This window comes from Lygodium microphyllum, chromosome 11, assembly GCF_053477565.2.
Source record: "Lygodium microphyllum isolate KBCC chromosome 11, Lygodium_microphyllum_v1.1.10, whole genome shotgun sequence".
Lineage (NCBI taxonomy): Eukaryota > Viridiplantae > Streptophyta > Polypodiopsida > Schizaeales > Lygodiaceae > Lygodium > Lygodium microphyllum.
In genome coordinates, this window is record NC_141145.1 from 115725537 (window position 1) to 115797625 (window position 72089).

The window sequence follows — 72089 nt, forward strand, 5'->3', positions numbered from 1 at the left end:
GGAAAAAATGGCTCTATGGCCCTTCTAGTAGATTTGCGGGTGGTAGAGTTTAAGACTAAAGTTAACTTTAATAAGTTGAAACCTTACTATGTGAAAGGGATGATGTTGGGCTTGGCACCTATGTAGGTCTTTCAAGATTCATCTTTACCATGCAGTAGGTACCAAGACGAGTGGATGGGATTTATCATTCCCTATTTGGAGCATCCATATCTTGAGCAACATTACCACCAAGGTCGAGTGATCTGGTGGAGAAAAGGGTATCGCGTTACTGAGTGGCAAGATGGATCCTTTATGTGGGAGATTAAGTTCTACTACCACCATTGTCAACGACTTCTGATTAGCATTCTTATCGAATTCAGCAAGGAAGGAAGGATTGTGCATGTTATACATCCCCTCTCTCGGCTTGATTTTGATTATCATAACTACTAGTGATTTTACTATTATGGTGTATCCTATCAATGAAGACTGGGTTTATACTCTGTATTTTGATGGAGCTTCCAGAGGGCCTGCTAAACATGTGAGCATTGGTGTGGTTATTAAAGATCCCCGACATAGGGTTGTCATGAAGATGGGAGTCAATTTAGGACCCTCTTTTACTAATAATATGGCAAAATACAAGGCCTTAATCATGGGGATGAATATAGCCCAATGTGGTGGTATCTGTCCATTATTGGTTAAAGGTGACTTGCAATTAGTAATCACTCAACTAAATGGGACCTATACTGTGTGGGATCCCATCTTATGGATGTACTATCATGCAGTCTTGGATATGTTGCATATCTTTGAGACAGTGACTTGTCAGTTAGTTCCTCGACAATGGAATTGCTTTGCAGATTCCCTAGCTAACTATGCTTTAGTGGAAGATGCCTTTTTCAATTGTAGTCCAAGGGGGCCCTTACATTTACCTCCTAACATTAGCCCTCGTTTACTTTGGGGTCTTCTTACTGACACATCATATTTCATATGCCACACTGATGGTGGTTAGTTTGGGTTATGAGTCAAGTAGCAATTGAGCACCTTCTTAATCTGTTATGGACTCATAGGATTGTGTATTATCATATTCATCGAACACCCTTTGCTATTTATGTAGGGGGTTAGCTAGTAACTTGAGGCACTTAGTATAGGGCCTAAGAGGCCTTATCCTTGGTTGGTTTTGTGCTTTCGTAGAGTAACATTAGGACCAAGGGATTGTTTCATGAGTACAATGTACTGAATGGTAGTAAAACATATTATTTCGTAAGGCTAAGAGGGCCCTTTTGTCGAGTTTTAGTGTTTTCTTTCATAAGGCCAAGAGAATTATTATGTTGGTTGTGAAATGTTATCTCTTTAGGCCAAGAGGGCCATATGTCTATTTGGTGCATGTACCTTTAATGGTTTTATGTTTTAGTGATTGCATCACACAGGTTGGACAAAGTACCTCAAGGGAGCCTTTGTTGTGCGGGAGCTTCTTATGGCCATTCTAGGTGGTATCGTCACCTTTTCAAGTTTTTCCATTAAGATAATAGTATTATATGTGTTGTGGGGATTATTTTCTTTTCAGTTGTGGGGATTGACAATCAAGGCATGAAGTCCTAGGGTTGGGTTATGTATATCTTGGTGAGATTTAATAGTCGTTTACCTCTTGTTAGGACATTGTCAGGCATTAAATACCTATGATAGAGGGTAGTCCTTGTGACCCTTTCTTCATGCTTGCTAGGCAGCTATCCTAGAAGTCCCTACTAGTGTGAGAGGTAGCTAGAGAAGCTTGCCAAAATAGCAAAGAAGAGTAAGCTTTGAATATATCTAAAGATAAAAAATTACAAAGGTGTGTAAAAAGGGGTTCTAACCTCTCAATAAGAAAATGAAAAAGAAAAAAAAGGGAAGAAAATTCCTACAAGTAGTTGATTATCGCCTTGCACCAGAGGCCTGGTAGGTTCTTAGGGACGAGTCTGATGTCTTGTCTTCCTAGGGGTAGCAGCTAGCAAAAAAAAAAGGAAAAATAAAGGTTGAAGAAAAAATAAAAGTGAGTGAAACAAAAAAGGATTAAGTATCACCTCGCGAGAGCTTGGTAGGTTCTTGGGTACTGAGTCAGGACCTGAGGTCGATGCCCTATTCTCCTTGGCTAACTCTATGCTCAACTCCCTCCTTTTTACTCACCCAAGTGTGGAAACTTTGGGAGGCAAATGTATTATAAGAAAGAAAAATATGATGACCAAGCTATAGGATTCCTCTCCTAGTAGGAGGTCCTGGTCCCGTTTTCCTAAGTTAGGTAGGTAGTTTAGACCACCACTAGGATGACATCTTTGATAGGCTTGTTAGCCAGTCCATGTTAGAGCAGTTGGTTAGCAACTTGCTCTTGATTTCTATCAGATTATTCTAGGCCCATCCCTTGTGGATTCTCATGCCTTGATTCTGTCAGGGGTAGGGTGAGAGTTGTTCTTGTGCTTTGTTGAGTATATTTTTTGTGGCAACTTGATGCTTTCTTTGGTTATTTTTTGTGTAGATCCGTTTGTGGGATTCAATGGGCTGGTTTGCCCTATCCCGTGATCACCAATGAGAGAAGCTTTTAAAAACCCATAAAGTGTGGATTAGGAGTGGATTAATGTGAATTTTAGGCGGGGATTTAAAGCCGACAGAAGCGAAACATGAAGATTCGACAATTTTTAGAGATTGAGGAAGACGAAAATGCAAAACTTCAGTCATTGCAATGCTTGCGTATTTTTAGTAATTTTTTTTATAGTTTGATTGAAGAGAGATAGCTTCTCGGCCATTTGAGATGTCAAGTTGGATAGGCAGGATTTTTTGGATTTGGAATTGGACACCGAACAGAACAGATGCAAGATGTCGAACATTACAAAGGTTAAAATGGCCAAGATAGTGGAAGTAAACTGGGCATGGCCCTTTCCCAAAAAAAATTTGTGACGAAGGGGGGGGACGTGCATTTTCTGAAACAATGGTAGTGTGCAACAATCATGCCCCTCCATGTTTGTTTTAGGAAGGGTGTAGGGTTGCAAAGAACCCATATAATAGACAATGGCAATGATCTTCTCCAATTTTTTTGCTCCTATTCGCCACTTGCTGATCCGAAAATGGTTGCCTAGTGAAGAAGCTGAAAACTAGTCTTTCTCTCTCCTCCCTTCTCTCTCCTCTTGATGGCTATTCACACATGTGATTCTATGGAAGAAGAGGAAGGAGTTAGATGCAAGATGTTGATGGAATAATGGAGCCAAAGTGAAGGAGATCGTAGATCATAGTTGGAGAGAGTGTTAGCAGGTCCATAAATGAGTGTCAGCAACCTCTCAACCATTAAATACATGCCTCCAAACTCAAGTTCCTATGCATAAGCGATCATTTCATTTGTTTCATGGCAAATGTTTGATGGAGTTGTTTATAATGTTGAAATTTATCAAAAATCTTAAAGAAAACTAGAAAAATTAGTCATTTCATAATTTATATCAAAACACACAAAAATCGCAATTATGTGGTTTCCATGAAAATGATAAAGTTTGGGGGGTTTTGTTGTGATTTAGGGGTTCATATGGAGTAGAAATGAATGTAAATCAATGGTTAGTGATTGTGATCAATCCCAACCCATAAATAAAAAATATTAGAATTTTTATTTAAATAAATAAATAATAGTGAAAAAAACTTTTCGTTTTTTGTGCTAGAAATTTAAGAAAAAATATGCTTTATGTCCATGAATGTATGACATGGCTGGAACATGAGGGATAAGCCTCACTTCAGCCTTGTCTTCATGTTAAAGTCCATTTTTACTGATTTTTACAAGAAAAACACATGGAAAAAGTGCTCTTTACACCTATCAACGAAGCATACCCTAAACAATAGGGGGGAAGAGGGGTTTTGATGATGATTAGTTGCTGATAACATTTGAAATTATGATATATTTGTTTGTGCATACCATATAGGACGTTTATAAATTAAGTTAAAAGGGGTCAAGTAGCACGAGGATGCTCGGGGCAACTGGCAATGCACCATTACATGTAGGTTGAAATCATTAAAAGAAATGTTTGTTTCACTTCACAACACTGACTTATGAATCATAAAATGGTTGAGCACTATGGCATTTACAATTTCATTGCGCATATCACATGGTGTAATTCCTAGATGCATTGCAATTGGTTTCTTATACATATGACCACACTGAGTTGTGACTCATACCTAAGCTATAGATTTAGGCATTCGAGTTCCTTGGGAAATTGTTAAGTGAGGAAATAGCTTATCTTCTAGAACGTTTTAAAATAAGAGTGGAGTTCATGACGTCTATGTTATTTCTGTTAGTGGCACATCGAGGGGTCAAATCCCTAAGGTATAGGAGAGCTGCAATGGGGCCATGACATTCAACCAAGGGGTGCCTCCTTTTGTCTATGGTTATGGGGTGTTTTACACCACTGTATGTGTAGGGATTCCCTTTGAGGAGTGTGGGAAAGGTTTAACCGTTGGACCACAATCCAAAATAAATACAAAATTTACGATAGAAGTTAGGGCATTGTGTCCCTTGAATGCTCTTGGCCACGAGGTCGAGGGGGTGTGTTCTTTGAGTATAGAGAGGCCCGACTAGTGCTTAGAGATAGGGTCGGGCCCGTTTTAGGTCCTGACAGCCAACATCACTCTTTCATGCTACCCCCTCTAGTCAAAATTTTATGGAGAGAATCTTATTGCCCATCTACCCTACATTGTGAAATGGAGCAACAAATAGAAGGGAATGAACTTTATTAGATTCCTAGTCAGTCACCACATATAATGAAGCTCGCTAGGTTATACACACACACCATCCCCTTAGATTGCTTCTTATTGCTAACATGCCATCCCACGAAGGTTTAACCGTTGGACCACAATCCAAAATAAATACAAAATTTACGATAGAAGTTAGGGCATTGTGTCCCTTGAATGCTCTTGGCCACGAGGTTGAGGGGGTGTGTTCTTTGAGTATAGAGAGGCCCGACTAGTGCTTAGAGCTAGTGTCGGGCCCGTTTTAGGTCCTGACAGCCAACATCACTCTTTCACGCTACCCCTAGTCAAAATTTTATGGAGAGAATCTTATTGCCCATCTACCCTACATTGTGAAACAGAGCAACAAATAGAAGGGAATGAACTCTATTAGATTCCTAGTCAGTCACCACATATAATGAAGCTCGCTAGGTCATACACACATACCATCCCCTTAGATTGCTTCATATATATATACTTTGTCTTTTATGTGTTCTGGTATTTTAGCATGAATGTTAAATTATTCAAATCAATTGATATTTTTTAATTTTTTCTTTCATTTTAAAAGAACCTAGATATTTTTAGGTTAAGTATGGAACGACCTGTATATATAAGTGGACATTGCAACTCCAAAAATTATCGAGATAAGAACATAGTCATTTCCAAATCATAACAATCATCAAATCTGCACAAAACTCAACCACTAACAACTAAATCATCAATAAGTTAGAGTGATTAAGAGTGAAACTCCCATATAGAACTAGTCACCTAGCCAAACTTCAGTATTACCAACTCATAGCATTGAAGGAGTATCCCAACCGTGCATGCAACTAACTATCTAACTACATGGAAATTAACTAAACTTTAGTGCATGAGAACCTAAAAATAAAAGGACATAAATAAATCTTGTTGTATATTTTTTTACTTCCATTTTTTATTTATATATATATATATATAAATAAATTTGGTTGTTTGTTGATTTTCTTAAGTATATTAGAATAAATGCAAAAGAAGCTAGAGAAACAAAAGATCTAAACTAAAATCCTCACACTCTCTAAGATCTTCTAACACAAATAATAAGTTTAGTCCAAAATCATCTACACTATCGAAATTGAACCTATCAACTAAACTACCAAATATAGGATGCTCTTGCACATCCTCTATACATTAGATGACATAGAATAACTATCAAGTACATCACTATAATTCTCCATTAGCTCATGGATTAGAGCATCAGCAACATCATCAACATAAGGCATATGTACCAATGGTAAACATTCCAAAGAGCAACCCATTACCACATCCATGTATTGATAAATATAGTCCCAAAATAAGAACAACTATCATCTAATTGAAGGTCTATATATTATGGAGTAATAAAATAGACATTAGCTTGATACCTTGCAAACTCTTGCTGCTCTCTATCCATTTGGGTACTGATGAATGCCATGCTCAAGTGAGAAAACGACATCATAATCGTGGTACTAGTAAGTAACCAATAGCTTCTTGCATGGCAGCTACCATAATGTCAATAGTAAGTGTGACACTGCCAATATATAAGAGTTTCACATGCACATATAGGTTCCATTGACAAGGCCTATAGCTAAATGGTAGATTATACTACAAACAAAAGATAGGTACAAAAGAAGTACTACAACATGTCTCACCTCTCAAAGCATATAAAATCCTATCTAGAAACAATGAATAATGTAAGGTCCCACATGTATAGGATTAGAACTATTAGCATCAAGATGAGGTCTACTGAGCGCATCCATCCATAAGACATCCATACTTGCATCCCATTAATCCCCCCTCCTAAAAGAAAATAAGATCCAAGTTTCACATTAGACCATGATTATCCTAACCGCAAACCTAGTTGTATCTAGCTAGCCCTGAGTCACAAATGAAGGGAGTGATCCCTAAAGTGGAAGCACAGAGAAAAAGCAAGAGCTATGGTGGATGGAGCAAGAGCAAGAGAGAGAGAGACACACAAGATGTGGAAACTCCAACAGACACAATGTGTGACCAGCCTTTCCTTTATTCAAATGTCACTAAAATAATAAAGAATGAAGCGACAGTAATGGGCGCTCACTACCTTCAATATACAGGTGTATGGGTATTGTCAGTGTAACTAATACATGCATGCATACTGCGATACCCCATGAAACAACATCTTTTCTTTATACAACTAGATGAAGGCCAAAACATTTTGACCCTTAAACTGCTTCACTTCTTGTCCCACTACCTACAATGCATTCACAGCTAAAGAAACAATTCTTTCTGCTTCCTGTCAAGTTTTCATCTGTTGTTGTAACAACAACTGCTACTGTTGTTGTTGCTGCTACAACAAAGCAATCATCTATTGTAAAGTATCACCACTACTTGAATCTAGAGAATCCCCCATCTTTACACACCTACTGCTACCAACTTTCACATTGGGTTCACCACTGTTGGAGTGTTTGGGGTCGAAAGTTTACCATGGGGGTAAGAGACAGTAGGGTGAAGGGAGATTCAAGGAGAGGGGTAGACGGAAGAGAAGGGGTTCGAAGATATAGAACATATAGAAGAACACTCATAGAGGTGAAGCCTGAAAATTTATTTTTGCATAGACGGAAGAGAAGGGGTTCAAAGATATAGAACATATAGAAGAACACTCATAGAGGTGAAGCCTGAAAATTTTTTTTTGCATCCTAAGAAGATAAATCTCTTGTAGACCGAAAACATGCATTAAAAAATAGCTTTTGCTCTAATGCTTGCTTAGGCTGCCAATCTAATGCTTCTGTTGGGGGGGTAAAATTCCAAGACACTTGGTTAGAATTTTCCCAGATCACTCATTCTTCTTCTTCCAATTCGGAGTGTTGTTTGCTGCCTATAAACTATGATCGCACGTCATGCAATTTTGCCAATCCTTCTTTTTGCATAAAATCCCCCCAAAATGGCTGAAAGCCACTTGCTTTTTTTACATGTCATCCTAGTTTAGAAGTTGTCTACAACTTTTAGATATTTACAAGAAATAATATCTAAAACATCAAAATAAGCTAAACTTGTCCCAAAATCTAGTATTTTTGAACCATCCATACTACGAACAGTGACACTAATGACTAGTATGGCATTAGCTCTCTAGATCAATAAGAAAGCTAAAGGACGATGCACTCTAGGTTTTTTCACACTGTGTCTGCGTAATGGCATGACACTGGCCTCCTACCCATACTAAACAACCCTCATGTCCTTGTAATCAAGAGTTTTAGATGATATGATATGGTTTATCTGACTAATATGTGTATAGATATAAGTTTCAAACGGTTTCAAATACGATTTTGTGAACATAAGCTCCAAATGGTTTGCACATCCCAACTCTAAGCACAAGGAGCTTTCCATACATAGGTGACTACTTTACCTCGATTTACACACATGGAGGGCATCCCTCGATTAAGTGTTGTGGCCCCTACAACTCTCCTATACCCTAGGGATTTGCCCTAATATGCACCATTTTAACATATAAAGAACAACAAAACATAATCCTCTCATAATTCATATATCATTCCAAGAGACTTTGTATATTCTCACACAATCTTTTCCTAGAGATAGCCACTCTAACCTACATCAAAGGAACCTCTTTTTCTCAATCATAGATCAATACTCTAGTAGATAGGTGCTATGTATTAAGAAGTTTCTCGTTGATACCATGCTTCATGCACATGCAATGTGTCATGATCTAGAGTGCTCAAATAGTTTAAACAAAAAACTAGTCATGTGATGTGCAAGATCATTCTTTCCTTGCTTTGTTCTAACATAGTGCAACATTGGAGAAATGAAACAGGGCTAAGTTTGGCTTCCACTCTCTTAAATATTCTATAAAATCATAAATACTTCACTACAATGCACAACCATTTATTTCTCATGAAGAAAACTTGGCATTTTAGACTCATTGCACATTGATTCATTATGTAGCATTTTTTATGTTACATGACATTTTTCCATAGAATCACCCTCTAAATGGGCATTTTAACATGAAAATGGGTATAGGTTGAGGCTAACCCTCATGCCCTATAGCCTACCATATATTTAGGCATGTTCTACTATTTTCTCTCATTTTTTTGGATTTAAAAAACCATTTTTCTTAACAGTTTGCTATTTTTTTATTAATTTTTCTCGATTATATCTAGTATAAATACTCATTATTTTGCAATTTTTGATCATATAGTAGTAAAGATCACCAATCAGGGCAATCAACATGCACTATTTTATCTACATATAATATTTCCATCTACCATTATTATCATTTATTATCAAAATCACCTCATTTTGCATGTTTTTTCATGTTTTAGATAATTAAGATCTCATTAATGTGATGATTGATTGTACATTTTCTTTATGATAGCTCTAATACACATCGCTTACTATGATGATTTCAAATTTCATTCCATATGCATATCATTTCCATGAGCAAACAACAAAAACAACCAAATTTTCATGAAAAAAAACTTATCGAGATTTCCCATCTTTTGTATTTTTATAGTTGCATACAAAGCTAGCTAATCAGTTCAAATTTGGGCTCTACTCATTGCTAGTCATCACATCTGAGCATCAGTCTCATCTCATCTTCATCTAGATTAAGCCGGAAAACCATCTCTCATCTCGATCTTCTCTTGATTCACCACACATGAACAACCCACATAAGAGGAGAGAGAGGAGGAGATAGAAATACTAGAAATGGGTGTTTCTATTCAAGCCACCATTTTTGGAGCCAAAGGTAGTGATAGAGAGTGAAAAATGAAGGAGAAGCATGATGCACTCGATTCTACCAACAAGTATTCATTGCCCCTCATGAGCATTGAAGCCACCTCTCCACCAAAATCATTGTGTTGCTATCCCCTCTCCATGTTTTTTTTTCCACAAAAAAATGACCCCCCCCTTCTCTCATGAAAAATTGGGCCCTCTTGGCTCTGAAGGGTCACATCCTTTGCTATTTGGTCACTTCACACTTAAGCTCCTTTCTTTCAACTTGGGTGGGCCATATTTCCTGCATCTGGCATGCAAATCGTGATTTGAAAAATTTTATCTGCTCGTTTGAGACTCCAGCATTGCCTAGCACTTGTCTTTGTTGGTCCCATATCTTGGAAAGACTTGTAAAAATCTATAAATACTACATGTTTCCCTTCAGATGTGTCTTTAAAACCCATCTTTCACAGCAGATGCTTTAAATCATCAGATCTTCCTTTGCTACTTTCACTAGGCATGTATTTCGACTTTAAAATAATGCATTTTAGCATGCTTTCATTCATTTTTCTAGCTTTAAATCCCACCTTCATTGGCAACCACAAGATATGATGACTCAGCTAGCTCGTCAAACCCGTGAAGTGATATGCACATAATAAACCATGAAGAGTATCAAGCTACTTCAAATAAAATACACATCATAACACAAAACATAGCTCTCACCCGCACTGACAAAGATCAAGACATGAATTCCATGAGGGATAGGCCAAGCATAATTTGACAAAGAGATCAAGAGCTACTTGCTAGCCAAATGGTCTACCACAAAATAGCAGAAAGAGCTATCAAAGAAGTCATCCTAAGTGGTGGTCTCACCTATCTGTCTGACCTAGGATGACCAAATCAAGAACTCCTACTAGGTGAGGAATCCTATAGCCTAGTCTAGTTAGAGGCATGCATTTTTTGTCTCCACGTTCTTTATTTTTTAGTACTTGCTACTGGATGTGTAAAAAGGAGGGAGCTAAGTGTTTTGTGGCTAAAGGGGAATGGGGCATCAGCCTCAAGCCCAAACTTGATACCCAGTAACCTACCAAGCTCTCCCAAGGTGATACTTAATTGTTTTTTTTCAATCACTTTTATTTTTTCTCCAACCGTTCTTATTTTCTTTTGGTTAGATGCCACCCTTAGGAAGGGCAAGGCATCAGCCTCTCACTCGTCCCTAGGAACCTATTATCCCTTCACAAGACGATGCCTATCTGCTCTTTTTATTTTTTTCTCTTTATTTTCTTATTTTAGGGGTTGAAACCCCTTTTCACACATCCTCATATTATATGTATTTCAAACACAATTATCATTTTCTTCTCTTATTCATCAGCCTCCCCACCTACCTCACAACTAACAAGAATTCCCAGAACTAGCTTCTTGGCAAGCTAAGAGAAGAGCTTCACTAGGGCTACCTCTTAAGATAGATCTTTGTCTGCTCAAAAATTTATCTCCAAGAGGTGAACAACTGCTCAAAAATCCCCAAACACACCTAACCTAATCCTGGGACTTCATGCCTGATTATCAGTCCCCAACAAATAAAAAACGCCCCCAAGTACACATATACATTTTGAGTAAGGAGAAGGAACTTGGAAAGTAAATATATTGCCTAGAATGGAGTGTTGTAAGTGTAAAATATTGAGAATGCATGCTAAGGAGGATCATTAATGAGAAAATAGACAATCATAATGAGGCATAAGTAATGACAAAGAAGAACAACTAATATTATCCAAGCACAATGCAAGTACAATTGAATGCTAATGATAGATGAAATGAGTGTGGGGATGATGCCTTTTATAGGCTTACAGTAGGTGGTATTGGTAGGTGGAAAAAGGTGGAATGACCATGGTATTCACCTACTCTGGTTTTAATAAGCCATGCATACATGACCTAGTCTAAGGCTTTATTTGCAATGTGTTTCTTTGCCTTGTTGTTCCTTACAAAGAGTCTATAGTGGATGTGATTGCACATTTCTCAATAGTAAGCACTACAAGGACTTGTTTGACTTGGAACCTTTCCACCAAGAGACATACTATCGCTGCACATAGAATTCACATTGCTTGCTTGGAGCTTTTGACTATCAAGGTCCCCCAAATAAGTTGTAGAATTGGCATTACCAAGTGAATCTTCTCCTTACAGAAAAGTTTGGATACTTGGACGCACTTACAATGAGCGAGTAAAACTCCAAAAGCTTTCCCAGCATCTCTGAATATATTGCTCATAGTCAACTACATGCATCTTAGCCTCATTTAATGATTTAGGATCTTGTATCCTCACTTGGATTTGTGTATTAGTCATTAAGCCACTCATAAAGAGCTCACACAACACATCATTTGGCAACACAATTGCTCTTCTTGTCTAAAGACTAAGAATATTATCAAAGTATTGGTGCTCTCACGGGCACACCACCAAGATCCATGGACCACTTATTACTTCAAGCATTTCAAGCCAAGAGCTATGGCTATCTCTTACATAGTCATATGTACTCTCTCACACACAAGTGTAGTGAACTTACCTTTGAATGTGATCGAGTTGCCTCCTCCCATGAATCCACTAGTAGCCCCATGATCCAAGATGTGCATTCAAGAAAGCTCTATCTCTAAGCTCCAAGCTTTAAGCTCCATAGCCATGTGCACTAGAAAGGAGAAGAGAAGAAGGAGAAGATGAAGAGATGAGAAGAAGAGCTTCTCCATAGTCCCTCACTCACACACACTCACACACACACACACACACACACACACACACACACACACACTCTCTCTCTCTCTCTCTCTCTCTCTCTCTCTCTCTCTCTCTCTCTCTCTCTCTCTCTCTCTCTCTCTCTCTCTCTCTCATACAGAAGAATGAAGCAAGAGCAAGAAACAAGAAGAGAGTCAGTTTGGTCACACACCAAGAATGAGCTTCTTCATGCACTTTTTGACTTTTATACATGTCCTATCTCTTCCTTGGTGGCCATCCCCTTTTTAGTCCGGTCTTTGTCCATTTCTCCACTCTTTTCCCCTCTCCTTCCTATTAGTATGGTCTTAACCCATGCCTCTCATTCTTTACAACTTGCATGTGAGAGAGTCGGGTGCTCTTTTACAAAATAAATTACAATGTTTCTGACACTTTTTTGCAAAAATTTTAAAATGTGCTTATGTCTATGCACCTTCGTCATCTTACATGTAGAATTTTTCCTAAACTTTGTGTCTTCAAGTTTTCCTTAGTACAGCTTTTTCCTCCATCTTCCTCTTCCCTTGGGACTATCTTCCACTTCTAATTTTTTGGATTTTCTATGTTGATCTTCAGAGGGTTAACATTACCTCCTCCTAACTGAGTGCCAAACTCATGGCACTTGATGGTATAGGCTGAAAACGTTGAGGGTTGGTGTGGAATGGTTCTTGGAGCCTTTGGTGTTGATATAAGCATGGATCTAGAGAATGGCTATGGAGGTTGAAACATAAATATAAGACTCATGAAGACACAGAATTAGAGAGATTGATTTTTACACAAGTGAATTAGGTTCCAAGATTGAAGCTTTGACTCATAAACACAATCTTTTGTATGTGGACAATGATACTTGATTGAAAGGATAAAATTACTATGATATTTGTTTGAATTGATAGGAAAGTACAATGCATTATAGTTGTAGGATAGTTGCACTCTCCCTCACTGTGCCTATGGGATTCAGACACCTCTTCCTAGACTGCTTGCATTTCCCTTACCCACTGCTCCATAAAAAGAGGCATACTAATGGGTGTGATTGCCAAAATCTCAATACCCCTCCTCAATCACAACCAAGAGGGCACAAGGTGTGTAGAGGATTTAGTGAATAACCACCTATGAAGTGTGGGCACACCACAAAGATGGTGAAAAATTAGAGGTTATTGTAAACTATGCCAAGTGTGGGCACCAAAAACATGGTGGACATCCAAAGGCTATAATCGGGGCTTCACAAATTGTACAAAGATTGTGGTGCCAAAAGTTACATGAGGAGTTTTATAAAGCTTATGAAAGGAACATTAGGAAAAGGTTATACAAGGCTTTAAAAAAGTCTATGAGGGTAGTGTGAATAGAAGGACTGGTGAGGCTTGTCTTTTTACTCCTAATGGTTTTCTTCTTCTTCTGTTGCTTCATCTTCATGATCTTCTTTTTCCCTCAAAGCTTCAAGGTAGGTCTTCTGAGATCTCTTCTTCGCATGATAGAACTTTTCAATATGTTCGCTCCTTTTGCAGAAGTCACAAACTAGTTGGTCCTTTTTTTCTTTGTACTTATTATTGGCATACAACACTTGTTCATCCCCCTTAGAAGTACTTGGCTCTTCTTTATTTTTAATCCTTCTTTTCTTCTTCTAACAGAGAGGCATGAATGTCAAAAAGTTTAGGATTTGTCATGTTAATTAAATTAGTGGAGAGGTTATCATAGTCTATAGGCAAGATTTTTAATAAAACACCAATGCATATATCTTCATCCATTTTAATGTTGATTCCTGCAAGGTGGATTAAGAGAATTTCCATGTAATTTAGATGTATTATAAGAGATGTGTTAGGTTTCATGTCTAGTCTGAAAAATTCAATTAATAAACCATACTTTTTGAAGACTTTGACTGTGCACCAAACAGAGTATCCAATCTTTTCTAAGTATCATGGGGTGTATCAAAGGTATCCACATGGTGGATATAGTTGTCATCTAGCTCAAGCTTTATGATGGCCTGAGCTTTTTCATCATTGTTCTATAAAGTTGCTGCAAGAGTAGCATCTTGAGGCTTTTTCTCTTGATTGTTAGTGATCGCCCATAAGCCCTTCTTCATCAAGATAAGCTTTACCCATGTTTGCGAGGTGTGAAACCTAACTCCTTTGAAGGGACATTTTAGAGAGTCTTTTCCCATGCTAGAGTGATAGAAACTAATCAATACCGAAATTCCCAGAAATGAGCTAACTTTGGATGTGTCAAGAAACAAGCAATGGCAGTGTAGTATTAAGAGATACTAGTTTGTTGTTGTTACTTGAGCCTTTCAATCTTCACAAATCTTCCCCTCCTTGCTTGTTTGATGCCCAAATGTTTGCTGGGAACTAAGTAGCAACTTGGATCAGAGTGGCATGAACACAGTAGGCTTGGAGGAGTGAGAAAATGATGGGATTTTTTAGCTTGAAGTTGAAGGAGCTATGGTGAATTAGGGTTAGCAGGACACGCAACTTACTTTTTTGATGCACGAGCTTGTAGAGGAGATCATTTGGTGAAATAATTTAGGTGAAGGAATCTTATAAGGCAAGCTCAAATTTCCCTAAGTCCACAAGATCAATGACATCACATATAGAGAGATCAGGCTATATGATTACAAATGATGTAGATATGGAAAAACGACATTAAATTTTGACAATGCTAAGCTACAAAGTGCTCAATGTTGAGGTGTAAAGTAATAGGAATGTACCCCCTGAGTAAACTAAGAGGTCCACAAAAAGAAACCTAGTCAATACAAGACATGGTTAAAGAGATCCAGGAGCTCAAAGGGAGCAAGATGCAGGCTGGCTATGGCTGCCATGAAGGGAAGAGTGGATTTGGAGTGAGAAATGAGATCATGAGCAATGAGCTGACTAGAGGTGAAGAGAAGTTGAGAGAGTTATTTGTAGAGCTAAGACATTTTCACCTTGGCTCTGATGCCATGTTGATAAGCATGGATCTAAAGCATGTTTATGGAGAATGAAGCACAAAGATAAGACACATGAAGACATAGACTTAGAGAGATTGATTGTTAGACAAGTGAGCTAGGTTCCAAGTTTGTAGTTTAGACTCATAATAAACACAATCTTGTGCATGTGGACAATGACACTTTACAAAAAGGACAAAAGTACTATGATATTTTTTTTGAATTGATAAGCAAGTACAATGCTTTATAGTTGTAGGATAGTTGCACTCTCTCTCACTGTGCTTATGGGATTCAAGTGCCTCTTCCTAGACTATTTGCATTTCCCTTGCCCACTGCTCCATACAAAGAGGCATACAAATGGATGTGATTGCCAAACTCTCAAAATTTGGGGGGGTTGTTCATGTTGGAGATGTTCTGTGAAGTAGGTTTTAAGGTGATGTTGAATTCATATTGTAGTTGAAGAAGGCCTTCGTAGTTGTTGGCTTGCCATGTTGCTACACAATGTACCTAAAAAGAAGAATGAGCACTTCCTAGGGGGATGTGTCTACCTTACCATGCAATGCACTATGCAAGTGATGGTGAAACTAGGAGATGGGTCTCTTTTTTTTCCTTTTTCACTTCACTTCTACTCTCTCTCTCTCTCTCTCTCTCTCTCTCTCTCTCTCTCTCTCTCTCTCTCTCTCTCTCATTAGAAGGGAGCACATTAAGTGGCATCCCATTCATGGGAAAGGGCCAACAAACTATGGGAAGGCTTGAGAGATTTACTTAGGAAAGGTTGGCTTTGCATATAGCCTTTCAAGTCGATTCTTACATTGAGGTGTGCAGTGGACAGGAACGAGTGGTTGCACACAATAAACCTACTACCCCTCATATCTTCTAATAAGCTTAGAAAAAATACTGATAAGAGGGTGGCTCTCATCATGAGGCAATCCATTACGCAGCTATCTATACTTGCATTAATGTCAAAAAAGAGGAGTGATAAATACTCTTCATTTGCAACAGTAGGTATTTGTTTTAGTAATGTTCTCAAGAGATGGAGATAATTACAAGTGGTAATGAAGGTAGGGTCTAGGCAAAAAGAGAAGCCCTTGAGAAAGTGTGTTATGGATGGGTGGAAGTCCCTCTCTATAAACGTTAAGCACTCCTTCAGAGATGCGGCGTTGACATTGTAGATCTTAGAAAAATCATACTTACCATGCACTTCCTAGTTGAAATCAACTCTAATTCTTTGTGAATAGAGCATGTAGATAGGATTATTCCTCTTGTATGTTAGTGTGTTATATAAGGCCATCCAGGTATCTAAGTTAGAATCCTATATGTTTCTTTACCACTTTGGTTGTGCTTTGTATCCATCCACTTTCGTGGGCACCTCCATCCTCTTGTCCTCCCAATAGTTTATAGTCTCTTGTTGTCACATTATGGAGTGCCTAATTCTCTCTACTAACCATCACTTCATTGGTCTTGTCAAGAGCTTTACCACTTCCTCTACTTCCCTTGGAGATAACACTCTGTCTAGTGTTCAAGAGAAGGTGAAGGTGAATTCAAAGGGTCGGCTACAATTCTCCCACTACACCCATATTGCAATTTCTTAGTGCTAGTTCACAAGATCACACTTCTCTCCTTAAGGAATGAACTTATTACAGCTTGGCTTGGAGTTTTCTTTGTGATAGCTCTACCTGTTCTCTCTGCTTGTGTCTCATTTCCACCATTATCTTGGGGGTTATGGTTTCCTCACCTTGCTCTTCTATTTGTACTTGTATTTGCAATGGGGGACTTGGTTCATGTAGCTGCTCTTCTTCATCGTGCTCTTGCTCAAAGTCCGGCCCCTCTTCATATATACACTACCTTGGCTCCTCAGGGGAAGGTTGTGCTTGCTACTCTTGCTCCCCAAACCCTAGCATTTCGAGTTCTTACATGGTTAATGCAACCATGATCTAATGAGCTCTTTGTTACTCCACACCTAAGCTAGTGCTAGGTTTGGGCACCTTAGCATGGAGTCCATGTTTAAGTGCTCTCCTCACTGGCTCTAATTTCCTTTTGAGTTCCTCAATCGCATCTTCCTCTCTTGCCTAGGTGACATTTAGTACCGTGTTCAAAAAGGCTTTTTGCTACTCAAGCATCCTTGTCTCCATAGCTTCAACTTTTCTCTCCACCAAAATGCATTCACTCTCTGAATGTGCCAGGTGATAAGCTAATTCCTTAATCTTGTTATCATTTTTTGTTGCCCATTCTTCCACCTTCCCATTCATTTTCTCTAGTCCTTGGTTATAATATTATACAAGGGTAGCGATTACTTATTCTTGCTCCCGCCATAATGTATTTATTTATTTCTTTTCTCGGTTTTGGCACTCTACTTGTTTCCTTAGGATGGCTTGCTCATGCAAAGCTACGTACTAGTTATGCAGCTCCACCATCTTTCTCCTTGCTTCTTGCTCCCCTTGTGCCTTTTCCTCTTGTAGTTCTTTTGATAGTTGTTCTCTTTTTTGCTTCAAGCTATTGACCTCTTTCTCAAGGTGTTGTGCCTGTCCTGAGATGCAAGAGCACATTATGCCTCTAGAGCAATGTGGCTCTCCCTTTCTTCATCATATAGGTCTTTTAGACTTTCTTTTCCCTGCCTTGCCTTTAAGACCTCTTTTAATAGCATCATTTTCTTGGTGATTATAGTTAGCTTGGCAAGTGCGGCCTTTCTTTATTCATTCATCTTGTCATGTTGGCTCTAAAGTTCTTTTAGTAGCTCATTGTACCCTTTTGTATTGCGCATTATGAAGGGAATCAAAGTAGTAGATACTTCAAGGTCTGGTACCTTCATCTCTTGGCATGATTCCATATCAGCTGTTGTTGCTGGCCTTTTGGTTCCTACAAGTGGAGCTCCTTTGCTTGGCATAGATGCAACCTCTTGCATTTTTCTTATAAGATATTGTGCTCAAGTCATGACATTACTTTCATTGACTATCCCTTCGATGGTTCTCTATGTGCAATATCTTGTAAGAAAAGTGCAAGCTCTTGCACTTTGCTACTGAGATACTACATCCAAGATATGATGTTACTTTTATTAACTACCCCTTCAATGGTTCCCTACATTGAAGTTGTCATGGGGACCATGATTGGTGGGGATGGATGTAGGGGAGTCGTTTCCTTGCCTTCCACCACTGGTCTTTGTCCGCGGCCTCTTCTATAGCACCACTTGTGATGGGCACGTCTTCATGTTCCAAGCTTCAAATGGCTAACTCCTAAGATGGAGAGGGTTGCTCTACTGATCTTCTAATGGCAAGAGCTATTTTCTCCTTCTCCTCTCATCTTAGCCTTTCTTCTTCTTCCTCTTGTCTCTTTTTGCACTCCTCTTTGAGTTTCCTAGATTTTTCTTCAACCCTCCTTTGCAATTCTCTACTTTCTTTGGTGGTAGACCTCATTCTCCTGATAGGAATCTTCAGCATGATTCTTCTTCTTTTTCCTTGGCTTGATGGCACTGATCCCCTTAACTAATCCTCGGGAAATCAATCATAAATATATGTATGTATCACGTGGGTTCAACATAAGGGATTTCTAAAATACTATTTTTGCATATTTTTTACATACAAAAGGGTCCCATATAAAGGGGTTACTTATAGATTGAATAGATAAGGGTTATGTTTTATCAAGGAAAAATTCATAGATAAGGATATTATAAATAGACCTTGAACACATGTGATATAGAGGGTATACATATAGTGAACTACCCAGGTACTAATCACCCTTTTACTTGAGGTTTCTTGCGACTGAGTAGGGCAATCATCTTCTCTCTTCTTACCAGCTTGTTCCACTTCTTCCTATTGAACTCTATTAAATTCTTCCTCCCCCAAATTCCCTAGTGAAAATGAAGTGGAAGGGCTCATTGGAGTGGGAGAGCAATACTCTTCTTGGGTCGGTGATCATTCCTCACGGGTCTCGTCCACTACTTTTTCCATCTTCTCTATGACTTCCTTTATTATAGTTGTCAACACCCCTCCAAACCCTATGGTTGCCACCTTGGATGCTAGTTTTTTCCTCTCTGACTTAGTTGTTGTAGCTAGAGACTCCTCTCATGTTGCCCTTAGAGCTATTGCTAGTACTTTTTTCATTAGCTGGATTGTTTTTCAAACATAAGCATTCTTGTTCATCTCATCCAATGCATTTATTGCAAGGCTTTCAAGCAAGGCACTCATATTCTATTCATAAGGGTGTTATATCTTTGACTCAAGAAGAGAGTGTGGACCATCTTCACTTGCAATCTGATGGTGGGCTCATGAATATCAGCGAAGCTAATTCCCTCATTCATGTAAATTCTTATCCATTCCTAATATCCCATAGACGTCTCTCTTTGGCCTCTTTTCAGTTTGTTCACTAACCCCAAGGCCTTCTTTAGGATCTCCATGCTATGTTTGACTTCTACTCTCCTAGTGGCATCTCCTTGTTTGATTTTCACCGTACGACTGTTTTTCTAGACATCAAAAGTTTTCAAAAACTCAATGCATTTGCTATGATCTATATCCTGGTTCACCTTCTCTAGCATGTACTTAGCAAGATTTCATTGTTCTTTTATTTGCCCGATTGCCTCTTCAGATGTCACCAGCTCCTCTAGATCATGGATGATATGATATTTCAAATGGTTGAATAATACGCATGTCTCCATGGCTAAGCCGTATCTTTTGTGTTCTTCCTCCAAGAATGGAAACTTGTTGATTTTATCTCATTGCCCTTCCATTTAGGTTTGTGTCACTACAAAATAGCTCACAATGAGCTCTCTTTGAAGGACATTTCTTGCATGAAAAGTAAAGTGATTAGAAAGAAACGCTATTAGATGGTGAAATTTATAAACCATGAAATGAGAATTTCCGCTTTAATCAATCCACATGTTCCACACAAGAACTTCATGGATAATTTTTACTAAAACAAGAAGAAAATTAAATTCATTATTTTCTTTTGAAGTTCAACTCCTATTTCATTTTTTCATTCACCTATTTTGATTTTTCATTCACCTTTCATTTTGATCTTTTTATTCACCTTTCACTTTACCCCCTCTCTCTTGGAAATGATGAAAATCCTTCATAGGATTATGGAAGTAAATGTGTAAGGGCCTTCATTGCATCACTGTTGTTCCTCATTTGTTTCAAGAGCCAATCATAAAAGGTTGGGTTATACTCTAATGTCGCATGACACTCTATATCCTGTGGACGAACACTACAAGATATAGACCTTATAGCAACATTTAAAGCGACGAAAATACAAACAACAAAATTTTCCCCCGTCGTCGCAAAAAGCGTCATTATTGACGACGCCATAGAATCGTCGCTATATGCGTCACTATATGCGTCGCTATATGCGTCGCAAATGCGACGCATATAGCGACGGTTACAGAGAATTTGCGACGCTCATAGCGATGCCAATAGCAACGCGAGCAGTAAATTTGCGACGCAAATAGCGACGGTAACAGAGAAAAAAAAAATTGTGGCAGGGCAGCAAGCGGCCCTGCCACATATAGCACTGTGTGCTGTATGAGAGCCATACAAAATAGTTTCTGCACTACTGCATACAAAGCGTTTGCAAACAAAAAGAATGTATACTGAAATCATAAAACTGATACATGAAATAAATACATGATCGCATAAAATGCGATTGGTACAATCATGAAACGATATCACTAATACATAGAAAATGTCTACATAGATCAGGCGACTAAAAACTAAAGGTGTGTGAGCTCTAAGGATCCAAGGGCGAGCTACAAATCCTCGTCCCCCGAAAGCTCGTCCCGCTGCAAAGGAGCATCAAATGGATTCTGCAGAAAAAGAAATAACATATCAATCCACCATACAATAATGCATTCAAATATCTCATGGTAACTAGGGACAAGAAAGATGAGTGACTTACAGGGCCGCCACGTCTATACAATCGGTCGATCAATGCCCTGAGACCGTGCCTCTCTGCATATCGAGTCTCAAGGCCTTGCGGATCGCGATTTGTAACGGAGTGCTGCAAAGAAAACAAAATGCTAACTGTTAGAAACATGATTGTCAATACAAAGAATATCTCAAAAAAACAAATAAGCAAAACAAAAGAGAAACTTACAAAGTCCTCCAAATATGTCCTGTGGTCGCCACTCCCAAGATGATGCACCGATCCGCGTGCCCTCGCCGCCTCCTGCTGCTGACTCCAACGTCCTGGCGAATTTGTAGCCTCCTCCCTCAGTCGGCGCCAGTCGTCTGCATCTAACCACTCGGGCTTTGCAGCCCCACTCTTGATTGCCTTGCGTGCGTCGGATCGTCTATGTGACATGTATGCACGCATGCAATCCATCATCCAGCCCGTAGAGAATCTATCTACTACGGCTGGCACCGGGAACTCCTCGTGCAAGGGTGCTACTATGTAGTCCTTGCTCCCCTCTGGTATGTTCCTCCAATGATCCAGGACATTGTGCCGAAACACTTGTTGGCACAACTCCCTCATGCGAGCCATCACCCTCCTCCCCTCATCATTCATGATGATGGCTCCTGACCTACTATCCACTAGGTATCCATAACCCCTAGGAGTCTGCCTAAGATGGGCCCTCTCCCATCTCCGTCCACGCTCCTGGGCATATCCAGGAGACCCCTGTACATCCGGTGTACCAACGGGGATACCCTCTCCCGGAGTGCCACTCAAAGGGGTGCCACCAAAGGGGGTGCCACCAAAAGGAGTGCCACCAAAAGGCGTGCCATCTGCCGACAGCTGCGCAAAAGCTGGAGTAACTGGAGTGGACGTCCCCACAGGTGTGACAAATCCTGGAGGTGACGCAGCTCCAGCTGAACGACGAGACGGAGACACCACATCCGTGTCTCCACAGCAGCACCTCCCTGATCCTCCTGCAGTCGCAGTCCCTCCCTCTGGCCCAAGTCGCGAGCGTCGAGATCGTCTGCTCGAAGCTGAAGCATCTGATCGCCCTGAAGCTGATCTAGCAGAGCGCCCTGACGAAGAACGAGACAACTCCTGGTCTGCCATCTCTCTGAATCTCGCGAGCTGATCTGGAGACATGCATGCCATCATGTCCTGAAACTCCTCATCCCTCATCCCTCGACTCATCCTGAAAATATTGATACCTGCACAGATAAAAAATGATGTTAGAATAATCAATTTAAACTATACAAAGCACATTAATATAAATCATTTTTGAAAAATCTCTCTTAAAATGCATATCTTGTCTACCTTTATGGAAGATCTAAACAACAAATTGAGTAATACAATTCTCCAAGAATGAAGTATTCTATGGTCCCATGTTAATCTCCTGACACAACTCTGCATACACTCGAAGGTCGATAGACATGTCACCACAAAAGAAGGAGTCTGCCTTGTTCTCAAAAAATTCTACGACTTTTGTATTTCCATCATTGTTAGCCGATGCGGGCTCCAAGCTTGCGATGGCCTCCACCCCTTGTAATATCGACCCCTCTATTTGCATATTTTCTTCATCTATGCCTGGAACATCGCTTTGATCATATACTCTCGCACCTCGAGGAGTTGAAGGTATAACATACCACCATCGAGGTTGTCGGGGGTTTGGATGGAAGATTACCTGTTCACAAACACTTACAAAGCGAGTTCAAACCATTGTGACATAAACCATGTCGTATTACAATTAGCAAGCAAATGACTATTTGCACATGTTCACAATGGGCCGACAACACAAAGGTATCACGAAAATCCGTCCATTTTTTTTCAGAATCTATTTCAAGAAATCCAGATGGACCTCGTCGAACTGTTGCTCCAGCTCCTCCAAGTACCACTTTGAACCACTGCACATCGAATAGTATCATGGAGAAGCTACAGTAATCCACCATAATAATACTTTGCAAGTTCCCAAAATACTCCATCTCATCCACAACCGTGTTCAGATCCGTTGCTCGTCACTGGCTCTCTTGCTGAAACCTTGCCATGACACCACAGTCCATTGTGGAGCGCATTTTGTCAATACGCTCCACCCGAAAATGCCGTCCGCGCGACCACGCTACACTATATATTTTGTACTGCACATTGAAACACTTAAATTAGATGTAGCAAGCAAATTTAGATACGACACATTCTAAACCCCTCATTATCTTTGGACTACATCCCCTTGAGAACTCCCACTCCTCCATTGAGACCTCTGTCCCTTCGCTAGATGCTGCGGTCAAGGCTCCATGAAACCATCGTGTTGACATAAACCGTGGCATCTCCTCCATGCCTTCGGGATATCGAATCGGTCGGTGACGCGTACTGCGTCGGAATTCAGCTCGCGCTTCCTCTCAATCTTGCCTTGCAATCTGGTACTTGGCGAGCCACGTCTCCATGGAGGCATGGTGCAACATACAAAAGCAATTCACCTTCTCTTCCATTGAGGCATCCATTCTTTTTTCTACCCCATTTCCAACCACCACATCTCCAATCAGCCTATCATCGTCCTTCAGCATCCATAGCATTTCATTGTCTGGTTCCACCATTGGTAGCCATTGTGAGATATGCACTAATGCCTCTGACACCAACCAACCTTCCGCCATGCTACCTTCTGGACGAGCTCATTGTCGCACAAAGCCTTTCAGGGTTTTCATGAAGCGCTCTAGGAAGAACATCCATCGCGTATGGACAGGTCCAGCAATCTCCACTTCGTCCACAAGATGCACAAGAAGGTGAACTTGTATCGTGAGCATGCTAGTGGGCAGGTATTTCTCAAAGAGACAGACCGTCTCAACTGCTCCCCGCCTTGTGGATTCAATAGAGGACGTCTTAATCTCTTTCTGTGAGATCCATTGCACCAAAGTCGACAACTTGTAAATGGCCCCGTGAATTTCTGGAGTAAGGCATCCCGCGATCGCGATCGGTAGGACAAACTGCCACAAATGAGAAAGCATTAAGAATAATGGTCACTTTTCAAATTTCAAAATTTCCACGCTAATTAAAATCCATTCTGTTCACAAACCTGACATATCTTATGCCAATCATGGGATTTTAGCCCAGACATTTGGTCATCTTTAGAAAATGCGGACCTGAGAGAACGCATCATACCCGTCGGAGTGCGGATAGACTTGATTACTTGCTTCACAATGCGCTCTTCTTTGGTAGACAAAACCCAGGGAGCGCAAGGAAGCTGCACTCCCCCTTCAGCACTCGACTGCGGCCAAAGCGCCTCCATCTTACCTACCTCCTTTAAATCCATTCGTGACCCTATAGTGTCTCTCTTTCCTGTGATGTGGTCCCATAGCAAGCTGCCCACATTTTTGAAAATATGCATGGGATCCAACAAGTGGTTGACATGTAAGTGGGTCCAATATGGCAACTCGTAGAAAACTGAGAACCGTCGCATTCCATTTGGATGTAATTCCGGGTTTACCATTTTCAGCTCGTACCAGCTTGCAGCGTTCATACGTGCTGGAGGTCGTCCAAGAAAACCTTCCCTGAGTTCATGATCCTCCGGCAAGAAAGCGGCGTGTCCTTGATATACCATCTTCTTCATGGTTCGTGACCTTCGAGAGTCTAACTGTGGCCCACACAATGGACATGCATGATAACCTGAGGTAACCAGACCTGCAAGGCGATCCACGACCTAGTGAATACTTGATTGAATGAAATAAAATATAGATATTACCAGCGAGAACAAAGGTCTACTCACCTGAGTACTCTCCCAATCCCGGAAAGTCATGCATCGTCCATATGAGAATGGCTCGAATGTTGGCTGACCCCGCCGACCATCGCGCCTGCTCATATCTTGCACGGTGACCCCCTTCTCCCACAAAATCTTAAGCTCATCGACTAATGGACGAAGATACATGTCCATATTTTTTACTTTGTAGCGGCCCGGGATGAGAAAGCTAAGGATGAGATGTCATTTCTTCGTAGAAAGCCATGGAGGGATGTTGTAGTTGACAAGCACTATAGGCCACACACTGTAAGAAGTCGAGCGCAGACCGAATGGGTTCACACCATCCATGGCGAGACCGAGCCGAAGATTCCTTGGCTCTCGCGCAAAGCCTGGGAAGGTAGAGTCAATGTGGCTCCATGCGTGCGAATCTGCTGATATTCGTTGAACTCCATCCGTGGACCTGTTCTGCACATGCCACGTTGTCAAGCTTGCCATGGCAGACGTGCAAAACATGTGGTTTATGCGGGGGATGAGCGGAAAGTGTCTGAGAACTTTTTGAGGGATGGTTTGCCCTTGCAAGTCCTGTCGATACCTGTGAGCACCACACTTTGGACATGTCTCCATAGTCTCGTATTCATCTCGAAACAATATGCAGTCGTTGATACATGCATGGATGTTATTGTAGTCCATGCCAAGCTTCCGTAAAACATATCGTGCATCATCACGAGACTCAGGCATGGTATTTGCAGGTGGCAATATATGATATTTCAATAACCTGAAAAAAATCATAAAACACCTTGAAAAAACACAAATGTTTGCAATAATACTGTTTTAAAAAAAATCAATGAAGCATGTGTGCAAGGTACCTCAATAACTCAGTCACACTCATATCGCTCCAACCGTATTTTGCTTGCACACTTAAGAGTGCAAGAAATGTCTTCAACCGAGATACTCGGCACCCATCATATAATGGTATGGATGCTTCCTCTCTAAGCGGGTCAGATGTCTCAACATCCATGGGAATCAATGCATCGATCATTGCCTCCATCTCAGGCTCCAAGATTGTAGGCAGGTTGGGAAGGTTGTCTGTCTCCTCTGGCATTGACGGTATAGATGGGCCTTGCGAGTGGTCGATTGGCTCCTGCAATCCATCCATCACACGTCCACGAACTCTTCTAATTGGCCGCAAAGGGTGCACTCCCCCTTGGGTCGAGACATCACCCCCCTAGATAGAAAATTTGCCAACAAGACCCAATCTTATTGTGCATGGTTTTCAATTAGCTTGAGAGTACAATGCATGAAAAATGCTAACTTCAAATTACCATTTGCTGAAAATCCGCAATCGCCTGATCAATGATCTCAGATTGAAACTCGCCAAATCGTCATACGTGTTCTATAGACAATCGGCGTTTTCGTCTAATTGCCAACTTGCATTGAGAGCAAGGACATGGGACACGCTGATTAAGATACGTCTCGCGGTCTTGAACAATAAGACCTTCTTCGTTTTCCATCTTATCTACATTACAACAAACGAGGCTTAAATGGATAGCTTTATGGAGATGTATGTCAAGTTGCAAGTTGACCATAAATCTTGCATTGTATATAGTAGTTGAGAGATTTTCTGATGTTATATCTCAGCCTTGTATCATGCTCAAGGATTTGTTTGTCCCGGTAGATAATTATTTGTTATATCTCGGCTTTGAGTATAAGTAATCCATTTTAAAATTAATGCGCGCCATCTATGAAATTTTATAACTATAGTAATAAAATTTATTTCAATCAATTCTACTCATAGTCATAAGACCTGAGAGAAATTATCCTATACTCAATTTAAGGGTTTCTTCTTCTATAACAATACTTTTGGGTTCATTTTGACGAAGTACCTTAATGACCATTAGCTAGGGTATCATTTTCTTTGAGTCCTTCCGTTGACTAGTTGGCATGATTTCTAATTTGGCATGCCTATAAAGTTAATACAAAAACAATGAATTATGCATATCACAATTAGATCCCCTACTTGGACTTCATGAAGGAATTGACCATTTTTAAGCCATCTTAAAGAGTTACCAATGTACGTGGCCCATGGCAAAGCACATTGCATACCATTATCAATAAGTCTATTATCTTAAATTTCCTTCCCCTCCCTCTCCCTCTCTTTCTCTCCCTCTCTCTCCCTCTCCCTCTCTTTCTCTCACCCTCTCCCTCTCCCTCTCGTTCTCTTTCTCTCCCTCTCTCATTTCCTTCCCCTCCCTCTCCCTCTCCCTTGTTGAGAATCAGCAATCACACTCAAACAGCCTCTTTGTATGAAGTCTCAGGGTCAAGGACATGCAGGCTAACTTATCCCATATGCACAATGGTGCCTACTGCAGTTTTCTACTTTCCTATAAAGCATTGTACTTGCTTCCTTTTCTTAATGCAATGATAGTACTCTTTTCATTTCAGTAAAGTGTCAATGTCATTGTCCACATACACAAGATTGTGTTTATGAGTCCAAGTCTCAATCTTGGAACCTAATTCACTTGTGTAACAAACAGTGTCCTTTCCATCATGAGTCTACACTTATTTCTTCATCCTCCATAGCTTCCGTTTTTGCCATGCTCTAGATCCCGCATTTCTCACATGGTATCAGAGCACAGATGGGCATGGCACTGCTCCTCCAACTCCAGTTCACTCTCATCTAGCTCAGCTTGAGCTCAGTCCAGCTCAGGCCAAGTCTAGGACCTCATCTCCTACTCTTTCTTCTCACTGCCATGCTTGGCAGCCATAGCTACACAGCACATACCCTGCTTTGAACACTTATATCTCCTCATAGAGAACATATCTCTTCACGATTCCTTCTGGGGGAATCTTCCCCAACATAAAGACCTCCTCCTTGGCACCTCACACCTAAGCATTATACACCTTGGAGTTCAGCATTGTCAATCTTCTCTGCTTCTGCTGTGGGTGTCCTCCATAGCCAACAGGACCCAGCTCACTTGGAGCTTCTTGATCTCCCTCCACAGGCAGAATTTCAACACGATTTCTTCTGGAGAAATGTTCCTTGGCTCAGGGGCAGCTTCCTCTCACTTTAAACACCAACATTGGTGATCTACAGCTCCAGCATTGCAGAAATTCGTTGTCGCTGTCCAGATCTGCGCCGTGTCTGTTCGAGCTCCCTGCGTGCGCCGTGCTGTCCGCGATCTACACGATTTCCATGGGGCTTTGATAGCCCATGAAGTCAGCTTCCTAGGCATGTAAAAAATTTTTAAAATGATCAAGTATAGCTCCTGCAATGTTGAAAAAACCAGGCCCCTGTCTCAGAAACCCTAATTCCACCATAGCCAAAAGCTTCAAAATCTTGACATTTTTCATTGTTTCTCTCACTGAAGTTATCAACAGTGATTTTAATCACTGAGAAATACTCTCTGAAGTTCATTAAAGTACTGTCACTCAGATCTGAAGGCATCAGCATCAAATCAAGAAGGGGAAGATCACTTGGAGTAAAAGACTTTTGCAGATTTGGTATTCATTGACACTCAGTTAGTGCTTTTTAGCACTTGTGTCTCTCAATCAATTCTTCTGTTGCTCAAATCTAATAAAGTCTGAAGTCGATTTGCTACTGTTCCCGTAAATCTAACATGGGCAAAGACTCTCCAAATGCTCGATTCAAAGGAGTCGGATTCCACACTTGGCAAACCCGCATCAAGCTCATCCTGATGAAGAAGGGTCTCTGGGCCATCACAAATGGCAAAGAGAAGAAACCTCTGGACGCGGACCTTGCAATTACTTGGCAAAAGAATGATGACAGAGCTCAGGCCATTATTAAACTAGAGCTAGACGACAGTTATATTCATCATGTGGATAACTGTGAGACCTCACAGGATACATGGAAAAGACTTGACACCCTGTTCGGTGCACAATCTAAATCATCAAAGTATGGTCTCCTGATTGAGTTCTTCAGGCTTGAAATGAAGTCCAGCACATCACTTGCCACACATCTTAATTACATGGAAGGACTCCTAACCCAACTTGCAGGAATCAACATTAAAATGGATGAAGATGTTTGCATCGGTGTTCTACTTAAGAGCTTGCCTCCTGAATATAATAATGTATCAACAACTTTAATCAACATGCCAAATCCTGAACTTGTTGATATCCAGGCATCACTGTTAGAAGAAGAAAAGAAGCTAAAAACTAAAGAAGAACCAAGTACCTCTAGAGATGAGCATGCATTATATGTTGGCAACAGGTACAAAGGCAAGAAGGATCAGCTCTTCTGTGACTTCTGCAAAAGAACCGGACACACCGAGAAGTTCTGCCACGCAAGAAAGAGATCCCAAAAGTCCTATCTAGTCGCAGTCAAAGAAGAAGAAGAAAATGGAGCAAAGGAAGAAGAAGATGAAGATGAAGACCACCAGGATCGGAAGGACAAGACTCATCAGTCCTTGTACTCTCATAATTCTGATAGACTGTTTTAATAGCCTTGTATTTTCCTTGCCCTAATGCTTCCTGCCATAAGCTTTGTAAACTCCTTATGTAACTTGGCATTACAGTCCCTGTACACTTTATGAGGCCCCTGTTACAGCCTCTGGATGTCCACCATGTTTATGGTACCCACACTTAGCTTTTTCTGCAACAGCCTCTGGTGTTTTGCCATGTCTGTGGTATGCCCACACTTTGCAGGTGGTTCTCATTACAGCCTCTACACACTTTGTGCCTTTCCTAGTTGTGATTGAGGAGGGGTGTTGAGAATCAGCAATCACACTCAAAGAGCCTCTTTGTATGAAGTCTCAGGGTCAAGGACATGCAGGCTAACTTATCCCATATGCACAATGGTGCCTACTGCAGTTTCCTACTTTCCTATAAAGCATTGTACTTGCTTCCTTTTCTTAATGCAATGATAGTACTCTTTTCATTTCAGTAAAGTGTCAATGTCATTGTCCACATACACAAGATTGTGTTTATGAGTCCAAGTCTCAATCTTGGAACCTAATTCACTTGTGTAACAAATAGTGTCCTTTCCATCATGAGTCTACACTTATTTCTTCATCCTCCATAGCTTCCGTTTTTGCCATGCTCTAGATCCCGCATTTCTCACATCCCTCTCTTTCTCTTTTTCTCCCTCTCCCTCTCTATCTCTCTTTCTCTCTCATTTCCTAAACAAGCAAAAAATAAAGTGATTTAAACATCCTCCAAGCAAAAGGGAGAGGGAGAGATACAATGCACTCTCCCTCTCTTTCTCTTTCTATCCCTCTCTCATTTCCTTCCCCTCCCTCTCCCTCTCGCTCTCTTTCTCTTTCATTTCCTCTCCTAAACAAGCAAAAAATAAAGTGATTTAAACATTAAACAAGCAAAAGGGAGAGGGAGAGAGAGAATGCACTCTTCCTCCTTCTCCCTCTCTTTCTCTTTCTCTCCCTCTCTCATTTCCTCCCCCTCCCTCTCCCTCTCCCTCTATTTCTCTTTCTCTCCCTCTCCCTCTCCCTCTCCCTCTCCCTCTCTCTCTCTTTCTCTCTTACTCTCTCGTTTCCTCTCCTAAACAAGCAAAAAAGAAAGTAATTTAAACATTAAACAAGCAAAAGGGAGAGAGAGAGAGAATGCACTCTCCCTCTCTTTCTCTTTCTCTCCCTCTCCCTCTCCCTCTCTTTCTCTCCCTCTCTCTCCCTCTCCCTCTCCTTCTCTTTCATTTCCTCTCCTAAACAAGCAAAAGAAAATAATTTAGACCTTCAACAAGCAAAAGAAAGAGAGAGGGAGACTCACCAATGAGATATGGCGAGCGTGGGGCGGCTTCTCTTTGCAATGAGGGCTCTTCCTCTCCTTCACGAACAACGGCAGTGGCGGCGGCGGCGGCGGCGGCAGCAAGTCTCTTCCTCTTCTTCTCTCACAAAGCCTTCGCTCTCTCCCTCGCTCTCGCTCTCAAAAGTCGAAGCAAAAGAAATGAAAACGGCGCTTGGGTTTCGGCCGCGTTTTTTTTCCTGCGGTGTCGCTATTGGCGTCGCTATTTGCGTCACAAATGCGACGCAAATAGCGACGCATATAGCGACGCCAATAGCGACGCCGATATCCGCCGTTGCTAATCGGTGTCGCTAATTTCCCAATTCCTTGTAGTGGAATTGTGAAAGATGCGGGATCTAGAGCATGACAGAGGCAGAAGCTATGGAGGATGGAAGATGAAGATACTACTCATGTTGAGATTGACAAAGAAGACAACTATTACACAAGCGAATTAGGTTTCAAGATTGAGACTTGAACTCATAAACACAATCTTGTGTAGGATTGACAATGACATAGACACTTGACAAAAGAGACAAGTACTATTGCATTATCATCATATGAAAGTGATAGTCAAGTACATCATTATATAGGATTGCTTGGTAGCACACTACATCCACTATCCCTACGGGATCTGTCTCTCTTCCTAGAATGAACTGCATCTTCCTAGCCTAGCTGTTCCATACAAAGGGGCATACATAGGGTGTGATTAGTAGATTCTCAACACCCCTCCTCAATCACAACCTGAAAGTACAAAGTGTGTAGAGGCTTTAGTGAGAGCAACACCTACAAAGTTGGGCATACCACAAACATGGCAAAACACCAGAGGCTGTCGCAGAAAAGGCTAAGTGTGGTACCATAAACATGGTGGAAATCCAGAGGCTGTAATAGGGGCCTCACAAAGTGTATAGAGGCTGTAGTACAAGGTTACATGAGGAGTTTTTTACAAGCTTATGAAAGGAACATTAAGGCAGGTACAATGCTTTTAAAATAGAAAATGAGAGACAAGGACCGATAGACCCTTGTGGTCTTTTTCAGCATATGCTTTCTCTTTGTCAGCATGGAAAATCTTCTTGTCTTTCATCTTTGGTTCTTCAGCTTTGAATGATGTGGTCTTTTGGTCTTCATGGCAGATCTTCTTCTTGTCCTTCCTCTCTTCTTCATGGTCTTTTTGGTCTGCTTCTTCTTTGACTTTGCTTGCAGCTTCAGTCTTCATGTCCATGTCCCCCTGAAGCAAAGGTATCGTCTTTGAGGCTGTGGAAATGTCTTCAAAATCTTCTAATGGATTCATTGATTGAACTTTGATGTAGACAGCTCCATGTCTTTCTGCAAGTAAGATAGCCAAGTCTTGCATGCAATGTAAATGGGCAACAAGAGTAATGTTACTCTTTATGACAGGTAACCACCCAAGAGACTTCATGCTTGGCATTTCCATGATGGAATCAACTTAAAATCTTTGAAAATTTCCAGCACAGAGTTGAAATCTAATGTGTCAAAAGACACAACCAATGGTAGTGTGAAAACACACTATGTAGTATCAAAAGATACTATTGTTGAACTTGATGATGATTCTTGATGCTTTGATTTTGTTGATGCTTATCTTCTTGAATCTTTTTCTTGCTTGGAACTTCAGTAACACAGTGGATTAGAGTGGCAGAGGCTTGGGTTGAGTGTCAGGAGAGAGAAAATGAAAGAAAAATGAGTTTGGGAGATTTTGGCTATGGTGGAATTAGGGTTTCTGAGACAGGGGCCTGGTTTTTTTCAAATTGCAAGAGCTCTACTTGATGATTTTCAAAACTTTTTTTATAGAAAGATAGCTTACTTCATGGGCTATCAAAGCCCCATAGCAATCGATAAAATCGCGGGCAGTACGGCACATGCAGAGAGCTTGATAAAAAATGGCGCAGATCAGGACAGGAGGCGACAATTTCTGCAATGCCAACGTCAGGGCACAATAATGTGATCGATTGATGTGCCAGGGTGGAGCGCATTGAGAAGAAGAACAATCCCCTAGAAGGAAGCAGGAGCTGAAGTGGCCTGATTGAGGAGTTATGGAAGCTCCAAGTGAGGTAGGTCCTGTCTAGCTATGGCAGACACAGGGCAGAGATTGAGAATTTTCACAATGCTGAAGCTATGCTTGCCCAAAGTCAGTGATTGATGTGTCAAGAAGAAGCTCTAGAAGTAGGGGAACACTTTTCCAGAAAGAAGCTCCAAGACATTTGACTTGTGGAGTGAGATATAAGAGCTTCAAGCTGACAGGGTGATGCTCGCTATGGTTGCCATGGAAGCTCAAGTGAAGGTAGAGATGAAGTCATGGGTTGGAACTGTGGTGACTAGAGTTGAAGAGGAATTGAGAGAGAGCAGAGAAGAGTTAAGCCATGCTCAACTGCGCTCTGATACCATGTGAAAGATGTGGGATCTAGAGCATGACAGAGGCGAAAGCTATGGAGGATGGAAGATGAAGATACTACTCATGTTGACATTGACAAAGAAGACAACTGTTACACAAGTGAATTAGGTTTCAAGATTGATACTTGAACTCATAAACACAATCTTGTGTAGGACTGACAATGACATAGACACTTGACAAAAGAGACAAGTACTATTGCATTATCATCATATGAAAGTGATAGTCAAGTACATCATTATATAGGATTGCTTGGTAGCACACTACATCCACTATGCCTATGGGAACTTTCTCTCTTCCTAGAATGAACTGCATCTTCCTAGCCTAGCTGTTCCATACAAAGGGGCATACATAGGGTGTGATTGGCAGATTCTCAACACGAATGCCCACCTCTATGATATAAGCCAATACATTGGTCAAGAGGTCACCTGAGTTTATTTGGCTTGCCAAGTAGAGTTGAGTTCCTCCTCTCTTAGGATCCTATCCAAGTATGGATGTAGCATGATATTGTCTTCTAATGGTCGATATCTTGTCATTGCGAATACCCTAAATGAAGTTGGGGCCACATATGTTTGATCATACTTGGAAGTCTTGATGGCACATTGTTTCTCTATAGCATTGGTCATGATTTGATAATCCTCTTGTTCCCATTGAATGGGCAGAGTATACCACTTGCACAAGAAATTAGACTGAGATTCAACTAATCATTGGACCTCAACAAGTTCCTATGGTGGCATGGGAATTTTTCTCTTCTTAAAGGATGTGATTAAGCATTGGCTTAAAGCTTGTTCTCTTGAAATCACCTCTTCTAGCAATCAACTATTCTACAGTGGTAGAGGCCTTTGTGAAGATGAACTTGTATTCTTACCAAGAACATAGCAAGGAATGTACCTCATTCTCTATATGTTTGTCAAACTAGGCCTAGGTCCAAGCATGCATAACTTCTAGCAAACAATGTGAAAGTTGAGTCCAATCATCAAATGCACCTTACTTAGTCATCTCATATGTCTATGGACATGTTGAAAGGCAATTCAAGAATGGATTTTCATTGTTGCAATGGCTTAAGACCTACCCATGGATTTGGTTTAGTTGGATTGGACAAGTTGGTACACGTGGTGTTTCTACTTTGGGATTCTTATTGATTTTGTTGAGGATGGTTTGAGAAGTTGTTTGGGTTTGAGTTTTGATTGATGCTTTGTCATTGGATTTTGTAGTGGGGATCACATCAGAGTTATTAGGTGGAAGCTCATTGATGATTATTTGGTCATTGACATTTGGTTGAGCTTTTGGTTGATAGACCATTGGAGTACTCATGGATTGAGCACCCTTCCTCTTGGCTTTTCTCTTACCCTATTTTGATTTATATTTCTAGGCATTATTTTGTGGAGCCAAAGATTGAAGGATATACATGTTAGTTGTGAGTTTGGGTAGCCACACCAAGGTATTACCTTTATAATGACCTTGGGCCTACAATAAGTCTTTAGGGACCCAACAGACCTAGTCAACTGTGTAGCATAGGGACACCAACTCCTTTGTTTAGGTCTATATTGTGAGTTATGAGAACTATGAGTTCCTAATGATTGGCTTTTATAAGGTTGAGGTCTATGCTTGGGGCCCCACTTGATTGTTTGATGTGTAGCTTTGGGTGTTGTTTCTAGATATCAATGGAACTTCACAATGGGTGAATGTTATGGTGCACTACCCCCCTCCTTAGGGTTGATACTAGGGTTAACTTACTAGCAGAACTACATGCTTTTGGATGGCTATGGTGCCCTTACTAAAAGCCATTACTATTCTAACATTTCCTATGGCAAGGTGGATGCGTTGTGAGTTGTAGTCAACATTAATTTAAACTTTTTTTCTGAACATGTGAGCCAATAATGATTCCTTACCAACACTTTATTTGTTACATAGTATATAAAAGATGATGGGTAGGTTCTCAATATCAATAGAAACCATTATTTTGTACTTCCCCAAGAGAGGATAGGAATGTCCCCCAAATGGGCTAAGTTTTGCATCGGTTGGTTGTAATTGGGGTTGAATAATAGTGGTCCAATGGTCACACATTAAGATATAATAGTCATCCCTTATCAATTAGTGCATCAAAGGTGTATGCCTATTGAGTGATCGTTGCTATATGCAAATAGGCTGATGCTACTGCTTCCTCATCTTTATCCTCTATTTCAATGATAGTTGCACTCTCAGATTGATTGGTGGCTCTATCATTGGAGGTTCATGGAGTGGATGAGACGAAGGGTAATACTTTTTTATGTGACTACTATTGAAAAATCCTATGCCCTCCCCCTCTAAGGTTTTGTTTCTACATTGCTTGTTCTACTAATGTTGTGAATCTTGAAAGGTCCCAATCCCCTAAATTTCATCTTCTAGTTGTGTCCCTTAACAGAGTACAACAAGACTAGGTCTCCATGCTCGAAGTCTCATTGTTTGACATGCTTATCAAATAAACTCTTGCACCACATCTTCTCATAGGTTAGGATATGGGTTGTAATGACAAGAGTCCCAGATAGGCATTCTAGCTCTATCAAACGATTTGTCCATGCTTCTTTGCCTTTTTATCTCTCCTAGATTACTATTATCAATCTTGGAACAAAGAATTCCACTAGTAGAATCACTTTAGTTCCATAGGTCAACTTAAATGGGGTTTCTCCTATGGCCATTTTGTAGACCATTTTATATGCCCATAAATCTTCCATGAGCTTTTTGTCCCAGTCACTACGTGAAGCAAAGACTATCTTTGTTAGGACATTCACTAAGATCATGTTTGTGGATTCAACTTGATTGTTAGCTTGAGGATAATACAGTGAGGATTTCTTGTGGATTATCAAGAAGGTGGATAACAAGTGAGAAATCACTTTATTCATGAATTTTGTGCCTTGGTCACTAACCAACTCTACGGGACAAGTGAACCATAAGATTACCTGATCCCAAAGGAACCTGGTCATGGTCCTAATGTAATTTTTCTGAGTTGCTTGAGCTTCCATCCACTTGACAAGATTGTCTCTACAATAATGATGTAATTGGCTTGTGAGTATTGTGCCGCACAGTTGATTGGACCAATGAAGTCAATTCTTGTGACGTACCGACCTTGATTACACGACGAGTGGTGTTTTAGTAGTCGCCCAAAGTTTACCTTCTAGCCGTCGCCATACGTACTCTAACAAGAATGATCGGATTTTGTCAGATGGCTAGTTAACCATAGGTCTACCCTGTAGGGGAAGCGTCCTGTCGTTACCCAAGGAGAATCAACCTGAAGATTCCTAATTGGCCTAACAATCATCTATCAACAACAACTAACTCACATCCAGAGGTGTCCTTCGAGAGGCTTCTTGTCTAGAAGGAGTGACCGCCATTACCCTTGGTTCATGGAGTACAACACTTTTTTCCAGTAACGGACTAAGGATTTATGAGATTCCTAGCAATGCTCTGGCACAGTTGCCGTACCTTTCCCATAAGATAATTAACAATTCGGTTCTAAGACTAAACCCTAGGTAAGTCAATGAACCGACCCTTCCTAGAGTATCTTCCTAGCATTTGATTTTGGAAAACCTCTCGGCCAACCGAGACCAGCCTACCACAGGACTGGATTCGTCAGAAATCCATCCACCCACTTTCCTTAATGAAGTTTCTTAGTTATCTAATTATATATCACATTACGTGAAACATATAAAAATAGCTTCATTAATTAAATATTCATTTATACATAGCTTTTCATTTGCATAATTTACTCACAGACATAGAATCAGAAATAAACAAATTCATTGATTATATTACATAATGTGTGTTCTCCAACCCATATAGGAGAAAAATTACAATTTCACGTGCTGCCTCATCTAGCGCATCTACACGTTACCAATATCAAATCCACTTATAGCTAGCATTTTTAGGTGTCCCAAGTAGAACTTGGGCCATACAGGGGACCAAGTAGTTCCTAGGTGTATAAAGGATTTACTAGCCAGAGTCCCCCCTGGCACCCTAACCACCTCCTACTTAATGCGATCCCTGCTAGGAGACCTCTCGCCATCGAAGCCAGAGTCCATGCTTCCGCGGTGGTAAAAACATCCCTTCTTGGTATGGGGATTTAACACCTATCCTTGGGAGATGCATAGGGCTCCTCAATTTTAATCTATTCCAATACTTAATTTAATCAAGATCCAATCTAGAAAATCACAAACAAGATTGAAATCTTCAAGCAATTATGACTTCAAACAATCATGCAGCTTTCAAGTGATGATTAATCTCGTAGCAATCAACCTTGAAATTTATGTAGTGAGCTCTTCCCCTTGGAATTTAACTAGGATACCTAGATTTTGGGATCTCTAACTTCTCAGTTTAAGGTTTATAATGATATTCTCGTAACCAAGTTTCTTGGCCTGAAGTCAATTTCTTCAACTTAGAGATATTTTTTATCTTTAAAATCTTCTATCAAAGCTTCTAGAGTAAACTATATCCTTGACTAATTTCTTCAGGGTTTCATTCTTAATAAATGCGTCTTGAAAATTTTGTCATGATTTCTGAGAGTTGGATTTTAGGACCCAATTTGGACCCGTTCTTGAAGCATTGAAGCTCATTTTGGAGCCAGAAAGTACCTAAGAGGCGTTAAAGAGCCAATTTTCATGAAAAATCAAACAGTGGAAAATGGCCGAGCTAGAGTTTTCCTAGATGCATTTCGACATCAGGAATCCAACACAAGTCTCGGTTCGTCAACCGGAGGTCATTTAACTCTCTATTATTTAATCCCTTCAAGGTTCGAAGTTATAAAGCAGTACCAGATCAGGAAGTCATAAAGTGTGTGGGAGAGGCCAAGTTCATGGAGTTCGATGCCACAAAGCTGGTTGTCCAATCGGATTGCAAATCTGAGTTCGTTTGGGCCTTCAAAATTGAAAAATCCACTTGCGAGACAGTGTGAGAACAAGAAGATGAACCGGTTATTTTAATGTTTTAAACCTTAAGCTTAATAAAAGCCTTGAAACTAATGCAAAAACTGTCGAATAGAGGGAAGCGTCAATGTGCCTCCTCATTTTTGCTCGATGCCTCTCCTATTGAAGCCCGTTTGGAGAGAGAGAGGGAGATTCTCGATCAGGGCAGAGAGAGGAACATGATGGTTGCAAGCTTGCCCGTTTTAATGGAGGATTTAAAAATCTCATTTTTTAGTCTTTCCTTCACCTCCCTCTCTCTCCCCTTAAGGGGTAGTTCATGCCCATGAAGAAGAATGAAGACTGGTTGAAGGATGCTTGTTTGACATGGTACCGGATCACTCTCGGATCGATGGAGGGCTAGAGTTGGTTGTTCAAAGGTGGGCTGAGCCTTGAATGAGGGTTGATCTATAGTCCCGCATTAGATTTTAAAACCCGCAAAGAAGAAAAAAATCGGTAATTCTATTTTACAAAGGAAATTTGCTTGTTTTTTATATTTGATTGAGACAATGTTGTTCTTATGGAGTGAAAATTGGTAGACATGTTGTTTATTATTTGTTCTATGCTTGCATGATGAAAAATTTGGAAAAAATAAAGTCAAAATGCTGGAAATAATTTTTAGAAACCCGTAAAACACGGTTTTTATAAAGAAAATGGAGTTTTTGGTGTTTTCATGTGGGATAAACCAATACACATGGGATAAAATGCTAATAAAATCTATATTTCTGTTGTTCTAAGAATCAAGAGCCATAGCTCTAAAAATATATCAATTTTTTATTGGAAAAATAGAGAAAAATAAGAGAAAAATTAGGAATATATCTTACAAAAGTACGAAAAAATATAATAAGTGGTTGTGGATGTATGGTGGGGCAAAGCATGAGGTTTGGCCTCAGTTTGCCCTATTTTTTTGTCACAATGTGTGATTTATTTCTTTTTATACACTAAACCATGACAAAACAATCTCCGTACACCTATGCAACGAAGCAAAACTTAAACGGTGAGGGGGAGTAGGATTTTGTGCAACAATTTGAGGGCTAAAATAATACAAATTCTAATTGTTTTTTCTATGCATAGCATTTAGGAAACGACCTATTTGGAAATTAGGGATCTAGTAGCACAAGGTTTGCCTTAGTGCTAGATTCTTGCAACGAAGCATATACGTATTAGTTGGAATTCATGGAAAGATTGTTTGCATACTAGCATATAGGCTGATTTCGAAACATAACTATTTGTGCACGATGAGAAATCCACTATTGCATTGATCATACATGTGGTATCAACTCCTAGAAATGCATAGCAATTGTTTGAATTATAGTTGACCCACGTTTGAGAGGGTGAGATTGCCCTTGCCGTAGGTTAGCCGTTCATTTCTTGGGGGAGATTATTAGTGAGGAAACATGGTATCTCCTGGATCTCGTTGACAAAGAGAGGAGTCTTGTGCGAATGTGTTTATATGTAAAATCAGTGCATCGAGAGGGCAATCCCCAAGATGTAGGAGAGCTGTAGTGGGGTCACGACAATTAGCCGATGGGATGCCTCCTTTGTTTGTGATACGCGGTACTTATTGCCAATATGTGTGGGATATCCCTTTGTGGGGTTTTGGGGAAGGTATTGTTGGACTCTTATTCACCTACAAATGCAATATTAGATGTATCTAGTGTGCATTTAGTTATCATAGATGCTCCTGGCCCGCAAGGCCTGTGGTGGTGGAGGTGTTTGTTGTATGCATGAGGTCCGGCTAGTGCCATAGCCATGCCGGCCCATTTTTGGGGTCCCATCAATTTCTCTTGAGTTTTAGAATTTCAAAGTTTTCCTAACAGTTTCTAGCCTTTAAGATGTACTAATAATTTATCGAGTGAATACTCTAAGATTGTAGTATTTCTTAAGAGACTTATCTTATTTTTATTGAATTCAGATAGAAATTTTTAGAAAAATATGTGGTATCGAAATTAGTAAAGGGTTATTATTCGTACTCGTGACTCCATTAGTGACTCCCGTGCTCATAACTCCAACCATTGTTGCCACATTAGTAGAATCACTCGCGATTCCCGCTTTTGAATTCTTTTTCTTTAGGGCCATGATGGATACATGATTTGTAGAAGAAAAAGAACAGGGCTATAATACCGGCTAGAAAAGGTGTAAGACTCTCGTTGATGATGATGGTTATTGTAGGATTCGATGATGTAGGTCTCGTAGATGGTTGTTCTTGCCTCGTGGAGAGCAATACTTCTATCTCTCTCACCTTGGCCAGTAAGGTTAGGAACAAGAGTAGCTCTTCTCTAGTATAGAGCAAGAGCGAGAGAATAGGTATGATCTCTCTCTCTCTAGTAGATGAAGTAGGGACGAGAGTAGAGGTATGACTTGTAGCCAGATTGATAGAATATGATAGAGTTATTTAGTGTCTTCACTTCTCAGATTAGAGTAGAAGAGGATGAGAGACCTTTAGTGTATCCCCTTCCTTGGGTGGAATGGAATGATGTCTCTTCATCTAACGGAATAGAGTCTATTCCTTCTCGATTGGCATCTCGTCCTCGTCAAGATTTCTCTTGTCCCCCTCCCTGGTCATCGCCAAGCCCTCAATTTATAGTTTTCAAGGGGGGTTTTTAATCAAAAGCACAATAATTTTTTTACGTGTGATTTTTCTTTTTTTCTTTTTTCTGTGTAGGGGGCAGTAGGGGGAGGGTTATTATCCCTCCCACTCTACATGGGATGCTGATGTTTATGATGAGGAGGATGTTATTGACGTACGCAATGATGTTGCTATTGTCGTTTGGTCTTTTTTTTGCTTTTTTTAATGAAAAAAAAAGCTTACATTTTATATAAATGTAATACGTAAAAATGTATTACATAAGAACATTACATTCTCTTCCCCTTAGAGGAATTGAGATGTCCTCATCTCAAGAGAAGTTGGGGGTGTTGTTTACGTAAGGTTTCTTCATCAATCCAAGTGGCATCCTCCTCAAGATAATCCTTCCACTGGATGAGATATTCTCTAAGGGTTCTACTCCTAAGGATTCTTTCTTTTACATCCAAGATTCTATCAGGTTGAATTTCAAGTATACCTTGGCTCAGCATTACAACTTGTTGACAATCAAGAATATGATCAGGATTAGGTACATAGGGCTTCAAGTGACTTACATGGAATACATCATGAACTTTGATGGTTTTAGAAAGTTGCAACTTATAAGAATTAGGTCCAAGAGCCTTTATGACTTTGCAAGGTCCATAGTATCTTGGGCTTAGCTTTTTGAATTTTCCCAAGGATAGTCGTGGCGATTGGGCATCGAAACAGATTTTGGAACCTATTTACATTTTCTATGAAAGGAACGGTCAACGAGCCCGCCGGTACGGACGCCATTAAGAGGACCCCCAATAATTTATTGGAAACTGTACGAAGTATTTGAAAGACAGGGAAAAAGTACCATTCGGGTAATATTTCCAATGGAGTCGCAAAAGGATTTGCTGGTTCACCAATCATTGATGGTTCCGGAACCGCAAGACCCACAGTACATGCAAACATCCCTAAAATGACTACTGGAAAAATATATAATGGGTCGTTAGGCCAGGCAGGTTCTCCGTAATAATTGTGTCCCATTCCCTTAGCTAATTTTGCTCTCAAAACAGGATCATTAAGGTCAGGTTTTTTTGTTATTGGGATAGAGTTTTTACTCCCCCTCGAGAATCGGACGTGGAAATTTCTCCCCACCCGGCTCAAGCGATTCCTTGTGAACTTGCGGATCTATCACAATAGAAATCAATCAAGAAAATTCAGTTGAGAAACTCAATCGTTTTGATTTTTTTTTATCAATAATTCTCAGTACTCATTGAAAAGAACTAATGAATAGGTCATAGTGAAGAATCGTTAGGAATGGCTTACTATCCGAGTCAGCCTAGCTAGATGTTAGAATATCAAGCTCATTTAGTGTGTGTTGACCGACATGAGCTGGACACAGCTAGTCTAGCCATAGTAGTTAGATACATTAAATAAGTCGGTGCCTTTGGTGTGAATGGTCTTATGACCGTAGGTTGTATCTTTCACTATTCAGTGTGGTTTGATTATTGTGTGTGAGAGAGGAAGCTTGTTGCATCACTCTGCCTCTTTGAATCTGAACATGGTATCAGAGCCATGAATGGGCTCACTGGTGGAATGCACTCAATAAGAAGACTTGAAGAGTGAACTGAAGAGCTGAAAAAAGAAGAGGACTGACTGCCATCTCCATCAAAGGTCACACTAGAGGTATGTACAGTGAAGCATTGGAGTCTTCTGGCTTGAAGAAGGGTTGTTGCTTGCTGAGAGGTCCTCCAAGGACTGATTGAGCATCAGTGAGTGTATCATTGTCATGGTAATGAGCAAGATGTGCAGCAGCACAGATCTGCCCAGCCTGCGTGTTTGCGCCTGCTGAAGGCATGGCTTCTGCTGAAGCAAAATTGACATGAGCACTATACAAGAGGTCATCAAATGCTAGTGAGCAGACACTGGAAGGTAGTTCAGGGTTACAAGAAGTCATTGCTTGTGTTGGAGTTCTCTTATGAGCTAAAATCAGAGTACACAGACCTGGAACAGAAGGCTGAACTGCTGTATACAGTGTATATACAGCATATGCAATACTTTGGAAGAGCCTTGAAGCTCTCTGACATGCTTTATGGACCTCACTAGAGCCTAGGAGCATTCTAGAAGACATAAGTATCAATTCTCAGGACTTTGAGCTGAAGTTCCTTGAAGAAAATACTCAAATTTGGAAGTGTAAACAGGCTGGAAACCTGTCTCAGAACAGTGGGCAGCAAGCATTAGCTTTCACTGAAGCACTACTTGACACTTGGCTGGGAAGATTGCATTGCAGACAATACAAGTCAAGAAGTTATATGTACTTGATGTGAAGTACTTGAGCTAAATCTTCTCAGTAAAATATTCAGATCTGAGAACTGTTCACTGCTGAAAACTGTCATGTACTGTCAGTAATAAGCATTAGATACTACTAATGCAATACAGGTCATTTCTAGAGCTCTATCACCTATGAGAGCTGTCACATACATGCTGGATGTATGGAGGCTTGAAACATTCAATGAGTATCATTGAAAACTGAAGTCCAGAGCTGAAGTGAATGCAGACATATTGCCTTGGTCAAGTACAAATGGTTCATGAGGTCTTATGCTTTGGTCAGTGAAAATAGGTTGTCTATGTATACCTAGATGCTCATGTATTGACCTCACCATTACGAAGTAAATGTATGACATGATCGGGAGACAATTTGGGGCTGATTGGAACTTGATATGCTGAACTTTGGTTGATTGTAACCTGCAATTGAATTTGTTGGCACTTGTATGTGCAGGTTATGCACTGTTCTGTGTCTCTATGCTTATGTCTGAAGTGGCATATGTACCAGCAGTCAACTAAGCAGTTTTGGAATATGCATTACGTGTATTCAGTGGGAGTTTGACTTTGAAAAGGCTGCTGTAATTGCAGTTTACAGGTTTGGACTGCATGCTTTTGGAATCTGGCAGTGGATCTGCAGGAGTTAAATCTGAACCGAACATCAGACATATGTATTGGCAATTGTCTTTATGAGTTGGATCAACCGATTGGGAAGTTGTTTGGGCTGATATTTGACTGAAATTTACTGGTTTTTTTCCTGCAATTAATTGCAGAAAACTGTCATAAACAGTTCCGGGCTGAAGTTGAACTGTTAAGAAAATCTTGGTTTGCAGGTAGTCAGGCAAGGTCTGCAACATGGCAAATGTTGATAGAACTGATAATGTAACCCAGATTGTGGGAGAAAAGCTTGATAGCAACAATTATGCAATATGGAAGTTCCGCATGGAGAACTTTCTGATAGGCAAAGGATACTGGGACTTAGTGACAGGTGTTGAGGCTGAACCTGAAGTTCCAGATAGGAATCCTACAGCTGATCAAAGACGAGCACATCGGGCTTGGACGGAAAGAGCTCGCAGAGTTTTACATTGGCTATCATTATGTATCTCGGATGCTATGGTGATGCAGATCATGAACTGTAAATCCCCAGCAGATGCATGGAACATATTGGTCAGGTACTATGGCACAGCTACGAGTGCCAGGAAGATACAACTGAAGCAAAAATTCAACAACATAGAGAGGAGGAACAGATCCATACAGGACTATGTCACGGAAATTAAAACCTTAGCAGATCAGCTCGCATCTGTTGGCTCACAGGTAGAAGATGAGGATATGGTTGCAGTGACCTTAAATGGTTTGGGTCCGGAGTATAAGTCCTTTGACACTTCAATATCTGTGCGGGCTGAGATGCCTGATTTTAATGAGCTGGTTGCATTATTGATTCATGAAGAGGTGAAGCTTGGCTTAGCTACAGGGTCAAGCAGCTCTAAGAATAAGGATGTAGTTTTTTATTCGAATCAGCGTGGTCGTGGTAGCCGTGGTAGAGGCTATGGATCTGGCAGAGGAGGCCAGCAGAATGCATCCTATAGTAATAGCAATCAGCAGTCATCAAATGCAAGAGGTAGTGGCAACTTTCGAGGCAGGGGGAGATCGAACTCCCGTGGCAGAGGCTCATGGCAGCAGCAACGTCAGTCAGACAATCCAAATAAGGACAAGGATTTTCACTACTGCGGAAAGTATGGGCATATTGCAAAGGATTGTTGGAAGAAGCAGGGAAATCAGAAGGGCAAGCAGCATGGACATTATGCTACGTCCAGTCAGGCAGATGACTCTGGTGATAGACTGTTTGCCATGCAATATGTCAAAAATAAGGCTGCTGAAAAATCATCTGATGATGTAATGTGGTACATTGACTCGGGGGCGTCGAATCACATGACCCCTCATGGTGATTGGTTCACGGATATGGTGGCTGAAAAGCATGGCTATGTATGCACAGGTGATGACACGCAACATAGCATTGAGCATAAAGGCAAAGTGCCTCTGGTTGTACATGATGGCAGGAAGAAGAATTTTCATGATGTTTTGCATGTTCCTTCGATTACGAAGAACCTACTGTCTGTGGGCCAAATGACAGAGCAGAACTTGCAGGTTCGCTTCAATAAGCATGGCTGCTTTATTGAAGAGTTTGGCAATGGATGCAAGTTGATCGCGAAAGGCCACAGAAATGGAAGAATGTTCACTCTTGATGCTACACTGCCAGAGCTGAATTCCGCTATGTTTGCTCAGGGTTCTGGCACTATCAGGGACTTAGAGATTTGGCACAAGAGAGTGGGGCATGTCAATTTGCAGAGGCTGCAGACCATGCAGAAGAAGCAGCTGGTAACAGGGCTACCTAGATTCCAATATTCAGATATTGGTCATGTCTGCGAGGCTTGCCAGTTTGGTAAGCAGTCACGATTGCCGTTTGTCAGGCATGTAAGACAGAGTACACGACCACTGCAGTTAGTGCACTCTGATGTTTGGGGACCAGCTCATAATGCATCTATGGGGGGTTCCAGATACTATGTATCCTTCATTGATGACTACAGTCGATATACCTGGCTTCACATATTGAAAACAAAAGATGAGGTCTTTGCTGTTTTTCAGAAATTTAAGGCACAGGTTGAGAAGGAATTTGAGTGTTACATCTCTTGCTTGAGATCTGATAGCGGTGGGGAGTATGTCTCCAATGAATTTGCTGATTTTTTGGCTGAAAATGGCATTCGTAGGCAGCTAACCTGCAGCTACACTCCGCAGCAAAACGGAGTAGCTGAAAGGAAGAACAGGGTTCTGATGGAAGCTGCTAGGGCCATGATGAATGAGAAGCATATGCCGCTCTACTATTGGGCAGAGGCTGTTGTGACAGCCGCATATATTCTAAACAGGACTCCCACTGCAGGCATTCATGACATGACACCGTTTGAGAGGCTCTATGGCTATAAGCCGGATGTAAGACACATGAAGGTCTTTGGCTGCCTTGCTTATGTGCACATTCCAGATGAGAAAAGGAAAAAGTTGGATCCCAAAGCGCATAAGAGTGTGTTCATTGGATACTCGCAGGAGAAGAAGGCATACAAATGTTATGATCCCTCTACCAGGGAGACTTTGGTAAGCAGGGATGTCATCTTTGATGAGCTGGGCTCTTGGTATGTCTCACCAGTTGCAGTGCCATCCGATTTGCCTTCCACTCATGTCTCTACAGTTGATATGCAGCAGAGCACTGCTATGACAGGACCTATCAGTCAGACAGTATCCCCATGGACAGGGAGATTGAGGAGCTCACCGTCCACTGACACGGGTATGTCAGTGAGGGGGAGACATGATGTCTTGGACAGCAAAGGAAAAGAGAAAGTTAGTGAGGATGGTATGATGACACCTGGCAGAATGACTTCGGGCTATGAGTCTAGTGATACTTTAGACAGCGAACTTGGTATTCCGACTGTCTATACGCCTGGCACGAGGCAGAACAGGTACATTCCGCCTCATGAGAGAGGTGAATCGAGTAGTGCACCACAGCCTAGACGATCGCAGAGGGTCAGATACCCTGTTGACAGGTTGACGTACTCTGGTTATTCTGCAAAGCATTATGCATACATGACAAAAGTGATGGAGATCAAAGAACCAGGTACTTATGCTGAAGCAGCAAAGGATGAAAACTGGTGTATGGCTATGGACGAAGAGATGAAAGCCTTGGCTGAAAATCAGACTTGGGATTTGGTACCACTGCCTGAAGGAAAAAAGCCTGTTGGCTGCAAATGGGTTTATAAAATCAAATGTAAGTCTGATGGCAGTGTAGAAAGGTACAAAGCAAGGCTGGTCGCTAAAGGATATGCTCAGCAGTATGGCTTGGATTATGATGAAACATTCAGCCCGGTTGCAAAAATGGCAACCATACGAACTATTATTGCCTTGGCTGCTGCAAAAGGCTGGAAATTGCAGCAGATGGATGTTAAGAATGCATTCCTCAATGGTGATTTAATAGAGGATGTATACATGGTTCAGCCGGAAGGGTATGAGCACCCTGATTTTCAGCATTATGTATGCAGGCTGAAAAAGGCACTGTATGGGCTGAAGCAGGCTCCGAGAGCCTGGCATGCTAGGATCAGCAGTTACTTGCAGAGTCTTGGATTTGTTGTTGGCAGGGCTGATCACAGCCTGTTTACAAAGAAGACTGACAGTGGCTTGGTAGTGCTGGTCATATATGTTGATGACCTGATAATCACTGGAAATGATGACTTGGGAATTCAGCATGCTATGAAGATGCTGAAATCTGAATTTGACATGAAAGATCTGGGAGATCTGAAGTATTTCTTGGGTATTGAGGTCGTACCAGCTGAAAATGGCTTATGGCTGATGCAGAAGCACTATGCCATGGAAATGCTTAAGAAGTATGGCATGGCTGAATGCAAACCACTGGATACACCTCTGGACCAGAATGTAAAGCTAGACATGAACACTGGGGCTGAAGTAGAAGATGTGACTATGTACAGGCAGATGGTCGGCAGTCTGATTTACTTGACCATCACTAGGCCTGACTTGAGCTATGCAGTAGGGCTGATAAGCCAGTTTATGCAAAAGCCGAGAAAGCCGCACTTGGATGCAGTTAGACGCATCATGAGGTATGTTAAGTCCACTGTAGACTATGGGCTGTTCTATGTCAGAGATAAGCCCTTGATACTGATTGGATACACAGATGCAGATTGGGCAGGATGCTCAACTGACAGACGATCTACGAGTGGCTATGCCTTTGGCTTTGGTAGCGGCATGATCAGTTGGAGCAGCAAGAAGCAGCTTACGGTTGCTTTATCTAGTACTGAGGTAGAGTACAGGGGGGCTGCATTGGCAGCATGTGAGATTGCTTGGCTACTCAAGCTTATGGCTGACTTGGATATTCAGGTTGATGCTCCAGTGAAACTGTTATGTGATAATCTGAGTAGTGTACTCCTGGCCATGAATCCAGTTTACCATGCCAGGACAAAACACATAGAGGTACACTACCACTTTATTCGTGAGATGGTCCTTGCAGGAAAGGTTGATCTTATGCATGTGAGGACTGATGAGCAGGTAGCAGATATCTTTACCAAGTCTCTGGGTAAAGATAAGTTCTGTGGTTTTAGACAGCTACTTGGAGTACATATGCTGTCTTGAGCTTGAGGGGGAGTGTTAGAATATCAAGCTCATTTAGTGTGTGTTGACCGACATGAGCTGGACACAGCTAGTCTAGCCATAGTAGTTAGATACATTAAATAAGTCGGTGCCTTTGGTGTGAATGGTCTTATGACCGTAGGTTGTATCTTTCACTATTCAGTGTGGTTTGATTATTGTGTGTGAGAGAGGAAGCTTGTTGCATCACTCTGCCTCTTTGAATCTGAACACTAGAAATTTATCTGCAAAGCTTATAGGATGATCTTGTATCCCATACATACGTCAACCTTCTTCCGAAATTCAAAAAACTTTCGGGAGGTATGGTCAGTATAGGGTTTTACCTCGTTAGAAATTTGGATAAACTTTTCTTTAGATCATTTTTTTACTCCGATAGCGGATTCTACGAGTAACAAATAAGACCAAATGCAAAGAAAATGATTGCATTGAAAAACCATTTGTAGAACCTCACGAAGATTACAATAAGAATGAGGGATAGGGTTTGACGAAGCCTAAAAAAATTTGGGTTCGATCATAGGAAAAACTCTCCGGGAACCTCTTTTAAAAAAAATAGAGTCACTTTTGAGCTTCTCCCAATGATAGCTTTTCCTAACTGCATTGAGATTTTTGGCATAGCTAGGATGACTTGAAAAGGGGGAATCATGAGCTTCCCATGGTATCTTCTTCTTAATTTCTTGACTTGAAGGAATACATAATCTTGTCCTGAAGTAGATAAGTCCTTCGTCAACAAAGAAGTTAAGATACTTTGTCTTAAGCTTAGTTTGTTCTTTATTCTAAATTTCCTTCATCATTTGTTGTTATTTGGGATCATTATTCACCTTCTCCTTGGCCATCTCGATGATGGAATTGCTAGCCATTAATATCATTGTAGCTAGTGTTTGAGCTCTAGGAGGTTCTTCTAAGATGAGTGTATTGAGAAATGATTTGTGGCTTAAAGCATGTGCAACTACATTCTCTTTGCCTAGTCTATATTTGATCTCAACATCATACTCTTGCAAGACTTTGATCCACCAGTGTTGCATCATATTTAGATCTGGTTGAGTGAAGATCCATTTAAGACTTTTATGGTCGATTACGAGTGAGAATTTCTTTGTGAGTAGATAATGGCTCCATAACTTAAGAGCATGGATAATTGCAAGTAATTCTAGGTCATGAGTAGCATAATTTCTCTCATGAGTCTTCAATTTTTTGGAGGAATATGCTACTGGATGTCCTTCTTGCATGAGTACACATCCTAAGGCAAGAGAACTCACATCGATCACCACTTTGAATTCTTTGCTAAGATTGGGTGGTTTGAGAATTGGACAAAGCTTAGCTTGAGCTTGTCAAAGCTAGACTCTTCAAATTGGGTCCATTTAACGGCAACTTGCTTCTTGAGTAGGTTGGTGAGGGGTGCAGGAATCAAAGCATAATTCTTGATAAAGATCTTATACCATCCTATTAAACCCAAAAAGCTACAACTTTCACTTACGGTGATTAGAGGTGGCCAGTCTTGTACATCCTTGATCTTGGCTGAGAATCTACTGAAATTCTGTAATAAAGCATAAATGCCTGGCATAAATGCCTTAGTCTAGGGTAAGTATAAAAGGTGGAGGTGTAACATGTGTAGCATCTTTTTGCCACCATAGCTTGGGGTACATACCTTGCTGCAGCCTCTCATCATTTGATTCTCAACCAATATTGGTAATACCATTTCCTACCAAGCCACCTTGGCTATGGCTTCCTGGCATTTTATGTCTATTTCTTGTATTTTCAATTTAAAAGCTTGATGTGGAATTTATCTTTATTACATTGGTATCAGAGCATGGATTTTGATCCATGGGAAGAGTCATTTTCATGGTGAATCTGGTTACAGTTTGGGCACATGTGTAAAGGTTCATTTTGTCATGTTTTGATGTATGAAAAGCAATAAATCACAAACTTTGACCAAGAAATAGGGCAAACTGAGGCTAAACCTCATGCTTTGCCAGTACTATACATCCACAAACAATCATTATATTTTTCCTTATTTTTGTGGAGCGTATTTCTAGATTTTCCCTTATTTTTCTCATTTTCTTAATTTATTTGTCAATAAAATATGCTATTTTCTAATTTTTCTTGTTCCAATCACTTCAACGTACTAACACAATTTATTTTTCATTTTTTCCCCATAGGAACACATTTCACCCACCCGAAACGACAAAACTATCATTTTACCGCTTGAAAACCGCATTTCGGGTTCTACGGGAATTAAATAGCACATGTAAATCATTGCAAAATCAATTTTTTTTTATAAACAGTAATTAATCATGACATAACCAGCACTCAAACAAATTTTCATCCAATAAAAACATCATTACTATCATAAAATACCAAAAAACTCTTCATTTTCTTCATAAAAATGGTCATACCGTGTTTTTTACGAAACCCGAGATGCATTAAATGACTGTGTGACCAGCGGACGAAGCCTCCATTGCTCTCAATTCAATGCTGCACATCAATCTTCAGCATCTCCATCAATCTCCATCACTGTTTCCTTCAATCTCCTTCCCGGTTCCTCCTTCAAGATAGTGCGCATGAAGAGCCCATAGAGAGGAGAGAGAGGGAGGAGAGAGAAAGACTAGATTCTGATCTCTTCATTTAGTCAGCCATGTCTCGCGTGAAGGGTGGCGATAGGATCAGGGAAGAAGGAGAATTTGCCGGCCATGATCTGTTAGATAGGTTGCTTTGATGCTCCATTTCGATTTGGGGGGGGGGGGGGGGGCGATTTTTGTGCGCCGTTCATGGAGATGGCGTGCTACCGCCTGCGTGAAAAAAATGAGGGGGGGTGGCCCCCTCCCAAAGGGCACCCCCTTTTGGCCTTAATTTTTGTCCACCTTTTCATTCTTGGCCAATTTCTGGCAACTTTCATGTCTGGTCTCAGTCTCATATTTGACCTCTGAAAAATCCTGTGCATCCCTCTCGACATCCCGCACTAACTGGCAGCTCCCGACATCCCGCACGACAATCGAAAAAATTATCAAAAATCCACAATTGTCGCTCAGGTGCCTTTTAAAAGATGTCTTTCACTTTGTGCTTAAAATCGTCCTAGTTGCAGCTGCCGCCTTCGATGTTGAAGATTTTTTCCCTAAATTCCAATTTTTTTGGCAAATTTTAGGCACATTTCGGGCTCAAAACTCCGCTCTCAAATGGTTTGCAGAGATGCAGGATTTGCAAAATGCAGGTTATGTGCAGACAGGTGATGATTCATGTCACCCAATTTCACACATTGAAAAAGTTCCCTTGTCCTTGCATGATGGTAAGACAAAGAGTCTTTCAGATGTATTACATGTGCCATCTATTACAAAGAACTTGGTGTCAGTCGGTCAGATGGTAGAGCAAGGGCTGCAAGTCAGATTTAATGCAAAGGGCTGCTTTGTAGAAGACTTCAATGACGAGTGCAGGTTGGTTGCAAAGGGAAGTAGAGTTAGACGTATGTTTACTTTGGATGTTGGAATTCCTACTATGAATGCTGCTATGTATGCTAAAGGAAAAGGTGTTGTTGCAGATATTGAAATTTGGCACAAACGCATTGGATATGCAAATGTACAAAGGCTGAAATTAATGCAGTCCAAAGGGTTGGTTACAGGTTTGCCTACATTTAGAATTGCAGAATTTCATAAGGTATGCGAAGCATGTCAGTTTGGTAAGCAGGCAAGACAACCCTTTTCACATGACAGAGATGTAAGCAGAAATATCCTTGATGTTGTGCATACAGATATTTGGGGGCCTACACAAAATGTATCTCTTGGAGGTAGTTCATAGTTTGTCACATTCATTGATGATTGTTCTAGAAAGTTGTGGGTATATTTTATGAAGGAAAAGAGTGAAGAATTTGAGCACTTTAGAACTTTCAAGGCTGCAGTTGAAAGAGAAACAGGCTTGAAAGTAAAGTGCTTGAGGTCAGATGGAGGGGGAGAGTACCTCTCGAATGAGTTCAATGATTTTCTGAGGTCTCATGGGATAAAGAGACAGTTCACATGCAGGTATACCCCACAGCAAAATGGGGTTGCAGAAAGGAAAAACAGGCATATTGCAAAAGTTGCACGCGCCTTGATGGTGACTGAAAAGAATATGCCTAAGCATTTTTTGTCTGAGGCTGTTCACACTGATGTTTATATTATGAACAGAACTCCCATAGCTACAGTTCAAGGTATGACCCCCGAAGAATGTTTTACAGGTAAGAAACCTGATGTCTCACACTTGAAAGTGTTTGGCAGTATTGCATATGTTCATGTGCCAGATGAGTTGCGGAAGAAACTGGACCCAAAGGCTGAAAAGTGTGTCTTTATTGGATACTCTTTAGAGTAAAAAGGGTATCATTGTTATAACCCTGTCACATGTAAGTTCAGAGTGAGTAGGGATGTCATCTTTGATGAATTGAGCAGTTGGTATACATCTAGTGGTGATGCATTAGATGATGATGATGATCATGACACTCATGTGGAGGCTGAAAAGCAAGAATCACGGACTCTTAGTGGACCAGAGACATCATCTAGTAGTCCTTGGTCTAGGAGACTAAGGAGTAGCTCTACATCTTCAGGTGCATCTAGTAGCACTACAGGTAAAGACGAAGGAAAGAATAAAGTGTCAGATAGCATTGATGCAATTCTTGATGGAGACTCCAGTGGCTCAGAGAGCTTGGATGATGAGCTTGGCATTCCTTCAGTCAGGACTCCAGGTGTGCAGAGAGCACGTGTCAATGCAAAGACTCCATTGAGTGATCTAGTGGTACGCAGGTCTAGCAGGGTGAGATACCCTGTTAACAGATTTGGTTTTGAAGGTTATGCGGCTCACCATTATGCTTATATGGTGAAAGTGATTGAGGATATTGAGCCCACATGTTTTGAGGAGGTTGTTGGTCATGCTCATTGGGATGCAGAAATGGATGAGGAGATGGCTGCATTAGATGCCAATAAGACTTGGGATATAGTATCATTGCCGAAGGGCAAGAAAACTATTGGATGTAAATGGGTTCATAAGATTAAGCACAATGCAGATGGTTCTATTAGTAGGTACAAAGCTAGGTTGGTTGCAAAAGGCTATGCCCAGACATATGGCAGAGATTATGAAGAAACCTTCAGTCCATTGCTAGGATGGCAACTGTCAAATGTGTGATTGCTTTGGCAGCAGCAAAAGGTTGGAGGTTGCAGCAAATGGATGTTAAGAATGTCTTCTTGCATGGTGATTTGCAGGAAGAAGTGTATATGGATCAGCCAGCAAGTTATGAAGATTTAGAGCATCCCACATATCTGTGCAAGTTGAAGAAGGCGCTCTATGGTCTCAAGCAAGCACCTAGAGCATGGTCTTACAAGATCAGAGAGCATCTTATCAATATTGGCTTTTATGTTTCTGATGCTGATCACTCACTTTATGTGAGAAAGGGAGATGCTGGTTTAGTCATCATAGTCATCTATGTGGATGACTTGATTATTACAGGTGATAGTGATAGTGGGATTGCTGAAGTCAAGGACATTTTGAAGAAGAAGTTTGAGATGAAGGATTTAGGTGAGCTAAGGTACTTCCTTGGCATTGAGGTGATCAGATGTGATGATGGTATATGGTTGTCCCAAAGACAATATGGCTTGGATATGTTGTCCAAGTATGGTATGACAGCATGCAAACCATTTTCAGTCCCGTTGGAGCAGAATGTAAAGTTGAGTACTGATGTTGGGGATGAGATAGAAGACCCTACTATGTTCAGGAGGATAGTGGGGAGTTTGATCTACATGACCATTACAAGGCCAGACTTGAGCTACGATGTTGGTCTTGCGAGTCAGTTTATGCAAGTACCTAGAAAGCCACATTTGGATGCAGTCAAACACATATTGAGATATGTGAAGTCCACATTACATTATGGACTTTTCTATGAGGCAGGTACAGATGTACAGGTATTTGGATACACAAATGCAGATTGGGCTGGTAGTATGTCAGATAGAAGATCTACCAGTGGATACACGTTCTCTCTTGGTAGTGCAGCAGTTACTTGGAGCAGCAAAACACAATCTACAGTTGCTTTGTCAAGTACAGAGGCTGAGTATAGAGGTGTTGCTATTGCAGCATGTGAGGTAGTATTTGGCTACAAAAGTTATTGGCTGATTTAGATGTGCAGGTGGAAGGTCTAGTTGTCATTTATTGTGACAACATGAGCAGTATATAGTAGGCTAGGAACCCTATGTTCCATGCCAGGACAAAACATATTGAGGTACACTACCACTTTGTGAGAGAGAAGATACTAGCAGGTGAGATTGACTTGGTATATGTCAGCACATAGGATCAGATAGCTGACATCTTCACAAAGGCATTGGGTATAGAGAAGCTTCAAAATTTTTGAAGCTTACTTGGAGTTGCAGAGATGCAGTTGAGCTTGAGGGGGAGTGTTGAGATGACAAGCTTAACACATGCATACATTGATGATGGACTGCCTGGTTAGATGGGTCCACACATCTACACTTAGCACGTTGGTGGTCATTATGACTCTCACATGGCCACTGACTCATTACTTATTATATTCAGGTTGTTACACCTATTTACAGCTGGCATAGTTATAGCACCAGTCAACTAGTGTAGTCGGTTATGCATTGTTTGACTTAGTAGGCCACTTTCCTTTATGTTGTATCTTATCTATACTTTGTGTACATTGTAAAGTGTGTGAAAGAAGAAGAAGAAACCAGCAAGAAAACGTTTTGGCCTCCATCTCTCTTCTTGTCTCTTGAGTGAGCTTCTCCTTGTGCATTTTGTGTGTGTTCGGCGCAGCATCTTGAGCAAGTCCCCCCACCACGCGATTCTTGACATCTTGTGTGTGGCCAAAGATCAATCTTGTGCTTGAGAGAGGGAGTGTGAGAGTGTGAGGGAGTGAGTGTGTGAGGGTGAGGGACCCGGGAGAAGAAGCTCTCCATCTTCTCCTCTCTTTTTCTCTTCTCTTCTCTTATCTTGTCTTGGTCGCGGCGATGGAGCTTGGAGTGGGGAGCTTGAGGATGGAGCTTGCTTGAAGCTTGCACTTGGATCGTGGAGCTACCGGAGTGCGCGAGAGAGGAGGTAACTCGATCGGCATGGAGGTAAGCTCACTACACCCGTAGATATGGATGTCGCGTTGGCTATGTGAGAGGTAGCCATTAGTGCTCGGCTTGGAATGCTTGAAACAATAAGTGGTCCATGGGTCTTGGCGGTTGAGTGAAAGCTCTCACATTTTCTTTCACAACCAAATTTATCTCCCAAGGAATGAGATGGTTAGGTATTTTTCAAGGATATGACTTCAAAATATCTTATATGGCTAGAAAAGACAATGTGGTGGCAGATGCCTTATCAAGAATGCGGGCATGTTCCATTTCTACCATTTCAACCGTGCATAAGGATTGGATCCATGATATCCAAGAGGAGTATTTGCTTGATGGGAAAACATCAAGGATGATGAAGGAATTTCAGCAAGGCAAGGGAGAAGAGTATCCAAATTTCAAATGTCACAATGGTCTTTTAAGGTATTGTGGTAGAGTATTCTTGACACTACAATCTTCTTTCAAAGACCATATCTTGCATGAGATGCACTCTTCACCCTTAGTGGGACACCATGGGTTGTTCAAAACATTTGACAATATCCATAAGAGTTTCTATTGGAAGGGCATTTGGAGGGATGTTAAGGATTATGTTATGCAATGTCTTCCATGTCAACAAAATAAAGATTCCTCTCTTCTACCTGGTGGTTTACTTCAGCCACTTCCTATTCCTCAAGGCAAGTGGATTGATATTACAATGGATTTTATTGTGGGCTTACCTACAACAAAGAATGGGTGGAATAGCATTTATATGGTGGTGGAATAGTTGACTAAATCAACTCATTTTATCCCAACCAAGGCTCAATTTACAACAAAGCAAGTGGCTAAACAATTCATGGAATGTGTTTTTAAGCTTCATGGTATGCCATTGAAGATAGTATCGGATCATGATACTAAGTTCATGGGAAGATTTTGGAGGAGTGTATTCACTTCTATGGGAACAATTTTGACTCCTAGCACGGCATATCATCCCCAAACCGATGGCCAAACGGAGCGTGTCAATAAATGGTTGGAAGTCTATCTTCATCATTTTTGCCATGATACTTAAGCTTTGTGGGATCATTGGTTATATCTTGCTGAATTTTTTTATAATAATACTCATCATATGAGCATTGGCATGTCACCATTTGAAACACTTTATGGATACAAAGTGCAAACACCTTCAGTCCTTTTTCATGAAGACATCAATCTACAAGCCAAGGCTGAAGTTGAGAAAATTGAAGTTCTTTTACATCAATGCAAGGAAAACATTCGGAAGGCACAAGATGTTATGAAGGCTTATGCTGATGAAAAGCGGAGACCTTTTGGAGTTTAAAGAAGGGGATTGGATATTCCTCAAAGTGCCTAAATCTAGGTATACTTCTCTCAAAAGCGGTCATAATAAGTTGGCTCATCGTTACTATGGGCCTTATCAAATCCTCAAATGAGTTGGTGAGCTTGCATACAAGCTTGATTTGTCTTCTTCAACAAGGATTCATTATACCTTCCATGTTTCCCAACTTAAGAGATATGTGGGTCCATCCATAAAGGTCTTAGAAGAGTTACCTCCCATGGATGAAGATGGTCTTATCATTTATGAGCCTGAAAAGGTTATTGGCAAAAGAGAAAAGGTTTTAAGGAACCATTCGCTACTGGAGTACCTTATTAAATGGAGAGGTTTGCCCATGGAGGAGTTTACTTGGAAACCATCATCATACCTTGATTCTTTTCCATGGATTTTGCAGGAAACAGAGTAATATCTGAACATGACACCTTGCTGTATTAAATTTCTATCATAAAAATAATTGCTCTATGGTCATCAAAATTGGATTTTTATGGCATGCCTAGATACTAGGGATTGTCCTCTACATTTCTATAGCTCATCCATGATGATTGGACATTCCTTCTTCAAGTTATGGCTATTCTTGTACAACAGTCTGTTTTGGACATTTTTGAGCAGTATATTCAAATTTCATACCTATACTTCATTGATATATAAGATCTTTTTCAGCTTGGAGTTTCATTTAGCATGGATTCATCACTTACAAGCTATTATTGTAATCTTTCTTCATCAATTGTCCCAATTCCAGCTTTGAGAAAAAAGCTCTTTTAGGCCAGGATGGCTTGTAATAAAGCATAAATGTCTTAGTCTAGGGTAAGTATAAAAGGTGGAGGTGTAACATATGTAGCATCTTTTTGCCATTTTACAAACTTTTGTTGTTTGAGGTCTCAACCTCCCACCATCTAAGAGGGTGAATACTCTTGACCACCATAGCTTGGGGTGCATACCTTGCTGCAGCCTCTTCATCATTTGATTCTCAACCAATATTGGTAATACTATTTCCTGCCAAGCCACCTTGGCTATGGCTTCCTGGCATTTTATGTCTATTTCTTGTATTTTCAGTTTAAAAGCTTGCTGTGGAATTTAGCTTTATTACAAATTCCCTATGCTGAAACTATAAACCCTAAATAATAGATTTACTTCTTGAAGAATGCACACTTATTCTTCTTAGCATACACCTTGTGAGTTTGCATTATCTCAAGAAAGTTTCGCAATTGTGACTTATGACTTCCTTCATTCTTGGAATATGTTAAGATGTCATCAAAGAATACAAGGACGAAATCATCAAGATAAGGTCTAAAAATATATTGCATTAATATGTTGAAGATAGCAGGGGCGTTTGTTAATCCAAATGACATTACAATAAACTCGTAATGATCGTACCTTTTACTAAAAGTGGTTTTTGGAATATCTTTGCTTGATCCTGATCTGGTAATACCCTAATCTAAGATCAATCTTGGAGAAAATCTTTGCTCCTTGTAGTCGATCAAGTAGTTCGTCAATCCTTGGAATCAAATAATTATTCTTGATTGTTACCTGATTTAGTCCTCGATAATCAATGCAGAGACGGAGAGTCCCATCCTTCTTCTTCTGAAATAACACTGGAGCTCCCCAAGGTGAGTTGATGGGTCTAATGTATCCCTGATCTAAGAGCTTTTTGAGTTGTTCCCTTAGTTCTATGGCTTTTGGAATGGACATTCGAGATATGGTCACTTTGCAATTGGTGTAGCTCCTGGTACTAGCTTGATTTCATGGTTGACTTCTCTCTGTGGTGGAAGTTTAGTTCATTCTACAGGAAATATGTCAGCATATTCCATAAGCCATGACAGTTCATCTTTGACTTCTTCTCAGTCTAATTTAATTTGATTAGGTATACAAGTGACCCTTTTCTTAAACATTCAACGATTCGAGAAGCTTTCGCTAATTGAATCTTTGGTTTCCCTACTTCTCCTTGTGTGATCACTTGTTGTCCTACAAGATTCAAGAATGTGACTTGGCCCTTTTCACAATGAATATGAGCATCATTGGGAACTAACCCATCCATTCCTAACAAGCACTCATAGGTTCCCAGGTTCATCACTTTGAATTGCATGTTGGTCTGATTGCCACCCAGATTAAACTCCACCTTACTTGTCTATTGTGTTGAGGAAACTTCTTTTCCATCAGCTAACTCAACTATCAGCCCAAGTGCATACATTGTGTCTATGCCTAGTTTTCTAGCACACCTTAGTGATATGAATGAATGTGTGCTTTCACAATCAATCAAAATTTTAAAGGGTTTACCGTTATAGGTTGATGGTGTTTGAATCATTGAGAACTGTCAATTTGGTCATTTCTTGTTGAGAGAGGCATGAATTCTGGCTCTCTCCATGTCGGTTTCCAAAGTGGAGCCTTCATCATCTTCTACTTCTTTGAGGGTTATGCCGGCAACTCTTCCTCTAGCTGTGGATGTCCTGGCTCTGGTCATTACGAAACTTGCTTTGGCATTCGTTCTGTCCGAGTTTTGGGCATCGCCTTTGGATGTGGCCACGTTCGTTACAATAATAGCACCTAAAAGTATCCTTATTATCACCAATAGAAGGAATACATTTTCCCACTGTAGATGTCTTAACCTTCTTGCTATTAAGATATTGGAATTGACCTTGGGCTCTTTTTGTATAGGCCCTAGAGATATTTCTATTTTGGAACTTATTATTCCAATGTTTATTGTTTCTTAGTTTGGACTGGAGTTCCTGTACAATTGGTATTGCTCTTATCAATGCATCTTGGAGGTCGGATGGACGAATTGCTTCAAGCCGTGTGTCTAGAGGATCATCCAATCCATAGCCAAACTTGGATACTTGCTGCGCAATATCCATAGATGGTGCATTCCAAGTTGAGTAATAGTCTAGAAATGTTACAAACTTTGAGTAATAGGCTTCCAATGTCATTCCACATTGCTTTAGACCAAAGAATTCATTCATCTTTTGCATGTGGTATACTCGTGGGAGATATGGGCCTTGCACTACATCCTTTAATACATCCCAACTAACAAACGCTTCGGAGATTCCTTCATCCTTACACCATTGTTTCCACCAAATTCGTGCTTCTTTTGTTAGTTTTAACTTGCCGATCATTGCTTGATTAGCTAGGGTAATTACAATAGCAATGAAATAATCTTCCATGGACTCAACCCATATTTCTGCTTCAGCCTCGAGGTTTTTGCCTTGGCCATCAAACTCAAGTGGTTTGAATTGCGTAAGCAAAAACTTCTTTTCTTGGATCTCAACATCATTAAGGGTAGGAACAATTTCATGTGGTATCATAAGATTTTCTTTAGTCAACTCTACAAATGTTGTCATACAATTTGCTCATATCTTTTCATAAAGAGAAAACATTTCAATGTAATAAAGCATAAATGCCTTAGTCTACGGTAGGCTAGGGTTAAGTATAAAAGGTGGAGATGTAACATGTGAAGTATCTTTTTTCCATTTCAAAACATTACATGTTTAAGGTCTCAACCTCCCACCATCTAAGAGGGTGAATACTCTTGGCCACCATAGCTTGGGGTGCATACCATGTTGCAACCACTCATCATTTGATTCTCAACCAGCATTGGTAATATCATTTCATGCCTAGCCACCTTGGCTATGGTTTCTTGGCATTTTATGTCTATTTCTTGTATTTTTAGTTTAATGGCCTCCTGTGGGAATTAGCTTATTTACATTGGTATCAGAGCATTAGTCTAGATCCTTATTAGGAGTCATTTTCTTATACTTGATCCAATTTCACAGACTAGGAAGTGAAAACCGCAGTTAAAAATTAGTCACAAGAGTTAGTTCTTCCATAACCATGGTCTGACATGGAGATCTATCACAAACTATGACTAGGATGGAGGTTCTTGGCATGAACCAGTGGATAATGGCAGGCTCCAGCTATTTTAGCAGGTTGTGACCAAAATTTTAACCAAAAATTGGGGTAAGTTGGACAAAATGAAGGTTACATGACTTGGTATGGGTTAAACTTGCGTTACTTTTCAAGAACATGGGTTTCTTCCCTTTCCTTTCAAGCTACCCTCAAGAATCCATGTCCAAAGGCTGATCAAATCTCCTTTCTATGATCTCTATCATGCCAATGGACTCCATAACCTTGTTCTTTACCTCTTGAGCTTCATGTAGAGTAGTGATTTGGCTCACTTAGCCTTCTTCTTTCCCTCTTCATTTCATGGGATGGAGTAGTGTGAACTACGCCTAATCAGAGAATCCACCATATTTTCAAAAATTATGAGCTATATTGCTAAGTAAACCATGCTTGAGACTTCAAACCTCTGTAGCAATTGGCCTTCTTCAAGTTTGGGCAAGGTTACTTCCATTCTTAGACTCTTCTCTCTTCCATGAAACCCTACTCATGATAGTTCTGGAAAGCATTAAAGAATTTCAGATTTCTTGAAGTAAATGAAGGGAGCTTTGGTGACAAATCACTCTTAGAGCTTGCTTACACACATGGCTTCAATCTATTGTCAACATTGAAGCAACATTAAAGAATCTTTGGCATACATTGGTCTATGGAAGTTTTTGGACAGCATGTTGTTGAGATATCGAGCTCCACTCATGATACGCCAGGGTGACCGTTGTGTATTTATGTCACCGACTTGTCAGTTTGCAGATGCGGTTGGTACACCGCCCATGAATAATAGCTACATGATAGCTATCCTTATCTACTCTAGTTCGTGGCTCAGTTAGTATGCCACCTTAGTTAGTTGAGTTTGGTTTGAGACCCATATATAGGGTTCTTCTATTTCTTTGTATGAGAGTTTTTTTTGGCTTACACAACTAAGAAGAGGAAAACTGTTTTCAGCCTCCACCCTTGTGTGTATTCCCCCATTGTGCAAGCAAGAAAGCTACAAGTGAGACTCCTTCCTTCTCTCCCACAATCTTGACATGGTATCAGAGCCTTGTTCGTGGTAAGGAGCTCAAGAAAGCAAGCCAAGCTCGCGGTGGTCTGGTAAGAGGAGCAGTGTTGCTTTCATTTTCTGTTTTGGGAGCAGATCTCTGCAGGTAGCACAGCCAGAAATTGCAGGAGTGCATTGTCTCAGGTTGAGACGCCCTTCGCGGTGAAGCAAGAGGGCAGTATATGCTGCGGGAGAGAGCTTTAGCCCTCGGCGACCCTGTGTTTTTGATTTGAGGCCATTTCGGGGCCTGTTTTGGAGGCGGAAGTTTTCTGCACGCACTCAGGAAAAAGCCCTGTTTTATGCTGTGCGACCACTGTTCTACAGGTCGATGAAAAGTTACCATAGAAATTGAATCGTATGCTTGTGTGCAGAGACATAGGGAGTTTCAGAATCATCCTTGGTTCCTGTTTATGCAAAATCGTCACTAGGAAGTGATTGTGTGGTCAAATACCACTTTCGCCAGTTTTGCATATTTGCCCTTGTGAGGGTGAAGCTGAGTTTTCGCAGTGACAGAATTTTTCGCAGTGTTCTGTAATGGCGTCTGATTCTCTTTCACAGATTGTAACTGAAAAGCTTGACAAGAACAACTTCCAGGCATGGAAGTTTAGAATGACGAATTTCCTTATGGGAAAAGGATATTGGGAATTTGTTGCAGGAAATGAAGAAGAACCAGTTCTTCCTGATGTTCCCAATCAACAGCAAATGCAGGCATTCAAAGCATGGCATGAGAGAGCCAGGAAAGTTATGTATTGGCTATCTATCAGCATTTCAGACTCTATGATTGTGCATGTTCAGGATGCAAGTACGCCAAAGGAGGCATGGGATACTCTGTCAAAGATGTATAGCACAAATATGCAAGCCAGGAAAATGCAGCTCAAGCAAGAGTTGCACAATGTGCAAAGAGAAAATATGAGCATCAATGACTACCACATGAAGGTGAAGAAGATTGCAGATGCACTTGCTTCCATTGGGTCGCCAGTGGAAGATGATGATTTAGTTTCTGTGACCTTGAATGGTCTAGGAAAGGATTATGCACAGTTTCGGACATCCATTTCAGTTCGTGAAAGATTTCCTGATTTTGAGGAGTTGATTGCTCTTCTAATTTCTGAGGAGCAGAGAAATGGTGGTGTATCTTCTTCAGGAGGAACTTCAAAAGAAATTGTCTTCTACTCAAATGCTGGAAGAGGTAGAGGCAGAGGTAGAGGAGGCCGATTTGGAGGCCGTGGTAGAAATCAAATATGCAGCAAACTCAAGAAAACCAGTCCTATGGAGGAGGACGTGGTAACTCTAGAGGCAGGGGGAGCCAAAGAGGTCGTGGTGGACGGCAAAGAGGCCAAAATGCAAACAGTAATGTTGAATGCTACTATTGTGGTAAAATGGGTCATATGGCTAAAGACTGCTATAAAAAGCAGAATGACATCATGAATGGAAAACTGCAACAAGGAAATTATGCATCTTCTAGTAGACAGGGTGATGACAGAAATGAGCATTTGTTTATGGTGCAGCATATGAACAATTCTGTGACAAGTGCAGAAGAAAGCAACGATGTGTGGTATGTTGACTCAGGTGCATCAAACCACATGACAGGTCATGCAGAATGGATGGAGGATGCAAGGAAAATGGAAAAACTAGGATTTGTGGAGACTGGTGATGATACTGCACATCCGATTGTGCAGATTGGAAAAATTCCTTTGTCTATGCAGGATGGGAAAAAGAAATACCTGTCCGATGTATTTCATGTCCCAAATATCACCAAGAATCTGGTTTCTGTTGGTCAAATGGTTGAACAGGGCTTGCAGGTCAGATTTAATCCTCATGGATGCTTTGTTGAGGATATGAAAAATAAAGGTCGCTTGATAGCAAAAGGAAAGAAGAAGGGCAGAATGTTTACGTTGGATGCAGACATGTCTGAATTGAGTGCAGCAATGTTTGCACATGGGACCGGTGTAGTTGCAGATATTGATATCTGGCATAAACGCATTGGTCATGCTAATGTACAACGACTTAAATCAATGCAGGCCCAAAATATTGTTGCAGGATTGCCTAGATTCAAGGTTGCAGAAATGCATAAGGTATGTGAAGCCTGTCAGTTTGGAAAACAGGCAAGGAAACCATTTCCTAAACATGTTCAAGAGAGTAAGAAGCCATTGGAATTAATCCACTCTGATGTGTGGACTACTAAAGCTGCATCTCTTGGAGGCTGTCATTATTTTGTTACTTTTATAGATGACTATAGCAGAAAAGTTTGGGTGTACTTTATGAAAAAGAAAAGTGAAGTTTTTGGGCATTTCAAAACTCTTAAAGCTATGGTTGAAAAAGAAACAGGCCTGCAAATAAAATGCCTAAGGTCAGATGGAGGGGGAGAGTACCTCTCAAATGAGTTTGCAAGGTTCTTGCAGGAGCATGGCATAAAGCAGCAATATTCATGCAGTCATACCCCACAGCAAAATGGAATTGCAGAAAGAAAAAACAGACATATTGGAGAGGTGTCTCGTGCCATGCTCAATGAAAAAGACCTGCCAGATTTTTATTGGACTGAAGCAGTTGCTACAGCAGTCTATATAATGAATAGGACTCCCACTGCAGCAATACATGGAATGACTCCAGAGGAGAGGTATACTGGTAGGAAACCAGATATTTCTCATTTGAAAATTTTTGGTTGCATTGCCTATGTACATTTGCCAGATGAGTTGAGATCCAAGTTGGATCCAAAAGCTGAGAAGTGCATCTTTATTGGTTACTCTCTGCAGCAAAAAGGGTATAGATGCTATAACCTTTCTACTCGTAAGTTTACAGTGAGCAGAGATGTTGTTTTTGATGAGATGAGTAGCTGGTATAAACCAGTAAATGTGATTGATGATGTAGATGCACAAAATGGTAATGCTGCACAGAATTCACAGCAACAGTCACAAAATATTAGTGGACCTGGAGCATCCTCTAGCAGTGGTTCACATTCTTCGCCATGGATAGGCAGATTGAGATCAGGAGAATCTTCTCAAAGTAATGCAGATAGTGGTATGCAGGTATCACGAAAAGGAAAAGAGAAGGTCGATCAGCCCATGTTTGATGTGAATGCAGGTCACTCTTATGTGGATGGTGAATCCAGTGGCTCAGAACAGAGCATTGATGATGAGTTGGGTATTCCTTTTATTGTTACACCTGGAGTAAGGAAGACCAGAGATGTTTTGAGAGCACCTGGGAGTGAACCCACTTTGCGCAGGTCTACCAAAGTTAGGTATCCTGTGGATAGGCTGAAATATGATGGATTTACAGCCATTCACTATGCATATATGGTCAAGATGATACAGGAACCAGAACCCACTTTCTTTGAGGAAGCCATGGGAAAAGAAAAATGGGAGAAAGCCATGGATGAAGAAATGGATGCCTTGGAAGCAAATGCTACATGGGAAAAGGTACCTTTGCCTAAAGGTAAAAATGCAATTGGCTGTAAGTGGGTTTATAAGGTAAAGCACAATGCAGATGGTTCTGTGAACAGATACAAGGCAAGATTAGTAGTCAAGGGGTATGCACAAACATATGGCATTGACTATGAAGAAACTTTCAGTCCGGTTGCAAGGATGGCAACCATAAGAGCAGTCATTGCTATGGCTGCATCAAAGGGATGGTCTTTACATCAGATGGATGTAAAGAATGCCTTCTTGCATGGTGATTTGCAAGAAGAGGTCTATATGGAGCAGCCACCAGGTTATGTGCATGTTGTTCATCCTGAGTTTGTTTGCAGGTTGAAGAAAGCTTTTTATGGCTTGAAGCAAGCACCTAGAGCATGGTCTGACAAGATAGGACAGTATCTTGTCACTATTGGCTTTCAGATTTCCAAGGCAGACTTCTCACTTTATGTGAGAAAAACAGAGAAAGGTATTATGCTACTTGTCATTTATGTTGATGATTTGATTATGACAGGTGACAGTGATGAAGATATCCTTCATGTGAAAATGCTATTGAAGCAGAAGTTTGAGATGAAGGATTTGGGAGAGTTGCGTTATTTCTTGGGCATTGAGGTGATTAGATCACCAAGTGGGATACAGCTCTTGCAGAGGCAGTATGGATTGGACATGCTGTCCAAATATGGGATGACAGGCTGTAAGCCTATTTCAGTTTCTTTGGAGCAGAATGTGAAGTTGAGCGCAGATGCAGGAGAGCTTTTGGAAGACCCTACTATGTACAGACGCATAGTAGGAAACTTGATTTATATGACTATTACCAGGCCAGATTTGAGCTATGCTGTTGGATTGGTAAGTGAGTTTATGCAGGCTCCAAGGAAACCGCATTTGGATGCGACTAGACGCATACTCAGGTATGTGAAGTCCACATTGCAATATGGACTATTTTATGAGACTGGGGTTCAGATACAACTGCATGGATACACTGATGCTGATTGGGCTGGTAGTATTTCTGATAGACGATCTACCAGTGGATATGTGTTCTCTTTTGGGAGTGCTGCAGTCACTTGGAGCAGCAAGAAACAGCCTACAGTTGCCTTGTCGAGCACAGAGGCTGAGTACAGGGGTGCAGCAATGGCTGCATGTGAGGTAGCTTGGTTGCATAAGCTACTTTATGATATGCATCAGCCTACAGATGGGCCGGTTGTCATTTATTGTGACAACATGAGCAGTATACACTTGGCAAATAACCCCGTCTATCATGTTAGAACAAAGCACATTGAGGTGCATTATCACTATGTGCGGGAGAGGGTTTTACTAGGTCTTATTGATCTAGTTTATGTCAGCACAGAGGATCAGGTAGCTGACATATTCACGAAGGCATTGGGCGCAGAGAAGCTGCACAAGTTCAGAGACCTGCTTGGTGTGCAGGAATTGGGATTGAGCTCGAGGGGGAGTGTTGAGATATCGAGCTCCACTCGTGATACGCCAGGGTGACCGTTGTGTATTTATGTCACCGACTTGTCAGTTTGCAGACACGGTTGGTACACCGCCCATGAATAATAGCTACATGATAGCTATCCTTATCTACTCTAGTTCGTGGCTCAGTTAGTATGCCACCTTAGTTAGTTGAGTTTGGTTTGAGACCCATATATAGGGTTCTTCTATTTCTTTGTATGAGAGTTTTTTTTGGCTTACACAACTAAGAAGAGGAAAACTGTTTTCAGCCTCCACCCTTGTGTGTATTCCCCCATTGTGCAAGCAAGAAAGCTACAAGTGAGACTCCTTCCTTCTCTCCCACAATCTTGACACATGCATCTTCAATATCACTGAAATCTTTGGTTCTCTTCTCAAATTTTTGAGTCTACAATCTGCATTAGAGTTGTTCATTATCATCCTTCAAGTTCTACACCAAATAGAAGAAGATTATACCTTCATCAACCATACTTGAAGCATTGGAGCAACAATGGAGTTCATAGGAGAAGAGTATGAAGTTGGGAGCTTATTCTATATTGAAGCATGCTTAAATTGGGACTTCTTTGGATCATTTGATGCTGAAGATGAGTCATATTTGTGAGAGGTATCTACATCAGCCACACTCTTCACATACAAGCATAAGAGGTACTTCCAATCATCTTTAATCTCTCCCTTTTGAATCCTATTGCTGAGCAAATCCAACTAATGGAAGAGGGATTAAAATGATCAAGAATTCCAATCATTTTCTCAAAAGGCATTCTATGAATAATCCATAGAGCTACTTTAGTGATTAATCATTGCTTGATCACTTTCATTCACAGAAATAATCACTCTCAATGCCTCTAATTTTCATCCATTTTGCTCTAACCCTGACATTGAATTATTTGCCTCTTGTTTCATTGTCATAAATGAAAATTTTTCCCAATGGTAAGTGAAATAAAATTGTAAAGTAGTGAATCATTGTTCCCCATTTCATTTTCACCCAACTTCCATTCAAGTTGTTGCATATCATAAAATGGCAATCAAATTCCTCTCAATACATGCATTTCATGATGTTTTCTTAGCCTATCATTGAACTGACATGTCTATACCCACGAGGAAAAGTGGATGCCAGGTGGCAAATCTGAGTCCGTTTGCACCCCCAAACAGGCTGAAAACCCTTCATAATAGTGTGAAAGTGGTTTTTTTTTTAGTGGACATTTTATAAATGAAATGAAATAAAACTCTAAATGAAGAAAACATGCAAAAACATGTCGTGATGCAAGGAGGGGCATTTTTGATTGGCGCTCCATTTTTTGGGGATGTATGTGCCTCTTGGATACTCAATCATGTAGAGAGAGAAGGGAAGATCCCTGATCCATGCAGAGAGGGCAAGATTTTGATGGTAACCATGTGCAATATGATAAAGGGAATGAAATTTTGATTTTTAGTCTTTCTCTCTCCTCCCTCTCTCTCTTGCATAGAGGCTATTCATGTGCAAGAAATCAAGAAGAAGAGGGGCTGAAGAATGCTCGGATTGCTTCAAGATGAAGAGAAGGCTGAGGAAAGAGGTTCATCACTGAAGAATGGTTGTTGATCGGTCTGTGGGCTGCCCAGAATAATTATTTAAAAACCCACAACACGCAAGACACGAAGTATGCTCCAATTTTACAAAGAAATTTGATTGTTTTTGTTGTTATATGGTCCAAATGTTGTTCATATGCAATGAATTTTTGTTTGAACCTTGTTTGCATCATGATTGAGGGTTGTAACTATAGAAATGTAGAACCCGTAATGATTTAGAGTTATTATTATCTCTTTAAAACCCATAAAATGTCATTTTCAATGGAAATTAGTAGTTTTTTTCAATTTTGAGTTGGAAAAAAGGAATGGAAATGGAATAAAATCAGAGAAAATGTTAAGTTTCAGTCAAAATAATAAGTCAATACAAATAAATCAGAAAATACCTATTTTTTATGAATAATAAATAGAAAAAAATACAAAAATAGGAAAAATTGGATTTTTTGCGCTCAAAAAATATGGAAAAATAATATTTATGTGTGTGAATGTTTCACAAGGTTAAAGCATGAGGTCAAGCCTCAGTTTGACCTTGTCTTTTGTGTTATAGTCCATGTTTATTACTTTTTACATACAAAAATGATACAAAACAACTATTTACACCTATGCACCGCAGCAACACCTAAACGATGAGGGAGGGATGAAGTTTGTGCAATGATCTAATTGTTGAAAAGATACAAATTCTAATTTTTCTTTTTGTATATAGCATTTAGGGATCGTGCCATAATTAAATATAGGTGACTAGTAGCACGGAAGTTCCGGTGCTAGTCCCTAAAGCAGCGCAATACGTAACACTTAGTTAAAATTCATGAAAGGGCTGTTTTCCACACCTCACATGGCTAGTTTTTTAATCATAAAATGGTTGTGCACAATCTTCATACACCTTGCATCAAGCATGCCACGTGGTATCTCCTGGAATGCATTGCACTTGTTTGATAAACTTTGACCAACGTTGAGAGGACATGAAACCTAAGCTGTAGGGTTAAATGGGTGTTTCCATTGGGAAAAGTTTTGTGAGGCAAATAAAAAATCTACTGGAATATTGAATTATGAAATAGTGGAGTTTTGTGCAAATGTTATATGTGTTAGCGACGCATCTTGGGGCCAATCCCCGAGGTGTAGGAGAGTCGCAGTGGAGCCGCGGCAATTAGCCGAGAGGTGTTTCCCTATGTGTGTATTGCGAGGCATTATGCCTATATGTTATGGGATCTCCCTCTGAGGAGAAGGGAAGGTGAACATTGTACTACATGTTGGATAAAAACGCAAAATCATCATAAGAATTTAGTGCAAAGTGAGTTTTAAACGCTCCTGACCCGCGAGGCCGTGTGGTGGGGTTGTCTGTCGTATGCATGAGGTTCAGCTAGTGCCATAGCCAGTGCCGGCCTATTTTAGGTCCCATCAGTGGTGCGTCTGCTGGAAGCTACCTATAAGTGGCGGTCTCCGAATCTAGGTTGTAAAGGGACCTAAGTTTATAATTTCCATTAGGAGTATGCTAAGCTAACCATAAAATGGGGTTTGTTCAAGGATGGAAAACCTTGGCTTTCCCTATACAAAACTTACTGATGGACTTATTCAGTTATGCAGAGCATGAGTCCTCTTCAGAAGATAATTTAGGTGATGAGAGGAGTAACCAATTAGTGGTTACCCCATCCTCTAATGCAATGGCATGGGCCGAGGTTCACCTTGGTGTGTTCTCTACCCAAGAGAAATCATGTATAACCATCCATCAACCTAGAGGGCATGGAATAAGTATGTTGGAAGCTATGGCGGTCATGGAATCAACAAGTGAATGGCTATAAATCCATCATATTTCAACACACACTGGAGTGCAGTTATGGCTGAAACATCCCATGTGGTGGGGCATCATGCCAAAACTTTAAGTATCACAAGGATGTTAGAAGCCCTGGATCTAAAGGGAAAACCTTTGCTTAAAAGACACAGTCCCCAGGTCCTAAATGCTAAGGATAAGTTTGCTTTTGATGAGGGGCAGAAGCTCCTAGATAAAGCCATCATGGAAATGCCTAGAAAGGGGAAAGATATGGAAGATCCTCTAAGAAAGAATCAGAATGACATGCTAAGAAATATAGGTCTCCCTAGACCACTTTATGAGTTGGCAGAAAGGGACATTAAGGATAATATTAACCTCCCTACACCAGTAAAGGTGGAAATGGAAGAGGTTGGAGACCCTAAGACACTAGGGTTAGGCCATGATTATGAGGATTTTAATGGCCCAGTGCTGATCCCAAAGGAAATGACTAAATGCCCTCCTCCTTATAGGGATTTCCCAATGTTTCATGGGCTGGTTAATGAGGATCCGATGGTGCATTTATGAGAATATGGCCTAACTTGCCTTGCAAGTGGGTTCAATAAAATTCATCGAATGCTCGTATTCTCAAGTACCCTAAAGGGAGAGGCTAGAACATGGTACTGGAGCCTCCCAATGGGGTCTATTAAATCCTTTGAGGAGTTGAGTGATCGATTTTTAGATGAATATGAGAAGAAGGTGCCTATGACCCAAGTTTTAGGGCAGCTAATGCAGATTAGGCAAGAGTCCTATCCTTCTGTTAAAGAATGTGCTAGAGCATTTGATGATATTCTGAGGCTTTGGCCAAGAAGAGCTAATGCATTTCCAGGTGATGTGCTATGTGAGCTCTTTTTGAGTGGCTTAGAGATTAACATGCAAATCCAAGTGGGACTGCAGAATCCTAAGTCGTTAAGGGAAGCAAAGATGCATGCCATTGATTATGAGGGACATATTCAGAGATATTGGGAAAAATTTTGGAGTTTTCCCCACTCAGTACAAGTGCATCCTAGCTTCCATCCATTTCTACAAGGAGACAGCTCACTTGTTGATACCAAGGCAGCCTATGAGAGGAACCTTGGTAGCCAAAATCTCCAAGCAGAAAATGGCAATAGTAGGGATAATATACCCTCTAGGGATAAAAAGATTCCAAGCCCAGTAAGTCCCATCAAGGCTTGCAACACTTCCATGAGAGGTAGTTATGACAATGGAATTGATAGAACCATTAGGTCTACAAGCTTAGATTAGCATTCTATGAGTGGTTCTAGTTGTGCTCCTAGTAAGGCTCTTGAGAGACCTTTCCAATTTATAGATCAATCATGCTTTCGAGTAGATGCTATTCCTTTTAGTAAAAGCATGGTTCCTATGGCTAAGTAGTTTTGCAGAGTGGACAAAGGAAAGGGAAGACATCTCATATGAAGAAGATGCGGCATGCCAAGGGTCCACCTGTACTAAATAGAAGCCATAAGGCTATGAGGCCATCTGGTAATGGTGATAAATCCACAATGAGTCCATTGGACCAATGTGGGCAGATAAGGCAGTCTAAGAATATGAAAAGGAATATGAGATGAGTTTGGAGGCCCAAAACCCCTAAAAATACTGTTGGTGTATCAATTGAAGGGCCAGGAATTGCATGTGGACATGCTTTGATGGATTCCCAAGAGGATAAGACTAAAGGCCATAATGCGACATCTGACAATAGGGACCGTTGCCCTGAGATGCATCTATGTGATGGGTCTAGGCTTGAAGCTCTGTCTAGTTTGGATCGTATCATTGGCATATGGAATGGTCCAATTAGAGAAGAGTTGAATGATCATAAATCCATGATTCTCCCTGTAGGAGGAGTTACTGTAAAGTTGGGACAAGCAACCCGTTTGAATGACGACCAAGGGGATGAGATATATCAACCTAATGATGTTATTCATTCAGCTCATAGTACCCAAGAAGAGATGGCCATTATTACTGAGATATCAGTAGAAAGGCTTGGGCTAGTGGATCTACAAAGAGTATAGATCAAGCTTTTAGCTAACTCGCATGAGTAGCATGAGGCTAGTCCTCATATTTTATGCTATCCTTGGTATCCTGATTAGTTTAATAGGATGTGTTATATATGCCAAGGAGATCATATATTGCATGGATTAGAATGAACTATCCATTTTAGGCCAAGAGGGCCAGTTAGTTTGCAATGGATTAGAATGAACTACCCATTTTAGGCCAAGAGGGCCAGTTAGTTTGCAATGAAATGCTTTATTTCATTAGGCCAAGAGGGCCAGGTGTCTATTTAGTATGGGTGCAGTTAATGGGTTCTTGTTTTAGTCCTATGCTAGCCAGGTTCAAAGAAGCGCTTGGAAGGAGCCTTTGTCACGTGGAAGCTTCTCATGGCCCTATCCAGGTGATATCTCTCCTTTACGAGTGCATGTTCTTTCACGTTATATGTATCTGTGTACTTGAAGGGGGTTTTCTTTCTTGTTGGGGACTGGCAATCAAGGCATGAAGTCCTAGGTTTAGGTTAGGTATGTCTGGGGGAGGTCTGAGTAGTCCTTGCCTCCTGCAAGGCATTGTCAAGCATTGAAAGACATGTTTTAGATGGGAGTTCTAGTGACCCTGTTCTGCTAACCTGCTAGGCGGCCGTTCTAGGAGTTCCTGCTAGTTGAGAGGCAGTTAAAGAAGCCTACTAAAA